At 47.1% G+C, this 72089-nt stretch overlaps 3 protein-coding genes and 1 non-coding gene across 4 annotated transcripts; 1 reads left to right on the top strand and 3 right to left on the bottom strand.

The window, feature by feature from the left end:
- Positions 1 to 33197: 33197 nt before the first annotated feature.
- LOC125548172 lies at positions 33198 to 33936 on the bottom strand. The gene has a single exon (XM_048711845.1). It carries the CDS (start codon positions 33818 to 33820, stop codon positions 33551 to 33553), a length of 270 nt encoding a protein of 89 aa, XP_048567802.1. The 5' UTR covers positions 33821 to 33936; the 3' UTR covers positions 33198 to 33550.
- A 3965-nt stretch (positions 33937 to 37901) lies between these two features.
- LOC125543275 lies at positions 37902 to 40486 on the top strand. The gene is made up of 2 exons (XM_048706573.1): positions 37902 to 39244; positions 40019 to 40486. Exons 1-2 carry the CDS (start codon positions 38037 to 38039, stop codon positions 40197 to 40199), a joined length of 1389 nt encoding a protein of 462 aa, XP_048562530.1. The 5' UTR covers positions 37902 to 38036; the 3' UTR covers positions 40200 to 40486.
- Positions 40487 to 44337: 3851 nt separating this feature from the next.
- LOC125543274 (probable glycerol-3-phosphate acyltransferase 3) lies at positions 44338 to 48231 on the bottom strand. Its single transcript, XM_048706571.1, has 2 exons — positions 47436 to 48231; positions 44338 to 45482 (listed from the first exon to the last, which is right to left on the bottom strand). Exons 1-2 carry the CDS (start codon positions 48150 to 48152, stop codon positions 44586 to 44588), a joined length of 1614 nt encoding a protein of 537 aa, XP_048562528.1. The 5' UTR covers positions 48153 to 48231; the 3' UTR covers positions 44338 to 44585.
- On the bottom strand, positions 46338 to 46425 carry TRNAS-GCU. The gene has a single exon. It is a non-coding gene; the product is annotated as a tRNA-Ser (tRNA).
- Positions 48232 to 72089: the final 23858 nt, after the last annotated feature.

Here is a 72089-nt window from a genome sequence, read left to right as displayed (position 1 = left end):
GAAGCCAGACGAGTGGGATGCCCCGAGGGTTACCAGAACGTTGTGATTCTGGCATTTCCATCCCAAGACGGGCTGCTATATCTAATGCCCAAGATGGAGACACTCGTGGAGAGACTACCGGCTCACCTCTAATTGGTAGAGCAGTGATCATAGAAGCATCTTTTAGTGTAGGTGCAAGCTCCCCAAAACGAAAGTGAAAGGTGTGGGTTTCAGGTCTCCACCGGTCAACGAGGGATGTCAAAAGGGATGGGTCCGAACGTACTTGGTCGTGGCATGATGTGAGCCTAGCAAAACCTTGTAGTCCATAAGCGTCAAGGTGAGCAAGGAATTGATTGTGTATTGGCCATGTTTTATTTATGGTTCGAAGTCTGAAAGGCCGATAATCATGCTTAGTATTTGGTTTCAAAAATAGGTGGCAACGGTGGCCAGCGTCATGGGGCCCCTGCAAAAGCACTGGCACTTCACCCATAACCTGCACACAAACATACAAATATAAATTACGAGGAAGACAGAAATACAAATGCAAATCAAAATTAACTTAAAAAATACAAAGAGATACGACGGCCCATCTGGCCACAACATTTTGTAGTTCATATCAATGCCCCAAGCCCAGAACTCACCGTTCCAAGTGTTGTACAGATTGTACATGTTGAAGTACGGCGATATATGGCTCGACGCTGATTTTTTGATCAGCAGCCGCCCGGAGCACATGACTGCAAGGGTAGCCCTCAAGCTTGGGCTTGTTACAAGTGCACTCACAGGAGGTTGAGCCAAGGGTGACAGCTTGCTTTTTTGATCCTCTGTGGTGACCCTTAACGTACTTGGCTCGCACATTGACCTCCCACTTATTCCTAAGTGCGTCCACTTTCCTGCAGCCATGACTTTGGGACTTCTTTGCTTTCTCGTCCAGATGTCTTTGCATCTTCTCGGACCATGGCTTGTTCAATTCAACTTGTGCTTTGGCGACGGTGACCCTGTCTGCAAAGTATGACAGGGTCCGGTTCCAAGTTTCTTCAATTAGGGCTGTGATAGGCAGTGCTCGCACCCCTTTAAGAACACCATTGTACACCTCTGACATGTTGCTGGTCATTATTCCATACCGAGCCCCGGTGTCGTGAGCCTGCGCCCACTTGTCCAAATGAGGGCAATTCTCGCGGATCCACTGGCTCAAATTTATGGGCGTCCTACGACCCCTCCGGTCTTCTCTCTGCGGCAAGGCCGCGCGGTCGATCTCACCATTGATACCTGCCCAGATCGCATTCATTTTGGCTTCAGTTTTTTGCATGCACATCCTCTTGAATAACTTGAACAATTCCTGTTTTGAATTTGGAGTAAAAGTTTGCTGCCAAATGCCTCATGCACCACCTTCCCTCTAGATCGGGCCAGCCCCACCCACTCTTCTTCGGATGCCTTAATTATTTCAAGAGCGCTTAATAATCCAGTGTTGCGATCAGAAATGATGCAAACACCTTTACGCTCTTTCACGACACCAATCTTCACGCAGCTCAGGAACCAGAACCAGCTATCTTTGTTCTCGCTCTCGACCAATGCATATGCAATAGGAAGAAGCTGATTATTTGCATCCGCTGCAATCGCCACCAATAGTGTGCCCTTGTACTTTCCAGTGAGAAAGGTACCATCAACAGATAATACCGGGCGACAGTGCCTGAAGGCTTGTATAGTCTGGGCGAATGCCCAGAATAAGCGGTCCAGGATTAGCTCACCCGGGTTCATTGGGTTTGGACTTTCTCTCCGCCAAACTTGAGTCCCCCTATTAGCACTTGCTATTTGATGAAGCATTATAGGGGCATAAGAATATGCCTCCTCATAGGTACCATACAAGTTCTTGAATATATTTTCCTTCGCACGCCTAGCCTTGCTGTAGCTAATAGGGAATCCAATTAGATCCTCTGCATCTTTTTGCAGAGCCCTAACACTAATGTTGAGACTTCCCTGCACAATTGTTTCCATCGTCTGTGCCACAAATTTTGCTGTCACGTTGTAGTGATCTGAAAGAGTCCCAGTTTGCTCACAGGTATGCTCCACTATTTTTGTGATATGCCATGACTGACATACACCAGGCTTCAGTCTAGCGAGAACTCTTCCGCGGCAACCTTTCGCGGTGTGGATGCATATGACCTTCAACTCTTTTTTATCAGACTGCTTCACTCTATGCTGGTGGTGGATGCCGATTGCATAGCTACCCATTGCCTGGTAAGCAGACTTCTTATCTGGGAAAACTTGCCCAACCTCCAGGCTTCCCGCTCCTAGGCCAGAAGCAGAGTGAAATTCGTTGGTGATGCTCATATCCTGTAAAAACCCAGGTTGCAGTGCCGCCGCGACCGCCCTCTGAGGAGGAACATCTTCTTCTCCGCTTGACTCCGAAGACGCAGAAGAATGATCATCATCATCTAGCGCCTCCGGCAATCTCTCCACGTGTTCGCTCATGTCAACGGCCGCCGACCAATATCCTGTGTCATACACAGGCTGGCCGCCCGTCGGTTCCGATGGGCCGATGCTAGGGGCTGATGTGATGGCCAACTCGACCTCACCACCCCTGCTACTGCATCCGGCAACATCAGTGACTGAAATGAACTCCACATACACCATCGGCTGACCATACATTGAGTTATTGGGATTGCTTGCAAACCTCATGTACGACCCCCACGACCGATCACCTGTGACAGGCCGCAAACCCCAACGGGCAACTGTCCCATCATTTCCTCCGTCAACGACGAAGGCCTCCATTGTCATTTTTTTTCCTGCATCACTGGGCCAAACACCGCTCGGATGCACCTTCTAACAGCCGCGTAACCCACGTTGACCATGTCTCTCACCACAACAGTACATCAATATAAAAGATATTAACAAAATCACGGTGTCATTTTATACCTTAGCTCCAATATGGATGTGCTTGCGAATGCAATTAAGAGTCCAAATAGTTCGAATAAATTTCCGTCACCAGTACTATATGAACGGAGTCAACCTATTATCACATGAACATCAATATTACACACGGATTTTTCTTTCTGCTATCAAAAGTATGAAAATAGCACTTGCATCTATGTGGTCATCACCTCAAAAGGGACAACGAAGATGGAAACACAATTTCTTCAATCACGTCATCTCCTCCTTGTTTGCTACTAAGATGAATTATTTTACCTAATTACATACATCATTAAGTACATTAGCACCTAATCTTAACATAGAAAATTTAGATTACTGCAACATAACAAAGTAGACCTACGGTTTCCTAACCATGGACTTATTAATAAACATACCACATGAAATAACATACCACATGCAATGAACAATTACAGTGCATTTTTTTTTCTTAATTACCGTATTAAGAGCTTCTCTCATGCCAATACTAATGGACGCAACTAACATTGATACAACATCTTCAACCTACTCTTCTCAAAAAAATAATATAAATGTTGTATCTGTCGTTTGAAATTATTTCTAACCTCTAAGCACTAACATCGCATAGCTAATGAATGGCTAAAAGACTAACTAATTACCATCATGCATGCACAAAAAAATCCATGTATTGCAAAGCTCATACCTTGATCTTCAACTTCGTATTTCACTTCGCTACGCAAATCCTACTCCTGAAGCTCTAAATGACTCCTCCTCCAAGTGCTGAAATATTGCCTAAAACTACATAAAATACACACTTAGGAACTAATCAAGCAGAACAAAAACATCATGCATGCGAACGAAACCAACAAAAATGGATACACCTTACCTTGATTTAAATTTTCTTCAACTTCACCATCTTCATAATCCAACTCTAAATCACCCTAAATCACGAGTGAAAATGCCTACTCAGCTTTTCTTTCTCTATGTACTTAGAGACTTAGAGAGCAAAGGAGAGGAACGAGGTCACAGAGAGTGTGTTTGCGCACGGAGCAGAAGCATAGTATATAAAAGGAAGAGGATCCCTGTAGTGTCGACACAATAGGATAAACTCACCTACCGCAGCCTCGGATACCCGCAGCGAGTGAGTATATTTCAGCAGTGTCATTGCGTAGCAACAGCCAACGCTGGGTGAGTGATTCCCGCAGTGCCGTCACGTCCGCTCACGGACAGCAGCGAATCATCGTGAATAAAGAAGCTAAAGCAGGACTGATTGATTCCCGGGCGAAAGAAATGAAAACATCAGCGTGCATTTTCCCGCGCGTGGGAATCACCGCTGTCAGCAGCGCCTGGAAATCAGCGCGTGTAGCAGGCTGCCGCCAGCGTTGGTGGCGGCCGGGCCCACGGCTCGGCCCGCGAGTAGCAGGTTGTGTCGGCCTGCAGGCGACAGGAGCAGCGCCGGCCGCCTCCCGCAGCGGCGGCTGGGCCCACCTGGCCCGCCCTGTTCCGTCCCGCCTGCTGATGCTGTAGCTGGTCCGTTATACCCCGCGCTGCCGCCTCCTGCCGTGGCGGCCGGGCCCGCCGCCTCCTGGCGCGGCGGCAGGCGCCACGTGTCGCCTGCCGCGCCTGCCGCCACGGCCCAGGGGGTCCTTTTTGTCAAATATATTCACGGGTAGTCTTTTTTGTCAATTCTGTTGGCCAGGGGGTCCTTTTGGACAAAAAATCTACAAATGAGTGTCAACATTTTGACAAAAATGTTTATTTATTTCCATTTCGTTGAATTTCTGGCACTCAATATGCCCCATCTTAGAAAGGTCTTCCAAATCGTTTTACGAACTTTATTGTTTGTTTAATCAATTACATGGTTAATTACATGTACAATCAATCATTTTTTAGTTACAAGATGGCAAATATTAAAAAAAGTTATAAGATGGCAAGAGAGACCCCCATATTCGAAGCGGACACAGACTAATGATGAGTCGGTGCCTTCCCATCAGGAAGATCCCTGGAACGCATCATTGCTGATGATGTTGACGAGTAAGCTGGTCAAAATTGCGACGCGGATTTCGGAGAAGAGACTGTTAGAATAAATTCGAGGCACTCCCTCGAGGACTAAGCAATCATATGAGCACGACACCGGGATTTGTTAACGAGGTTCACCGATATAGTTACATCCCAGGACCTGACTATGGACGCTCCTTCTCATGACACCGCTACAATACTGCACCTGGTCGTCCTGGACATCGGCACATGCCGCCGGCTTCCCTGACGTTTCGGTGCTATTATGTTGGCATAGATTAAATCGTGTGTGTCGGGGGTTGGGTGCGACATATGCCAAGGGATGACTTATCATGGTGGGGGCGAGTAGAACGTCGCCGGTGCCCGGAAGCGGGATGAGGCGTAGGCACGAACGTCGGCGTACTTTACCCAGGTTCGGGGCTCTTCTAGGAGATAACACCCCTAGTCCTGCTCTGCGGGGTCTCCGCATGATCACTAAGGCACAAGTGAATACAAAGGCGCTCTTGAGCTTTATGCTAGAGGTAGGAGAAGGCAGGGCTAGCTCTCTCCTTCCTCTATGATCTGGTCTAGTTCTAACAGGTTGGGAACCCTTTGCATGGGTGCCCTGGGGGGTTTATATAGGCCTACCCCTCAGGGGTACAATGGTAATCCGGCCGGGCGTAGAGCCCGGCTGTCAGTCTCTTCGGCCGCCGGCCTCTCCGGCGCCTGGTGGGCCCCGCTGACTGGTTGGGTACGGGGCCGACAGGCCGTCCCCGCCGCTCTCGGGTCTTGTCGGCAACTGATCACTGTTGCCGCGTCTCTAATGATGCAGGCTTGGTCAGGGGGTCGTGGCTACAGCTCCGCCGCTTGGCGGGCGGTTACTGTAGCCACTCCGCGTCTCGTATGGTTAATGGAGAGTGGGTCCCGAGGAAGGGGCGGGCCGACTCCTAGGGGCCGACCTCCCTCGGGTCCGACTGGTGGGATCGTCGCCGTCTTTCGGGATCTCGCTGACTGGTGGGCCCGTCGTCCTTGGGCTGTACCGACAGGCCGTCGTGGGAGCAGGACTCCGCCTGCCTATGATGATGTCAGGGATGACATGGCAACAGTGCTGCGTCGGGCGGAGATCTCCGCCGTACAGCGTACTGTGACCACGCCAGCCCCTGGAAAGGGGGGGATGGGCTACACTGTAGCCATTCCCTGTCCCGTCCCCCTTGATGAGGGCACGGGCTTCGCTGGTGTCGTGGGCCGAATCCTCGGGGCTGACTTCTCTAGAAGCCGCCGAGTAGGAGTCAGCTCGTCTTGGCCTTGCCTCTAGGACTCGGCCGTATACGGGCAGCCGACTGTTCCTCCAGCCGGCCCACAGAAGACGGCTCTTCACCTTGGCATCTTGAGGGGCGCAGTCTGCCCCGATGTCTTGAAAGGTTCTGGGCCTCGGGTTAGCCTACCCGTGGCCCGTTACTCCGATAGTAGTCCCCGAAACTGGTGAGGCGCCGCGGATGATCAGCCGAGGAGCCTCAGCAGTTTCTTTCTCCGAGTGCTTGAGGCGGAACCTTGTTCGACTTCAGTCGGGCCGACTGGTAGGAGTCGGACTCGCCAATCTGACTTGTCCAAAATTTTCGAATGCCTCGGCGGGATCAAGGTGACGTGCTAGCTAGGCTTCCAGTCCGCCGCCCGCTTCGGGCCTGTCACGTGGCGACGAGCGGCCGGGCTAGTCTGCCCACCCACGCATGCGACGGGACATGCCTGCAGGCGGGGCCCGCCACTACCACACCTTGGCACGCGAGTGGATCCGCTGCGGGTGCTGTGGGCGGTTGAGGTTCCCGCGGAGTTACCGCGCGCAGTAACTTGCGCGATAAATCGTGGGGCGTGGGGTAGTGGGCACAGTAAATCCCACGACCGCCCCCTCGGCTTCGCAGCCCATAGACCTATAAGTAGGTGTAGGAGGGGGAGCGGCAGAGCACGTGCGCCCCTCCTCCTCACCGCTCCCTCTTTCTTCTTCCTCTCGCCGCTGCGCCCCAAGCTACACTGAGCGTCGCGGTGATTCATTCCCGATGAGCTCCTCTTCCATCGTCACGCCCCCGCGGTGCGCTCCGGAGCATGGGATGGCTCCGAAGTTCACGACGACCACGTTGATTTCCTCCGCAAGACGCGGCGGCTGCCCGGCAAGGATTTCGTGAGGGTCCGCCTCGCGCCGAGGCGGGACGAAGCGGCCGCGAAGGCCAACCGCTTCCGCAAGGAGGTGAAGACGCCGCAACTGGTTTCTGCGTAAGTACTACCTTCCTTTGCGCCTTCCATTTTTCTTCGTTTGATCTTGTCTGAGTTTCTTTGTTTGTTTCCCTTGGTCTAGGGCTCCCCTCTCTCTTGAGAACACGGCCGCCGCCTCCATCGTGGAGTCAGCGGAGACTTCCACCACCACTCGGCGGATCGACTCAGCCGCCGACCTCTGGGAGGCGAAGGAGCGGAACGCACGAGAAGTGCGTGAAGAGCGGTAGGCCGCCCGCTGGGAGAAGGCGGAGGCTAAGAAGGCGGAGGCCGCCGTCCTGAAAAAACTGGCGGAGGTCGAGGCCGCCGACGCGGCGAAGAAGCAGGCTGAAGAAGCCGCACACCGCCAGTCGGCGGTTTTCATCACTCCTCTGAACTCCGCGCCGCCACCTCCGGAGTTCACGACGCAGACTGGGAAAGTCGGCGACGAGAACCCGATCATGGAGAGGGATGGCAGCGACACCGCCATGCCGGACGTGATCGTGCCGCCACCGCCGCCGTCCGGGAGCGCGCCAGGCGGGCAGCTGGTGGACCCGCCGGTGCCTCCAACTGAAGACGAGGTGGCGACGGGCCAGGCTCTTGAGGTCGGCACACCGACGCGCTGCCGTCTTGCGAAGGCGGCCTCGGAGCCACGCCCGCTGGAGACTGGCGCCGCGAGCTCCTCGATCCCTGACACCGAGGTGACGAGCGCCGCGCCCACTGGGTGGGTGCGGGGAGGAGGGACGGGCCCGTTGAACCGGGCGCTTTTGGACGTCCAAGCCAAGATCCGAGCTGAGGGCGAAGGCATCAGGAACTGCAACAAGGCGCATCTGGCGTCGCGAGAGGCCATCCGGGTACACTTCTTGCTTCTTTACTCTTGGTTCTTGTACTTCTTCGTGGAGGTGCGCTGGCGCACCCACTGGGTGTAGTCCCCGAGTTTCGGGCCGGCTGCAGAGCAGGCGCCTCGGAACTCAAGTTGGCGAGCTCCGAATACTAAATATCTTTGCTTGTAGGATTATCATAACCTCCGTGCGGCCGCCTTCAACTCCAAGGTCCTGGAGTCGGATCAACGTGCTGCCGACTTGTCAGAGAGCCGAAGTAAGTCTCCTTCTTTCTCTACGGGGGCGCGCTGGCGCACCCGCGGACTGTAGTCCCCGAGATTCGGGCCGACTGCTGAGCAGTCGGGCTGGATCTTCCTGGCGACTTCATCTTTCTTTGCTGACTGTTGCCGTCTCTTTCTTTTTCACTTTTGGCAGAAGCCAATGCTATTCTTCAACGGCAACTGGGCGAAGCTAACACCGCGCTTCGTGCCAAGGAGGTGGACTGCGGCAAGCTGGCGGAAGAGCGCGACCGGCTGGTCACGCAACTGGCAGAGTAGAAGGAGCTCCTCGAGAAGACCCAGAAGGAGGCGGAGGATAGGGAGACCTTCCTCCTTGCTGAATTTGCGATCGAGCGCTCCTCCTGGACTGACAAGGAGATGGAGCTGACTTATGGCTTTCACGCGATCTATTACATAGTCGATGGTGAGTTTCCCTTTCTTTCCTTCTTTGAACTGTCGACTTGTTGGTTGAGCCGGCTTCTTGTTTTTAACTTTGGCTTTCTGCTTTCTGTTTTGGTAGACTTCTTTCCAGGCCACTCGCACGCCGCCAACCAGGCCATCGAGGCTGATCGCGAAGCACGGAGAGCGGATGGTGCGCAGATCGCTGCCAACGCCCCCCGGACCCTTAATGAGCAGATCCTGAGCATCGAGGCCCGCCTTCGGCCAGCCCACCGGATGCTGCGCTGGCTTCAGCATGTCGGCGCCTAGGTGATCGCCGGCCTGTGGCCAGACATTCCAGCACCGCGTACTCCCAGTCGGACTGCCGACTGGCTGGAGGTAGCGGCCGGCCGTCTTGAGGCCTGGAAGGGCTCTTCGGCCCGAGCTGGAGCGCGCCGGGCCTTGGAGTTTGTGAAGGCGTGGTACCCTGGGCTGAGTCTGGCCCAGCTGGCCACATTCCGGCTAGAGGCTCAGGAGGAGTTGGCGGTCGTGGAAGACGATCTCGTCAAGCGTGCGTCATCAATCGCCGAGTACACCGACACCAGCATCTTCGTCCCGGAGCGGGTTGAAAACGGCGACGAGGCACCGCCGGAATGGTTCGGCCTGAACCCGGACGACGGCGAGGACTCGGCGGAGGTGATCGACTCCAGCGGCGAGGAAGAAGGCGAGGCGGAGGAGGGAGGCGAAGAGGAGGTGCCAGAGGTCGGAGCGGACGGCCAGCCTCAGCTCGACCGCGCCTCCAGCAACGAGCCACGCCCAACTGAGCCAGCTGCCGCCGGAGGCGACCAAGCGGAGACCGACCAGCCGGCCGCTCCGGAAACTGGCACCGCCGACTCCTCTGATCCTCCGATCCCTTCTGCCGCTTCCTAGGCCGCCATTTTATCTTTTACTTCACCCGTCAGTCAGTCTTGATGAACTTGTTATTTTTGCACAATTCCACCCGCGGGGTGTATCTTGAACTTCAGTTGAAGATCGGCCAAGGGCCTTTACTATGTAAATATTTTTCCGAGTTCTATCTTTTCTAGCTTATTGCTCTTTGGCTTTTTTCCTTTGCCGCCTTCCTTGGTGCCGTCTTGCCAGTATTGGGAACGTAGTAATTTCAACAAAATTCCTACGCACACGCAAGATCATGGTGATGCATAGCAACGAGAGGGGAGAGTGTTGTCCGCGTACCCTCGTAGACCGAAAGGGGAAGCGTTTGCACAACGCGGTTGATGTAGTCGTACGTCTTCACGATCCGACCGATCAAGTACCGAACGTACGGCACCTCCGAGTTCAGCACACATTCAGCCCGATGACATCCCTCGAACTCCGATCCAGCCGAGTGTTGAGGGAGAGTTTCGTTAGCACGACGGCGTGGTGACGATGTTGATGTTCTACTGACGCAGGGCTTCGCCTAAGCACCGCTACAGTATTATCGAGGTGGACTATGGTGGAGGGGGGCACCGCACACTTCTAAAAGATCAACTTGATCAATTGTTGTGTCTATGGGGTGCCCCCTGCCCCCGTATATAAAGGAGAAAGGGGGGGTGCGGCCGGCCAGGGAGAAGGCGCGCCAGGAGGGGTCCTACTCCCACCAGGAGTAGGACTCCCCCCTTTCCTAGTTGGAATAGGATTCGGGAGAAGGAAAGAGAGAGGAGGAGAAGGAAAGAGAGAGGGGGAGAAGGAAAGAGGGGGCCGACCCCCCTTGCCCTAAACCAATTCGGTTTGGGCCTTGGGGGGGCGCGCCCCCCACTTCCCTTGCTGCCCTCTATTTCCACTAAGGCCCATGTAGGCCCATTAAGCCCCCGGGGAGTTCAAGTAACCTCCCGGTACTCCGGTAAAACCCCAATTTCACCCGGAACACTTCCGACATCCAAACATAGGCTTCCAATATATCAATCTTCATTTCTCGACCATTTTGAGACTCCTCGTCATGTCCTTGATCACATCCGGGACTCTGAACAATCTTCGGTACATCAAAACATATAAACTCATAATATTACTCGTTTTGTAATACATCATCCTGCAACTAACTCATTAGTTGCAATGCTTGCAAGGCTTAAGTGATGTGTATTACCGAGAGGGCCCAGAGATACCTCTCCGACAATCGGAGGGACAAATCCTAATCTCGAAATACGCCAACCCAACAAGTACCTTTGGAGACACCTATAGAGCACCTTTATAATCACCCAGTTACGTTGTGACGTTTGGTAGCACACAAAGTGTTCCTTCGGTAAACGGGAGTTGCATAATCGCATAGTTATAGGAACATGTATAAGTCATGAAGAAAGCAATAGCAGAATACTAAATGATCTTGTGCTAAGCTAACGGAATGGGTCATGTCAATCACATAATTCTCCTAATGATGTGACCCCGTTAATCAAATGACAACTCATGTCTATGGTTAGGAAACATAACCATCTTTGATCAACGAGCTAGTCAAGTAGGGGCATACTAGTGACAATTTGTTTGTCTATATATGTATTCACACATGTATTATGTTTCCGGTTAATACAATTCTAGCATGAATAATAAACATTTATCATGATATAAGGAAATAGATAATGACTTTAATATTGCCTCTAGGGCATATTTCCTTCAGTCTCCCACTTGCACTAGAGTCAATAATCTAGATTACACAGTAATGATTCTAACACCCTTGGAGCCTTGGTGCTGATCATGTTTTGCTCGTGGAAGAGGCTTAGTCAACGGGTCTGCAACATACAGATCCGTATGTATCTTGCAAATTTCTATGTCTCCCACCTAGACTAAATCCCGGATGGAATTGAAGCGTCTCTTGATGTGTTTGGTTCTCTTGTGAAATCTGGATTCCTTCGCCAAGGCAATTGCACCAGTATTGTCACAAAATATTTTCATTGGACCCGATGCACTAGGTATGACACCTAGATCGGATATGAACTCCTTCATCCAAACTCCTTCATTTGCTGCTTCCGAAGCAGCTATGTACTCCGCTTCACATGTAGATCCCACCACAACGCTTTGTTTAGAACTGCACCAACTGACAGCTCCACCGTTCAATATAAACATGTATTCGGTTTGCGATTTAGAATCATCTGGATCAGTGTCAAAGCTTGCATCAACGTAACCGTTTACGATGAGCTCTTTGTCACCTCCATAAACGAGAAACATATCCTTAGTCCTTTTCAGGTATTTCAGGATGTTTTGACCGCTGTCCAGTGATCCACTCCTGGATTACTTTGGTACCTCCCTGCTAGACTTATAGAAAGGCACACATCAGGTCTGGTACACAGCATTGCATACATGATAGAGCCTATGGCTGAAGCATAGGGAACATCTTTAATTTTCTCTCTATCTTCTGCAGCGGTCGGGCATTGAGTCTACTCAACTTTACACCTTGTAACACAGGCAAGAACCCTTTCTTTGCTTGATCCAGTTTGAACTTTTTCAAAACTTTGTCAAGGCATGTGCTTTGTGAAAGTCCAATTAAGCATCTTGATCTATCTCTATAGATCTTGATGCCCAATATGTAAGCAGCCTCACCGAGGTATTTCATTGAAAAACTCTTATTCAAGTATCCCTTTATGCTATCCAGAAATTATATATCATTTCCAATCAGCAATATGTCATCCGCATATAATATCAGAAATGCTACAGAGTTCCCACTCACTTTCTTGTAAATACAGGCTTCTCCAAAAGTCTGTATAAAACCAAATGCTTTGATCACACTATCAAAGCGTTTATTCCAACTCCGAGAGGCTTGCACCAGTCCATAAATGGATCGCTGGGGCTTGCACACTTTGTTAGCTCCCTTTGGATCAACAAAACCTTCCGGTTGCATCATATATAACTCTTCTTCCAGAAATCCATTCAGGAATGCAGTTTTGACATCCATTTGCCAAATTTCATAATCATAAAATGCGGCAATTGCTAACATGATTCGGGCAGACTTAAGCATCGCTACGGGTGAGAAGGTCTCATCGTAGTCAATCCCTTGAACTTGTCAAAAACCTTTTCCAACAAGTCGAGCTTTATAGACAGTAACATTACCGTCAGCGTCAGTCTTCTTCTTGAAGATCCATTTATTCTCAATTGCTTGCCGATCAACGGGCAAGTCAACCAAAGTCCATACTTTGTTCTCATACATGGATCCCATCTCAGATTTCATGGCCTCAAGCCATTTTGCGGAATCTGGGCTCACCATCGCTTCTTCATAGTTCGTAGGTTCATCATGATCTAGTAGCATGACTTCCAGAACAGGATTACCGTACCACTCTGGTGCGGATCTTACTCTGGTTAATCTACGAGGTTCAGTAGTAACTTGATATGAAGTTCCATGATCATCATCATTAACTTCCTCACTAATTGGTGTAGGCGTCACAGAAACCGGTTTCTGTGATGAACTACTTTCCAATAGAGGAGCAGGTACAATTACCTCATCAAGTTCCACTTTCCTCCCACTCACTTCTTTCGAGAGAAACTCCTTCTCTAAAAAGGATCCATTCTTAGCAATGAATATCTTGCCTTCGGATCCTGATAGAAGGTGTACCCAACAGTCTCCTTTGGGTATCCTATGAAGACACATTTCTCCGATTTGGGTTCGAGCTTATCAGGTTGAAGCTTTTTCACATAAGCATCGCAGCCCCAAACTTTCTGAAACGACAACTTTGGTTTCTTGCCAAACCACAGTTCATAAGGCGTCGTCTCAACGGATTTTGATGGTGCCCTATTTAACGTGAATGCGGCCGTCTCTAAAGCATATCCCCAAAATGATAGCGGTAAATCTCTAAGAGACATCATAGATCGCACCATATCTAGTAAAGTACGATTACGACGTTCGGACACACCATTACGCTGTGGTGTTCCGGGTGGCGTGAGTTGCGAAACTATTCTGCATTGTTTCAAATGTGAACCAAACTTGTAACTCAAATATTCTCCTCCACGATCAGATCATAGAAACTTTGTTTTCTTGTTACGATGATTTTCAACTTCACTCTGAAATCCTTTGAACTTTTCAAATGTTTCAGACTTATGCTTCATTAAGTAGATATACCCATATCTGCTTAAATCATCTGTGAAGGTGAGAAAATAACGATATCCGCCACGAGCCTCAACATTCATCGGACCACATACATCTGTATGTATGATTTCCAACAAATCCGTTGCTCTCTCCATAGTTCCGGAGAACGGCATTTTAGTCATCTTGCCCATGAGGCACGGTTCGCAAGTACCAAGTGATTCATAATCAAGTGGTTCCAAAAGTCCATCAGTATGGAGTTCCTTCATGCGTTTTACACCGATATGACCTAAACGGCAGTGCCACAAATAAGTTGCACTATCATTATCAACTCTGCATCTTTTGGCTTCAACATTATGAATATGTGTATCACTACTATCGAGATTCATCAAAAATAGACCACTCTTCGACGGTGCATGACCATAAAAGATATTACTCATATAAATAGAACAACCATTATTCTCTGATTTAAATGAATAACCGTCTCGCATCAAACAAGATCCAGATATAATGTTCATGCTCAACGCTGGCACCAAATAACAATTATTTAGGTCTAATACTAATCCCGAAGGTAGATGTAGAGGTAGCGTGCCGACCGCGATCACATCGACTTTGGAACCATTTCCCACGCGCATCGTCACCTCGTCCTTTGCCAGTGTTCGCTTAATCCGTAGTCCCTGTTTTGAGTTGCAAATATTAGCAACAGAACCAGTATCAAATACCCAAGTGCTACTGCGAGCTCTAGTAAGGTACACATCAATAACATGTATATCACATATACCTTTGTTCACCTTGCCATCCTTCTTATCCGCCAAATACTTGGGGCAGTTCCGCTTCCAGTGACCAGTCTGCTTGCAGTAGAAGCACTCAGTCTCAGGCTTAGGTCCATACTTTGGTTTCTTCTCCTGAGCAGCAACTTGCTTGTTGTTCTTCTTGAAGGTTCCCTTCTTCTTCCCTTTGCCCTTCTTGAAACTGGTGGTCTTACTGACCATCAACACTTGATGCTCCTTCTTTATTTCTACCTCCACAGCCTTTAGCATTGCGAAGAGCTCGGGAATTGTCTTATCCATCCCTTGCATATTATAGTTCATCATGAAGCTCTTGTAGCTTGGTGGCAGTGATTGTAGAACTCTGTCAATGACACTATCAACCAGAAGATTAACTCCCAGCTGAGTCAAGTGATTATGGTACCCAGACATTCTGAGTATATGTTCACTGACAGAACTATTCTCCTCCATCTTGCAGCTGTAGAACTTATTGGAGACTTCGTATCTCTCAATCTGGGCATTTGCTTGAAATATTAACTTCAACTCCTGGAACATCTCATATGCTCCATGACGTTCAAAATGTCGTTGAAGTCCCGGTTCTAAGCCGTAAAGCATGGCACACTGAACTATCGAGTAGTCATCAGCTTTGCTCTGTCAGGCGTTCTTAACATCTGCAGTTGCATCAGCAGCAGGCCTGGCACTCAACGGTGCTTCCAGGACATAATTCTTCTGAGCAGCAATGAGGATAATCCTCAAGTTACGGACCCAGTCTGTGTAATTGCTACCATCATCTTTCAACTTTGCTTTCTCAAGGAACGCATTAAAATTCAACGGAACAACAACACGGGCCATCTATCTCCAATCAAACATAGACAAGCAAGATACTATCAGGTACTAAGTTCATGATAAATTTAAGTTCAATTAATCATATTACTTAAGAACTCCCACTTAGAAAGACATCCCTCTAATCTTCTAAGTGATCACGTGATCCAAATCAACTAAACCATGTCCGATCATCACGTGAAATGGAGTAGTTTTCAATGGTGAACATCACTATGTTGATAATATCTACTATATGATTCATGCTCGACCTTTCGGTCTCAGTGTTTTGAGGCCATATCTGCATATGCTAGGCTCGTCAAGTTTAACCTAAGTATTCTGCGTGTGCAAAACTGGCTTGCACCCGTTGTAGATGGACATAGAGCTTATCACACCCGATCATCACGTGGTGTCTGGGAACGACGAACTTTGGCAACGGTGCATACTCAGGGAGAACACTTTTTATCTTGAAATTTAGTGAGAGATCATCTTATAATGCTACCGTCAATCAAAGCAAGATAAGATGCATAAAAGATAAACATCACATGCAATCAATATAAGTGATATGATATGGCCATCATCATCTTGTGCTTGTGATCTCCATCTCTGAAGCACCGTCATGATCACCATCGTCACCGGCGTGACACCTTGATCTCCATCGTAGCATCGTTGTCGTCTCGTCAATCTTATGCTTCCACGACTATTGCTACCGCTTAGTGATAAACTAAAGCATTACAGGGCGATTGCATTGCATACAATAAAGCGACAACCATATGGCTCCTGCCAGTTGCCTATAACTCGGTTACAAAACATGATCATCTCATACAATAAAATTTAGCATCATGTCTTGACCATATCACATCACAACATCCCCTGCAAAAACAAGTTAGGCGTCCTCTACTTTGTTGTTGCAAATTTTACGTGGCTGCTACGGGCTTAGCAAGAACCATTCTTACCTACGCATCAAAACCACAACGATAGTTTGTCAAGTTGGTGTTGTTTTAACCTTCGCAAGGACCGGGCGTAGCCACACTCGGTTCAACTAAAGTTGGAGAAACTGACACCCGCCAACCACCTGTGTGCAAAACACGTCGGTAGAACCAGTCTCGCGTAAGTGTACGCGTAATGTCGGTCCGGGCCGCTTTATCCAACAATACCGCCGAACCAGAGTATGACATGCTGGTAAGCAGTATGACTTATATCATCCACAACTCACTTGTGTTCTACTCGTGCATATGACATCTATGCATAAAACCAGGATCGGATGCCACTGTTGGGGAACATAGTAATTTCAAAAAATTTCCTACGCACACGCAAGATCATGATGATGAATAGCAACGAGAGGGGAGAGTGTTGTCCACGTACCCTCGTAGACCGAAAGTGGAAGCGTTTGCACAACGCGGTTGATGTAGTCGTACGTCTTCATGATCCGACCGATCAAGTACCGAACGTACGACACCTCCGAGTTCAGCACACGTTCAGCCCGATGACGTCCCTCGAACTCCGATCTACCTGAGTGTCGAGGGAGAGTTTCGTCAGCACGACGGCGTGGTGACGATGTTGATGTTCTACCGACGTAGGGCTTCGCCTCAGCACCGCTACAGTATTATCGAGGTGGACTATGGTGGAGGGGGGCACCGCACACGACTAAAAGATCAACTTGATCAATTGTTGTGTCTATGGGGTACCCCCTGCCCCCGTATATAAAGGAGCAAGGGGGGTGCGGCCGGCCAAGGAGAGGGCACGCCAGGAGGAGTCCTACTCCCGGTCCTACTCCCACCGGGAGTAGGACTTGCCCCCTTTCCTAGTTGGAATAGGATTCGGCAGAAGGAAAGGGAGAGGGGGAGAAGGAAAGAGGGGGCCGGCCCCCCTTGCCCTAAACCAATTCGGTTTGGGCCTTGGGGGGGGCTCCCCACACTTCCATTGCTGCCCTCTATTTCCACTAAGGCCCATGTAGGCCTGTTAAGCCCCCGGGGGGTTCCGATAACCTCCCGGTACTCCGGTAAAATCCCAATTTCACCCGGAACACTTCCGACATCCAAACATAGGCTTCCAATATATCAATCTTCATGTCTCGACCATTTTGAGACTCCTCGTCATGTCCTTGATCACATCCGGGACTCCGAACAATCTTCGGTACATCAAAACATATAAACTCATAATATAACTGTCATCGTAACGTTAAGCGTGCGGACCCTATGGGTTCGAGAACTATGTAGACATGACTGAGACACGTCTCCGGTCAATAACCAATAGTGGAATCTGGATGCTCATATTGGCTCCCACATATTCTACGAAGATCTTTATCGGTCAAACCGCACAACAACATACGTTGTTCCCTTTGTCATTGGTACGTTACTTGCCCGAGATTCGATCGTCGGTATCTCGATACCTAGTTCAATCTCGTTACCGGCAAGTTTCTTTACTCGTTCCGTAATATACTATCCTGCAACTAACTCATTACTTGCAATGCTTGCAAGTCTTAAGTGATGTGTATTACCGAGAGGGCCCAGAGATACCTCTCCGACAATCGGAGTGACAAATCCTAATCTCGAAATACGCCAACCCAACAAGTACCTTTGGAGACACCTATAGAGCACCTTTATAATCACCCAGTTACGTTGTGACGTTTGGTAGCACACAAAGTGTTCCTCCGGTAAACGGGAGTTGCATAATCTCATAGTCATAGGAACATGTATAAGTCATGAAGAAAGCAATAGCAGAATACTAAACGATCGTGTGCTAAGCTAACGGAATGGGTCATGTCAATCACATCATTCTCGTAATAATGTGACCCCGTTAATCAAATGACAACTCATGTCTATGGTTAGGAAACATAACCATCTTTGATCAACGAGCTAGTCAAGTAGGGGCATACTAGTGACAATCCGTTTGTCTATATATGTATTCACACATGTATTATGTTTCCGGTTAATACAATTCTAGCATGAATAATAAACATTTATCATGATATAAGGAAATAAATAATAACTTTATTATTGCCTCTAGGGCATATTTCCTTCAGCCAGCCAAACAGCCACTCTGCAGATTGTTGCTGGGTCAAGTACTTAGCTACTTTTGGGAAGGCAAGTACTTAGCCGTTTAGAGCTCTTTAGCGAGTTGAGTAGAAAATGGCGGGCCGACTGCTCAATAGTCGGTCGTGAAAGGCGGGAAGCCGACTTAGACTATGCACATGCTTTGTGTCCTTAGCCATTTTTCATGTGGGCACCCTTTCTACCTTGCTCCTTCCCACCATGCAGCCGCTCTGCGAGCTGCGGCTTCTGGCAGGAGACGGCTTAAGTGCCACACATTACTTGTCCATCTGCAGGAAGCATTGCATAGTACAAGATGGCAAATCCCTGGGCCGACTAGTCGAACCTGGTGGCAGGCGGCATAACAAAAAATGGCATACTCATAGATAAAAGAGGGCAGTCCCCGAGCTCTTCTCGGGGGACCCAGAGTCTTCGTACTTTAATACAAAAGGTGGCGTGGTACATACTGCTTTAACTGTAAAATCTTCGGAGGATATTTGCATTCCATGGCCGCTCCGTCTCCTTGCCGGAGTCGTCTGTCTTGCGCGCTCGAGGCTTCTGAGCGTCGATCAGGTAGTAGGAGTCGTTGCCCAACACTTTGCTGATGATGAAGGGGCCTTCCCAAGGCGCTGAGAGCTTGTGCTGACCGGCCGTTCGCTGGATCAACCGGAGCACAAGGTCTCCTTCTTGGAAAGATCTCGGCTTGACCTTCCGGTTGTAGTAACGGCGCAGGCTCTGCTGGTAGATGCTGGACCGGCTGAGCACCAACAGCCGGCCCTCTTCCAGCAGATTGACGCTGTCTTGACGTGCCTCTTCCGCCTCCTCTTTGGTGTACATGGTGACTCGAGGGGAGTCGAATTCTATGTCTGTTGGGATGACGGCTTTGGCACCGTAGACCAGGAAGAAAGGTGTGAAGCCGGTTGACTTGTTTGGAGTTGTACGCAGGCTCCAGAGGACGGCTGGCAGCTCGTCGAGCCAGCAGCCGGCCGAACGCTCCAGAGGCTCGAGCAGTCGAGGCTTGATGCCGGACAAGATGAGGCCGTTTGCTCGCTCCACCTGGCCGTTTGACTACGGATGGGCGACGGACGCTAAGTCCAGTCAGATGCCCTGCGTCGCGCAGAAACGAGCCAAGGCGCCTTTGGCAAAGTTTGTGCCATTGTCGGTGATGATGCTGTGTGGTATGCCATACCGGATGGTGATGTCGGAGATGAAAGTCACATTTGTTGGACCATTCAGCTTCTTGATTGGTTTGGCTTCTATCCACTTGGTGAACTTGTCCACCACGACAAGCAGGTGAGTCATGCCACCTCGCGCTGTTTTGAATGGTCCCACCATGTCCAGGCCCCAGACAGCAAAGGGCCAGACAATGGGAATAGTCTTGAGTGTAGAAGCCGGCTGATGTGGTTTGGAACGGAACTTCTGGCACCCTTTGCATTTTCGGACCAAGTCCTTGGCATCTTCTAGAGCAGTCGGCCAGAAAAAACCATGGCGGAAGGCTTTGGCGACAAGTGCTCTTGAAGCCGCGTGGTGGCCACATTCGCCTTGATGGATGTCTTTGAGAATCGCTTGGCCTTGCTCCGGCTCCACGCAGCGCTGGTAGACACCAGTGACACTACGCCTCACAAGCTCTCTGTTGACTATGGTGTAGGCTGCTGCCCGGCGTTGCACTTGCCGGGCCGAGATCTTATCAATCGGCAGCTCTTTGTTCACCAGGAAATTGAGGATGGGCTGGGCCCATGAAGGTGCTGCGATTTCTTCGACTGTCAGGACTACAACTTGGACGAGGGCGGTTGGGCCGGGAGGCGGCGGGTTGGAGTCGGCAGCCGCTTGCTGGGTCGACGAAGTCCCCAGGCCGATTGGTGCAGTCCCCGGGCTGCCCGCTGCAGTCCCCGGGCTAGGCTCTGAAGTCCCCGGGCCAGGTGCGACTACCGCGGCCCCCGGGCCGCCTGCCAGAATTCCCGTGCCGGCCGCTGGAGCTCTCAAGTCGGATCCGACTGCTTCAGGAGGAGCCGGCACGAAGATAGAATCTGACTCTGGTGATGGCTTGACAGACGGCTTGAGGAGGCATTGAAGGGCGACGCCGGTCGGTATTGCTTGATGGGTGGAGCCGATTCGTGCCAGGGCATCTGCTTGCTCGTTGTCATTTCTTGGCACATGGAGAAACTCGCATTCTTCAAAATATCCACTGAGTTGCTGTACGAGGAAGCGGTAGCTCGCCATGTTTGCATCTTTGGCATCCCAGTCGGCTGACGACTGCTAGACCACCAAGTCAGAGTCACCATAGCACAGGATCCGGCGAATGCCGAGCTCTTTGGCAAGCCGGAGCCCGTGAATGAGTGCCTCATATTCAGCGATGTTGTTGGAGGCGGCAAAATGGATTTGCAGCACATATTTGAGCTTGTCGCCTTTGGGAGAGGTGAGGATGATGCCGGCTCCCAAACCGGTGCGCATCTTGGAACCATCAAAATGCATCCGCCAATGGGTGGAGTCGAGCGCTGGCGGCAGGTACTGGGTCTCGGCCTAGTTGACGAGGAAGTCGGCCAGTGCTTGTGACTTGATGGCGGTGCGAGGCTGGTAGTAGATGGTCTAGGGGGCCAAATCTATGGCCCATTTGTCCACTCAGCCCGAAGCATCTCGGCTTCCAATGATCTCGGCCAGTGGAGCTGTGCAGACCATAGTGATTAGGTGCTCTTGAAAATACGGCTTCAATTTCTTGGCGGCAAAGTGCACGCCGTAGCACATCTTCTGGTAGTGGGGGTAGTTTTGCTTGGAGGTCGACATCACTTCACTCAAATAATATACCTGTCTCTGGACTGGTAGTGCCTTGCCTTCCTCCTTGCGCTCTACCACGATGACTGTGCTGACCACTCGGCTGGTGGCGGCGATGTAGAGGAGCATGGGCTCCTTAGGAGTCGGAGCCACCAGAACAGGTGGAGTAGTCAACATTTTTTTAAGCTGGAGAAAAGCTTCATCCGCCTTATCGTTCCACTCGAAAAAGGTGGTCTTCTTCATGAGCTGGTACAGGGGAAGAGCCTTCTCGCCCAGCCGACTGATGAATCGGCTGATGGATGCCAAACAGCCAGTGAACTTCTGCACATCCAGCAGTCGGGTGGGTACTTCCATCCTCTCGATGGCCTTGATCTTCACAGGGTTGCACTCTATGCCGCGTTCTGAGACCAGGAATCCAAGAAGCTGGCCGGCTGGTACTCCAAAGACGCATTTCTCTGGGTTGAGCTTGATTTGAAACCGGCGTAGGTTCTCAAAGGTCTCCTTGAGGTCTTCTAGCAGCGTTCCACGCTTCTCCGTCTTCACCACCACATCGTCCACGTAAACGTGGGCGTTTCTGCCGAGTTGCTTGAGGAGGCACTTCTGCATGCAATGTTGAAATGTGGCGCCGGCATTCCTCAAACCGAACGTCATGGTCAAGTAGCAGAAGGCTCCAAACGGTGTGATGAAGGCGGTCTTCAGTCTGTCGGCCGGGTTCAGCTTGATCGGGTGATATCCTGAATATGCATCCAAAACACTCAACAGCTTGCATCCGGCTGTGGAGTCTATCACTTGGTCGATTCTCGGCAAAGCGAACGGGTCCTTGGGACATGCTTTTTTGAGGCTGGTGTAATCAATACACATACACCACCGCTTGTTTTTCTTCAGCACAAGGACTGGGTTGGCCAGCCACTCTGGAAAGAACACCTCTATGATGAAGCCAGCTGCTAGCAGCCGGGCTATCTCTTCTCCAACGACTCTTCTCTTATCTTCTGACAGGCGGCGCAAGGGCTGCCTGACTGGTTTGGCATCAGGCCGGACATGTAACTTGTGCTTGGCGAAATCCGCCGGGACACCCCGCATGTCTTTGCGGGACCATGCAAAGATGTCCCAATTCTCACGGAGGAAATCGACGAGCTCGCCTTCCTATTTGCTGTCGAGGTTTGCACCTATGACAGCGTACCTCTCCGGGTGCTCCGGGTCCAAGGGAATCTTCTTTGTCTCTTTGGCCGGCTTGAACGAGCCCTCAGCTTCTGACTCCTTGGGATCGGGCGACATCTCCGGCCGCTTGCCTGCCATCGCCACAACCCAGTCAAGGAGCCGCTTCTCAGCTGCGATCACGAGGGACTCGGCCAACCGACTGCTCTCAGCTGCGCAGGCGGATGACTTCTTGTAGTCGCCAGCTATGGTCAGAATACCCTTGGAACTCGACATCTTCATCTTGAGGTAGGCATAGTGGGGGACCGCCATAAACTTGGCCAGAGCAAGCCGACCAAGCAGTGCGTGGTATGGGCTCTCAAAGTCCACCACCTCAAACCAAACTGGCTCTTGGCGAAAGTGATCCTTGTCTCCAAAGAGGACGTCTATCTGGATCTTGCTGATTGGTGAGCAGGAAAGGCCAGGAACTATGCCATGGAATACAGTCCGGTTGGACTGAAGCTGCCTTTGTTTGATTCCCAACTTCTCCATGGTACCTTTTTACAGGATGTTGATGCTGCAGCCGCCATCTATCAGAACTCGGGAGAAACGAGCAGCTCGCCTGTCCGTGGCAAAGGTGGCATCCAAAACCAGGGCATAGGAGCCGGGGTTGGGCATCACTTCCGGGTGGTCGGCTCTGCTCCAGCTGATGGGCTTCTCGGACCAATGCATGAACTCCGGGGTCTCTGACGCTACCGCATTCACTTCTTGCTGCTGCAGCCACCTGCTGCGTCGATCATCAGCCATGCTGGTGAACACGACATAGGCTCCATGCTCTTCTGGGTACTCGTCTTGTATGGCTCCGACTGGTCTGACCGACGGCTGCTGGGGCGGAGGAGGAGGCGGCTCCCCAGCAGGCGGGGGAGGCAAGAGGTCGTCTCCCTTGGCGATCCTGGTGAGCCAATGGCACTTCCGAGTGGTGTGGTTGGATGGCTTCGCACCACTATGGAATTTGTAGGGTGCATCCAGAGTCTGCTCATATGAGAAAGCCGGCAACCAATTGGGCTTGCCGCCCTTCTGGCGTTTGGACGGAGGCTGCCCTTCCGGCTGCTGGTCTTCGACTGTCGCCACCTGCCGGCTGGTGGAAGCCGGCTGTGTGGCCTTGCGCTTGTGGTCGCTCTGCTGTTGACTGAAGAAAATATGCCCTAGAGGCAATAATAAAGTTATTATTTATTTCCTTATATCATGATAAATGTTTATTATTCATGCTAGAATTGTATTAATCGGAAACATAATACATGTGTGAATACAGACTTGCGATGAAGCCTGTATTTACAAGAAAGTGAGTGGGAGCACTACAACATTTCTGATAAGTATATGTGAATGACATATTGTTGATCGGAAATAATGTAGAATTATTCTGCAAAGCATAAAGGAGTGTTTGAAAGGAATTTTTCAAAGAAAGACCTCGGTAAAGCTGCTTACATATTAAGCATCAAAATCTATAGAGATAGATCAAGACGCTTGATAAGTTTTTTCAATGAGTACATACCTTGACAATATTTTGAAGTAGTTCAAAAATGGAACAGTCAAAGAAAGAGTTCTTGGCTGTGTTACAAGGTATGAAATTGAGTAAAGACTCAAAGCCCGACCACGGCAGAAGATAGAAAGAGAATGAAAGTCATTCCCTATGCCTCAGCCATAGGTTCTGTAAAGTATGCCATGATGTGTGCCAGATCTATTGTATACCCTACACTGTGTTGAGCAAGGGAGTACAATAATGATCTAAGAGTAGATCACTGGACATTGGTCAAAATTATCCTTAGTGGAATAAGGAAATATTTCTCGATTATGGAGGTGACAAAAGGTTCGTCGTAAAAAGTTACGTCGATGCATGTTTTGACACAGATCTGGATGACTCTGAGTCTCAATCTAGATACATATTGAAAGTGGGAGCAATTAGCTAGAGTAGTTCCGTGCAGAGCATTGTAGACATAGAATTCGCAAAATACTTACGGATCTGTATGTGACAGACCCGTTGATTAAAATTATCTCACAAGCAAAACATGATCACACCTTAGTACTCTTTGGGTGTTAATCACATAAATAATGTGAACTAGATTATAGACTCTAGTAAACCCTTTAGATATAGGTCACATGACGATGTGAACTATGGGTGTTAATCACATGGTGATGTGAACTCTTAGTGTTGAATCACATGGCGATGTGAACTAGATTATTGACTCTAGTGCAAGTGGGAGACTGAAGGAAATATGCCCTAGAGGCAATAATAAAGTTATTATTTATTTCCTTATATCATGATAAATGTTTATTATTCATGCTAGAATTGTATTAACCGGAAACATAATACATGTGTGAATACATAGACAAACAGAGTGTCACTATTATGCCTCTACTTGACTAGCTCGTTAATCAAAGATGGTTATGTTTCCTAACCATGGACAAAGAGTTGTTATTTGATTAACGGGATCACATCATTAGGTGAATGATCTGATTGACATGACCCATTCCATTAGCTTAGCACCCGATCGTTTAGTATGTTGCTATTGCTTTCTTCATGACTTATACATGTTCCTATGACTATGAGATTATGCAACTCCCGTTTGCCGGAGGAACACTTTGTGTGCTACCAAACGTCACAACGTAACTGGGTGATTATAAAGGAGCTCTACAGGTGTCTCCAAAGGTACATGTTGGGTTGGCGTATTTCGAGATTAGGATTTGTCACTCCGATTGTCGGAGAGGTATCTCTGGGCCCTCTCGGTAATGCACATCACTTAAGCCTTGCAAGCATTGCAACTAATGAGTTAGTTGCGGGATGATGTATTACAAAACGAGTAAAGAGACTTGCCGGTAACGAGATTGAACTAGGTATTGGATACCGACGATCGAATCTCGGGCAAGTAACATACCGATGACAAAGGGAACAACGTATGTTGTTATGCGGTCTGACCGATAAAGATCTTCGTAGAATATGTAGGAGCCAATATGGGCATCCAGGTCCCGCTATTGGTTATTGACCGGAGATTTGTCTCAGTCATGTCTACATTGTTCTCGAACCGTAGGGTCCGCACGCTTAACGTTACAATGACAATTATTATGAGTTTATGCATTTTGATGTACCGAAGTTAGTTCGGAGTCCCGGATGTGATCACGGACATGACGAGGAGTCTCGAAATGGTCGAGATATAAAGATTGATATATTGGACGACTATATTCGGACACCGGAAGGGTTCCGGGGAAGTTTCGGATAAAACCGGAGCACCGGGGGGTTACCGGAACCCCCCGGGGGGGTTAATGGGCCTTATGGGCCTAATGTGGAGAAGAGGAAGGGGCTGCCAGGGCAGGCCACGCGCCCCTCTCCCCCTAGTCCGAATTGGACAAGGAGGGAGGGGCGGCGCCCCCCCTTTCCTTCTCTCCCTCCACCTCTCCTAGTTGGACAAGGAACGGGAGGGGAGTCCTACTCCCGGTAGGAGTAGGACTCCTCCTGCGCGCCTCCTCTAGGCCGGCCGCACCCCCCCCTTGGATCCTTTATATACGGAGGCAGGGGGCACCCTAGTACACACAAGTTGATCTTCGTGATCGTTCCTTAGCCGTGTGCGGTGCCCCCTTCCACCACATTCCACCTCGGTCATATCGTTGTAGTGCTTAGGCGAAGCCCTGCGTCGGTACAACATCATCATCGTCACCATGCCGTTGTGCTGACGAAACTCATCCCCGAAGCTTTGCTGGATCGGAGCCCGGGGAGCGTCATCGAGCTGTACGTGTGCCAAGAACTCGGAGGCGCCGGAGTAACGGTGCTTGGATCGGTCGGATCGGAAGACGTACGACTACTTCCTCTACGTTGCGTCAACGCTTCCGTTGCGGTCTACAAGGGTACGTAGACAACACTCTCCCCTCTCGTTGCTATGCATCACATGATCTTGCGTGTGCGTAGGAAATTTTTTGAAATTACTATGAAACCCAACATTGACGCCGACTGGTGTCGTCAGTCGGGGTTCGGGGAGCCTGAGGGGCCACTTTGCCAGAGGCGTCAACTTGGATCTCTGCCTTCATGGAGGAGTCGGTTGTGGCATATTTATCTGCTATGATCAGCAGCTCGTCGAGGGTCCCCGGTTCGTCGCAGAGGAGTCGGTGCTTGAGGAGGGTGCCCTCTCGGCACCTAGCGGTGAAGTACTCGATGGCCTGCACCTCGTGCACGCCCTCGCAAGAGTTGCGGAGTTCGGCCCAGCGCGTGAGGTGGTCGCGAGTCGACTCGTTGGGGCCTTGCACGCACAAGGAGAGCTGGCGAGGCTTGGGCAGCCGCTTGTACGTGCTGGTGAAGTTGCGGATGAAGGCTTCAGTGAAGTCAACCCAACTGTTGATACTACGGGGCTTCAGACTGTTCAGCCATGTCCGGACTGTGCCCTGGGGCATGAGCGAAACATACTTTACAGCGACTCGCTTGTTGCCATTTGCTATGCTGACGGCAGTGGAGTAGTCGACCAGCCAGTCCTCCGGCTTCACGGAGCCGGTGTATTTGGGCGTGTCTCTTGGGAGCATGAACCCTTTGGGGAAAGGCTCGTCTCGAATGCGGGGGCCGAAACAGGCGGGCCCAATTCATCTTCCTCTTCCAGCGCCAGGGACCGATGGATACGGTCGATCCGGTGGCGGGCATCGTTCTCTCCGACTCCCTTTCGACGGCCAAGGCAGTCGCCGAGTGTCGGGTGCTCAACATGCGGCGGGGTGACGCGCCTTTCCCTCCGAAGGGGAGGAGGCGGACAGTCATCCCGTTATTCCACTCCTCTCGGGCAGCCGTCTTTGTCACGCTCAATGGTGATGCGAGTCCGGCTGCGGCTAGCAGTCGGCTCCTTGTCTCTTCTCCCGTGGACGTCACCAATCGGCGTCCGAGAGGTCGCGCCTTGGTCTCGGCGGGGATGCAGGTCATCGTTTTGCCGTTGCGGTGCCTCAGTGCGGCAGCCGGCCTCGTGCTGCTCGGCAGCCGCGTCAAGGAGCCGCTGGACGCGCTCCGCCATCTGGCGACGTTCTTCGCCCTTGAATTTGTCCAGTTCTTCTGCTGCCGCCTGGACAGCTCGGATGTTTTCCGCAGGCGTGGCGTAGACGGGGCGATCTGCCCCGAACAGGTTGGCGATGGCCGCGCCGCGCTGCTAGACCGTGTCAAGGTGGCCAGGCCCTGCTGGAGCCGGCGTGCCGCCCACAGCGCGGTCCATCTCGCGCTGATAGGCTTCCGACAGAAGTCTCATGCTGGCAAGCCTCTTGGCGCCCTCGATGAGCTGGATGCGGCGTGCTTCCAGCATCTCGGCGTCGGCGTCTTTTGGGATGGGTGCCGTCAGGTCTTGCAGTGCCGCGTCGAGTGGGTCGCGAGCACCTCCGCCGGAGTGCTCGTCGTGACCGATGACAAGCACTTCTGTGACGGTGCTTCCGTCGCTTTCCGCGCGAGGGAGCGGCTCGTTGTAGACCACCACGTTGGTGGGGAACGCGTCAAGCGATGCAGTGTCGGAGTCAACCAACATCGGGTCGGTGGAGCCTACAGACTCCAGGTCCACAACTGGCTCGCTGGTGATGTGGAGTTAATCGAGGAGGCCCGCGAGGAGGCTCTCGGGGCCGTCTGTGCCCGCGTCGGACACGGGATCGCCGGAGAGGTGGACCTCGCCAATGAGATCAGCGAGGCAACTTGCCGCGCAGGCAACTTCCGCGCCATGCAGCGCGTCGGCGCAGACTTCGTCTGGCGTGCCGGGTTGGCTGCGCTCGCCAGGGAGAAAAAGGGTTCCCGTCCAGAACAGGTCTCCGGACGACGGTGCACCTGGCCCCACGGTGGGCGCCAAATGTCGGGGGTTGAGTGTGACATATGCCAAGGGATGGCTTATCATGGTGGGGGCAAGTAGAACGTCGCCGGTGCCCGGAAGCGGGATGAGGCGTACACACGAACGCCGGCGTACTTTACCCAGGTTCGGGGCTCTCTTAGGAGATAACACCCCTAGTCCTGCTCTACGGGGTCTCCGCGTGATCACTAAGGCACAAGTGAATACAAAGGCGCTCCTTGAGCTGTATGCTAGAGGTAGGAGAAGGCATGGCTAACTCTCGCCTTCCTCTATGATTTGGTCTAGTTCTAACATGTTGGGAACCCTTTGCATGGGTGTCCTCGTGGGTTTATATAGGCCTACCCATCAGGGGTACAATGGTAATCCAGTCGGGTGTAGGGCCCGGCTGTCAGTCTCTTCGGTCACCGGCCTCTCCGCCAACTGCTGGGGCCCGCTGTCTGGTGGGCCCTGCCGACTGGTTGGGTACGGGGCCGATAGGCCGTCCCCGCTGCTCTCGGGTCTTTTCGGCAGCTGATCACTGTTGCCGCGTCTCTAATGATGCAGGCTTGGTCAGGGGGTCGTGGCTACAGCTCCGCCGCCTGGCGGGCGATTACTGTAGCCACTCCGCGTCCCGTTTGGTTAATGGCGAGTGGGTCCCGAGGAAGGGGCGGGCCGACTCCTAGGGGCCGACCTCCCTCGGGTCCGACTGATGGGATCGTCGTCGTCTTCCGGGCTCTCGCTGACTGGTGGGGCCCGTCGTCCTTGGGCCGTACTGACAGGCCGTCGTGGGAGCAGGACTCTGCCTGCCTGTGATGATGTCAGGGATGGCATGGCAATAGTGTTGCGCCGGGCGGAGATCTCCGCCGTACAGCGTACTGTGACCACGTCAGCCCCTGGAAAGGGGGAGGGGATGAGCTACACTGTAGCCATTCCCTGTCCCGTCCCCCTTGATGAGGGCACGGGCTTCGCTGGTGTCGTGGGCCGACTCCTCGGGGCGGGCTTCTCTAGAAGCCGCCGAGTAGGAGTCGGCTCGTCTTGGCCTTGCCTCTAGGACTCGGCCGTATACGGGAAGCCGGCTGTCCCTCCAGCCGGCCCCCAGAAGACGGCTCTTCATCTTGGCATCTTGAGGGGCGCAGTCTGCCCCGATGTCTTGAATGGTTCTGGGCCTCGGGTTAGCCTACCTGTGGCCCATTACTCCGACAGTGTGTCTAGCCCCGCTATATATAAGAGGCCTAGGATACAAGTGTTCTACTTGGACACGACTCCATATCCTATCTAAACACAATACAACTACAAGTCCAACTGTAACCTACCTTGTACACAATATTCGATACAACTCTAACAAACTCCACCTTGGCGAATATTCTCCACCACCTTGAATTCATTCATGTGTCAAACTTCCATGTACATTGGACTTGAGCTTATCCATGAGAACCATTGCTACTCCAAAGACTCCATGTGACTCCATCTGCAACTTGTAGTCTCTTCTTTTCTTGACCACAATCAACACTCGAGCAAAATTAAGTTCCATAATACTCTAGTTTGCACTCCCAACTTCCAGAGTATCCGTCCAACACCATCACACACTGATCACTGACCTGCGTGAAAGTGAACAACTCGCATATTGGGTGTCACACATACGAGTAATCTGAACTCAACATCACCGCTCCTTTCTTTCTTGACTGTCTGTCTGCAATTTGAAGGAATTTCACCATTGTTTGTAGTCATTCCGAGTAAAATTCGCAGTTGTCTCGCCATATGTATGACCACCAGAGCCCTGGCCCGTCTCCATGTCCCGTGCGTACCGCACGCCTCGCCGCTATTACCGCGTCGAGCCTCCGCTGTCCTGGTCGAGTCTCAAGGGTCGCGAAACCACACCACTCAACCCCCACTGCAGAGTACCATCGATCATCACCGACCGATGACGAGTTTTACGCTTCCATCAGACCACTGGGCTCCAGTCCGAATTACGTGTCCCTCGCTTTTCCCGCTGAATAGGCTTCGACTCTCTGAGCTCTTACGTTGTAGCCCCTCAATCAGCACTGAGTGAAGTCTTCCAGACTCCAGCTCCACCTTCAACATGACTCCATGATAGATGATCAGTCCACCCCCGCGCCTCACCGACTTCAAGTTCCGTGTATACACCACCTTGAATCAATTCGCGTCATAGTCTTGTCGAAGCCGCAGAAGCCTCGGGCATGTGCACCACGTGTTTCCATGCTCAGAAGTCGGTCACCATCAGCATCACGCTCCTATGTCGTCGTCGCCGACCCCACCACTGTCTTCTGTACCAACCGACTCGGGTCGATCCGTCAGACTGATAAGTCCGACCCAGCCGAACATATCCGACTGCAACCATGCTCCACTATGCGTCGTGTCCGTCGGCACATCTCTGTGCATGTCTTAGACGCCATGTGTATGCATGGTCCTCTATGACACACTTATCTGCGCGCCTCCGTAGCCTGTCCACGTGTTCCAAGCCAACTCAGCAAACCGATCCAAAAAAAACTTCCATGCAAACTGCACAAATCTTCTTTTTCCCTGTCACTCTTTGTTGTTGCTTCTCCGTGCATCTTATAGCAGAAAATAGATCAAACTTGACCCAACCAAACTGCTCCTGTGCACACACACGTAGTCTTGGTTGCTACCCTTGTATTTCTTTCTCAAACAAATCTCAAACGTGCAAGTCTGCATGTTTCAGAACACCAGCACTTGTCCTCCGGCTGCCTCGTACGCGCATCTCCGGCTTTCCGCAACTTGGTCTGCTGCCCCGCATGGGCCATAGCCCAAAATCTAGCCGGGTGCCCCAGCTGCTGCCTCTGTACGTGCCCCGCTGCTGCACGACTCATATCGATCTGCGAAGACCACCCACATACATGTCGCCCGCCGACGCCTAGGACTTCCGCTGTACGCTGCTGCTGCCACGATCTGATACGAATCCCGCCGCCGTTGTACGTGCTGCTGTTGCTGCGATCGATCAACCAAGCCGCTGCTTTCGATTGCTTCTTGAAGATTGCAACATGACCAACTCTGCTTCTAGCTCGCAACTCACCGACGATATTGTCCCGTATTGCGATCGCTTCCACAGATTTCCGTCGATGTTCTCTTCGTCCTCCTTTCGATCAATAATCCATAGCCTTCGAATAACCTATCTCATGATACCACTTGTTAGAATAAATTTGAGGCACTCCGTTGATCATCTAAGAACCAAGCAATCACACGAGCACGACACTGAGATTTGTTAACAAGGTTCACCGATATGGCTACATCCCCGGGGCCTGATTATAGACGCTCCTCCCCATGACACCGCTACAATACCGCACCCGGTCGCTCTGGACACCGGCACATGCCGCCGGCTTCCCTGGCGTTCCGGTATGTTGGCATAGGTTACATCGTATGTCTAACCCCGCTATATATGAGAGGCCTAGGATACAGGTGTCCTATTTGGACACGACTTCATATCCTATCTAAACACAATACAACTACAAGTCTAACTGTAACCTATCTTATACACAATATTCGACACAACTCTAACAGAGACCAACGGTGCTGAAGAAGAAGTGCAAGATAGGGGAGAAGAGTCCGACGGTGCTAAAGAAGAAGACGAAAATGGTGTAGAAGCTAAGCGAGCAAAAGAGCAGCGGAGGCCTATGAACATGATAACTCAAATTGCCAAGAGTGGGAAACCTGTTAGTCCCAAGAAGAACACAAAGAAGTGGGGTAACTGTGTTAGCTGTCATCGTCCATGAAAACCACGACATCAACCTGAAGTCCATAAGGGGTCGTGAAAACAAACACTGGGCTGGCCTGCTATTAGCAAAGATGAGAGATATTTTCAAGTTCAGCAACCACGACATGGCCTGACCTGCCGTTAGAAAGACATGTCATGCTCACGTTCACGTCGGCCTTGAGTTCCAATAGATACAGTGCAAACAAACTACTGGAAGAGGGAAATGATTTAGATGAGGTTATCAGAAAAGCTATATTCTACGACTAACTGTGAGGAATGAGAGGTGTTCCTTGCTTACCGAAACTCCCAACCATAAGAGGACAAAGTGAAGTATAAGGACCTCCGGAGCAAAATGTCTGGAAACCACACTCTCAACATCCATGGTTTCTAAGGGAAGGAAAGGTTTTAATTCAAATACTAGGCCACGATCTGGGAAAAGCATGATGCTAAGTTCGCTTCGCAAGGTAAACCCGTGTCCTTGAGTAATATCCTGAAGTCGTGTACCAAGAATTTGACTCAGGATGACTACGAGCAACGGGAAAAAATGTTCATTTTCATACAAAAAGTCTAGAAAGAGCGAGGATGTTAAGTTCAAGTAAGTCTTATGTGTGACACCTAATAAGAAAGTTATTAACTTTCTGGCAGATCAGTGCTTAGTGTGTGATAGCGTTGCCGGAAATTGGGTGCAAACTAGATTAAAGAGAAACTGAATTCGCTCAAGCGTTGACTGCGATGAAGAAAGAAGAGACTACAGTTGCAGATGAAGTCACGTGGAATCTGAGAGTAGCATCAGTACTCAAGGTATGAACTCAAGTCCGTTGTACATGGAGGTCCGTTTGATGCATGGACGAATTCAAGATGGCGGAGAATATTTGACAATGTGAAATTTGTTGGAATTGTGTCAAATATTGTGTATAAGGTAGGTTACATATGCATTTAGAGTCGTATTATGCGTAAACAGGGTATAGAGCCGTGTCCTAGTAGAACACCTGTATCTTAGGCCTCCCATATAATGTGGAAGTGGACATGATGTAATCTATGCCAACATAACAACACATGTGCACAGAGGAAACTGCAACATGTGTCGGCTCCTGAGTGGCCGGTGTGCAGTATTGTCGTGGTATCAGCGGAGAGGAGCACCTATAGTCATGTTCCAAAGATTAGCTGATGTTTGGTGAATCTTGTTAACAAATCTCGATCGCGCTTCATGCAATTGCTTAATCCTCGGTAGATCAACTTGTGTCTTGAAATATTCTAACATGCCTCACATATGAGCTGAATTTGAGGTGTGCGAGACAACCCAAACATATAGGTTGAGTTTGGGCTCCGGTTAAGTGATGTTTTTCTGTCCGGGATGTCCGCTCGGACATATGAGCGGAGTAGGAGTCTGGTTAGAGATGCTCTTAATTCAGGTAGCCTGAGATTAGTATGAATACTAGTACAGAAAGGTCACACATGTTTTGCTGCACTTTGAAACACAACTAACTATACACCGAGCAATATTATACATGTAGAGCATAAATTAACTATACATTAAGAAGGTTAATTAAGACATACGCAATCCTCAGTTTCACACATCAGCCACCACTAGCTAGCTAGTACTTGAAATTCAAAAGATCAACGCGTCCAAATTATCATACAGACACACACATATTTATATACTATATGCCATTTCATAGCAAGTAAATAGAAACTATATCGAAAAACTTCGTAGCTAGCTAGCTAGTCGATCTCTGCATATACGGATAATAACACAGTAGCACATCATCTCTCAGGTCCATCGTAAGTTAGTCATGAATGCATGGTTCATGAGCACGGCTCCATGGTCGAGGGAGAAGACTAGACGTACGGCCCGGCAGCGAGATCAGTTGCCGGCGCCCCAGAGGAAGGCGCCCATGGCGAAGCTGCGCTTCTGCTGGACGCTGCCGTGGACGGGGAGGCCGTAGTCGGAGAGGAGGCGGTCGAGCTGCCACTCGGGCATGGCCTCGTAGTTGGCCCTGGTGTACCTCGGGTAGTGCAGCGGCATCTGGAAGCGGCGCGCGCCCCCGCACCCGGCGCCCTGCTGCTCCCTGTCGTCCCCGTACCTCGCCGCCGCCCGGCCCTCCCCGCCGCCGTTCGCCACCATCGTCTCCATGCACGTCCTACCTCGAGATCGGGCTAGGAGGCTTTGTAAGGGGTGGCGGTGATGTGGCTGCGTCGCCCTGCCGTCTTTGATCGAAGGTCTGAGCTCGCTGGGCAACGAAGCGGGCCGGGCGACCGCCTTTTATAGCGCCGGGCGGGAGCCGCGCGCCATGGGAAATATCAGACGGAGAGTTCGGTTGGTTTGTCACGAGGAATGCAGCTGAGCCAGCTATGACTCTGTGGCCCGTGTGGCCGGTGTGGAGACCCAGTACGTGTGCCAGTGTGTGTTCGACGGGCAGTTGGCAGGCGCACGGGCGGGCGTCCCACGCCCGTGCCTCGGCAGTTGACACCCGCGTGCATGCATGTCAACGACGCCCTGCGCCGTCCGTTGCGAACTTGCGCGGGAAAAGGTGGCGGAAATGGCCAGCGCGGCATAGCAGGCCCGCCTTTTGGACTGGCGGCTGGGCGTGCTTGTTTAGTTGAGCCGGCCAGGCACGACTCGCTCTGGCTCGCACCAAATGATCGATCTGACGGGTGTTACGAGGGTTTACGGGCGTGGTGCGGGAGACCTTGCGTTTCTCGCCCATCTAGTGCTTGATCCAGCTTTCTTGTCGAGGACCTCTTTCTTGCGGATATTGTCGAGGACCTCTTTTTTGTAGGGACGGAAACGTGCAGTAACAACGTAGAGTACATGATCGAGCAGGTCGAGCGGCACTTGTTTCATGGCCCAACTAATCGTCATGCAGGGCTGTAGGCATGCATGGACCGGCTCGTATCAGGTGGATTGTAGGTGTAGCTGATGCCAATTTTGCGGGCTTTGCTACACCTACGAACGGATTATTACGTTCTTGACGTAATTGCTGATCTGGCAGCTTTTGATTTGTCATTTGTTTGCCGCACGGGCCCACCCTAGAATCAGGGGGGCGGTAGTTTGATTGATGTTTTGGAAAGTTACGTAGGGTACGTAGCACCTCTTCGTAGGTGTAGCATTTTCGCAATTTTGCCGAGCCGTGAGAGAGAAACAAAACAGTGTATATCCGTTAGCCTAGTGACTACCCCATTCTTAGGAGCTCTTTTCTACGGAGGCACAAAAAATAATGACCGAGAGAGCTCAGATTACTTGTGTAAAATATTATCCAGAACCTACTTTGCGAAGATGCCGTCTGTCCAACCAGCGTACTGTGCGTACATTGCTCTGACCGATCGATGCAGATGAAACGATCATCGTAAGCGTTGAAAACTAACGTCCTTTCGTTGTACTACTGCTACTTCTGGTTGTGGAAAACAAGGGGTCGAAAGCAACGGAAAGGTCGAGAAAGGGCGCGCTGGTCTCCACATACGGCAGACGACACCAAACAAAACCTGAGCCGGCCAACCAAATCGGTTAGTCCTCCACAGGCTGACAGGCACGGCGAAGAACACACCGGCCAGCCAGTGACATGGTGCGTGAGCGCGCGACGGCCCGTGACACAACCGGCACCTTTGACGAGAAGGGAGGGCTGCTCAGGCGCCACGCAGAAAGGAGCGCACCGGTACCACGCCGTCGCAAGCGAGAACAGCTGCCTCGCGAGTCAGAAGCCTTCCTCGCCGATGGTTTCTCAACTAGAGGCGCGCGCGCACGGGAGAAAGGCAGCCCAGATGCTGAAACACTGGGAATATACCAAAGTAAAGGGACGTGGAGTATCTGCTCTCGAACTCAAATTAGTAAAAGCGAAAAAATAGTAAAAAAATAATTCTGGAATTGTTTTGTGGTAAACTTTGACAAATGTTTTATATGCTTGTAAAATTTCAGCACGAAATGACATTTGTGGAAGTCGTGGCAAAAAAAACAAAAACAAAAATCAATGCTACAAAAATGTTAGTTTTGAAAACATTTTGGAGTGCTGATTTTGTTTTTTTTTTTTCCACGACTTTCAGGAATATCATTTTGTGCTGAAATTTGGCGAGCATACAAAACATATTTCAAAGTTTATCCCCAAAAAATTTAAGATTTTTTTTTGAGTTCTTTACTTTTTTTATTTTACCGTTCACCAAGGTGTGTATTTGAGCTCGGGATCATAATATGACTTTTGAAAGTAAAGCTGCTTCCTAATCAAGGCAAAAACAATGGGAGATGGTTTGTGCCACACAGGTGCGGGAACTCCACACCATCTCTCGTGCTTTTCTTTTTTGAAATTTCAAATTTGGATATATTATATGTTTTGAATCAAAAGTTTAATTTATGTTTCATTTGCATATTTGGATTCCTTGCGATGGGGATTTGAAATAAAACCACTTTTGAATATGTTTTAACACGTCTTGAAAACTTCACTCAGTTTCATCTGCTAAAACTTAATAGGAACAAGCGGCAAATTCAACAAGTTTCAGGAGGTAAAACTTAAAACAACATAGAGAACTGCAAGAAATCAAACGAGTTTGCCAATCGCGAGACTATTAGGAGCCGGGCGCGACCGGGCAGGTGCGTGCCCCTGCAAATTTTTAAAATAACACGGAGAACTGCAAGAAATCAAACGAGTTTGGCAATCACGAGACTATTAGGAGCCGGGCGCGACCGAGCAGGTGCGTCCCCCAGCAAATTTTTACAGAAACAACCTGTAGCCAACGTAGTTGCGAGGTCCCACAACTAGGAGCGAGTATGATAAGGCGTGATAAGCCTACCTACATGGAATTTTTGTTTATGTGAAGGACATGGACAAAGAATTATTTTTTGAAATGAATTCTAGTGCAAGAGTGAGTCTCTACACTAAACAAAGAGAAAATAGGAAGGAGAGAACGCGAAAAGAATGACTAACCTAATTTCTGTGATTAATAATGATGTCTCTTGATGCCATATCACTATCGTCTTCATGGCCACACCTGTGTCGACTATATTATTAGTCATGCTCTATGATGGTGTGTATCCGCTGGTAAGGGGTGGATTTTGGTTTTAATGGTATATTGCAACTCGATGTAATTGGGATGTTTGTTTTTGGGAAGCACAACTGGAGAAATTCAATATGGACGACTTTGTAGCTAAATGACAATTGACACATACAATTCGTCTAGTTACTTCTCATTAGTTTCCATAACACTGCTGCACTTCTTTCCGATAAAACATTATTGCAAAAATGTGCTAGGCCATGTTTAAAAGCAAAAAAGAAAGAATTTCCTTTGGGTACCATGACTTCTAAGAAATTTTGGTTCTAAATACTCCGAAGAGTTTTGATCCAATTAATCTACTCAAAACATGTTGGAGTGTTACAAACTATGGTATTAGACGGCGGGATCCCCACCCCCCCAGCCCCCCCCCCCCCCCCCCCCCCCGGGGTAGGCCCACGATGAGGATAAGGCTCAACATGTCCTCATAGTCGAGCTAGACCATACCATGACATTCATCTAACTGAACCGGTTGTGGGGCATTGAAGATAGACGTTACCAACGACACAATAAACCTTAGTTATACCACGACGTCATCAAGATCCTAGTAATGGCCGAATTTAACTACATCATTCTCTGTCGGATCTCATGAGATTCAATCGGTGATGGTCTTTGGTGGATCAATTCATACCTAATCATCATTCTTGTGTTTACATGTTTGATCCTTCCGATCTAGAACTCTCTCTATCCGTGATGCTTGTTACTCTGTTGCGCTGGTCATGGTCTAATTAAGCACAAGTTTTGCCTGGTCCGAGAGGAAGGGACAATGAAGCCGCCACGCCTTCATCTCGCTTTAGCGCTTGTAGTCATCGTTAGATGATTGATGAACATGCTTGTCATTTTTGTTATCTCTGATGTTCTCTGTATTGTTGTGATTGCTTATGAACAGATTGGAATGTCGTATCAGAAGATGACTTTTTTTCCTCTGAGAAAAAATATGGCTTATTTTTAGTGGAACAATATGACTTATCCGTCTTTTAGTAGGAGTATTTTGTTAGGCAAATCCGTTTTTATATAATATAGTGTATTTTTAGAACAATATGACTTATCCGGCGGCAGTAACTATTTGACACCACGTCTTGCTGATGTCTTCGGCCCAAAGCCCAACTAGACGAGAAGTTGATCCGTCCTAGACTTCCCTATACTTTCCGTTTCGTTGGCCCAGAAAGCGGAAAGCCTCTCTTCCCCTCACCCCCCACAGATCGATCCCTCCCGGACAGAAACGCAGCAAGGCCGACTACCTTCCACCGCCGCTTCGACACTAGGGTTCAGCCGTTACATCGTCGGCGGGGCTTGGCCCGCCGCCGCCGGAGATGGGCGTCGCGGAGATTGCGAAGAAGGTCGACGCCTTCAAGGCCGAGCTCGCCGCCAAGTCGTCCCGCATCGCCGACCTGGAGGCCCGGGTCTCGCTCCTCGAAGCCGAGAACGCGCGCTTGAGGAAGGCCATGTCCGAGGGAGTTGCGATGAACCGTAGAGCCAAAAAGGGTCCAACCTTTGGTCGATTGGAGGAGGGTCTCGGCGGAAACAAGCAAAAGTCAGCCGACATCGCCGGCGGGCATCTGATGAATGATGTCATAGAGGTCAGCGACGGCGAGGAAGAGGGGATGGCTGTGGATGTCAACAGCGGGGAGGAGGGCGTTCCTCCGGTCCCGACTCCTAGCAAGTGTGCGGTGCGGGTGGTGACCGGCAAGAGGGGTGTTGCAGAGGAGATTAAGGACGCCGATGGAGGTGGTGGGCGAGACCATGGGAGCGTTCGCTGTGATGGCAATGTGATTCTGGACGACGATGATGTTTTGATCACGCCACGAGGCAAGAAGCGCACAGCGACACGGGTAATCAGTGACAGTGAGAGTGAGGATGAAGATGAGAATGGTCAAGGGCATGGAGATGGTGAGGTGGGTGTTAGAAGCAGCAGGAAATGTTTGTTGCGTGGAGTCAGTGACAGTGCGAGTGAGGATGGCAGTGAGGGTGTTCGTGTGGTTAATCAAAAACCTGTTTCACCTCTAGTTACGACAGGGGTCGAGAGTGAGGATGACGATGGTGAATTACATGAGATGGAGGGGCGTTCTACTCCGGCAACAAGGCGCTTCGCTCGGTTGGCTGAAGGTCAATCAAAGAGAATGCGACCTACACGTCGGAAACTTGAGTTTTTTGAACCCAAGAATCATGAAGAGAGCGAGGATGATTCAGAAGAGGATGATAATATGGAAAATTTTATAGTAGATGATTCAGATTGTTCAGAAAATTCTGCTGATTCTGTTGAAGAATCCTCTGCTGGACCAGAAGAGTCTGACGACGAGGAAACTTATAAAGAGCTTATGGATAGGATACGCGGCAAAAGGAATGCCAAGAATAAGGATTGGAAGATTGAGCCAGAGATGCTATCAGCATTTGATGAATACCCTGAACTTCGCCTGAAAGCTGTTTGTGCCCTCTATCGAAAGCAGACCCAGGAAGAACAGGCAGGAAAAGCTACTATCATGCACAACAAAAAAGGATTTAACCAGATAGACGCCCGAAGGTAATACCTACTACTAAGGGTAATTAATTTGTGTATATGCGTTGTGAGTACCCCTTTTCCTTGCACTTTAATCGACAGTTCTGCACACAGTTGTATCACCATTTATGTACTACAGTCTACATTTGCTATTTTGTCCTGACATCATTGGGACTGTTCATTGTCTGCCTAGCATTTTGTTTGTATCATTGGGTTCATTTCTACACAGTTGTATGACAGCTTGGCCTTGTCCTCAACAAGAACTTTAATCTAGACATTCCTGTATAGTAAATATTTTGTCTTTACTCTTTAAGGGAAGAAGAGATTTTCTATCATTGGGTTGACAGATACTGCATTGACTTGACCATGTGTTGTACTGATCTTGATGTTCAGTTCTATTTGTAAAGTACCTCTCTTTTCCATGTATAATGCAGGGCTTCTCAGACTAATAGGTGTAGTTTTATTTGCAAAATACCTCTTTCCTGTGTAGAAATCTAGGCCACATGGGTGTAGGTTTAACTGTCAACATGGCAAGCTCAGTTTTTAGGTACCGTTCGTTCTGATGCTCAAGTTTAGCTTTTGTTCTATTTGGTTATGCTGTTATGGCATCATAAACACATAACACAATTTTGTTTGCCACGTATGAATAAGTAACACACACCACTAGCATAGGTAATATTTTCTTTTGCTTTCATTTTTCAGCATATTACTTTTCAGTCATTGAGGAAGAGATCAAGAACTAGCATTGAAGTTGGGGTTTCTGTTTGTCTTACCCTGCAAGTTGTTTTCTGTGTTTAGGGGTTCTAACATAGCGCAGTTTCTTCTGGATGGTGATGCTGCTGGGCCGCTTAAGAAGACTGCACAAGACTTGGAAAATTACGATCGGTATGCTCTTGAGTTCTGTCACAAGATGGCTTTACGTTACTCGAAGCAGTTGTTTGCAATATATCAGAATAAGGAGGACCCCTACTTTCCATGACTCTGGTGTCAGTTATCACTTACTTCATATGTTGACCTTTCTGTGACCCTTGTACCTCCCCAATCAGCCAGTCAGAGTCTTTTGTATATATGGGTTTAGTTTTGTGTCTTAAGTAATCTGTAGTTAGGGCATGCTAAAGTTAGTTTATCACTAGGATGCACGCTGTTAAGTGAAGCACGTGTCTGACAGGGTCTATGTTGTTTAGCTGAACTGCTTGTGCTCCCTGTAATATCCATGCATAGTAAATCTATCTCTATCCTTGAAATGTTACCCAAGGAGTTGTTCTGCATTGTTCAATTGCTTTTTTCATGGAGTCAGAATGTCAGTATTTCTCTCCTGCGCGTGCGCTTCAATAATGAATGGAAGGTTGGCACAAAGTGGAAATTGTGCGGCTTCAACATACACTTTGAATTTCCGGATCACATTCTTCATGCCTCTTCCGCAGCAGTTCTTCTCAAAGAGATTTGTTCATTTGTATCACCTGAAGCCACAAGAGCTTGACGATCGGGTCGAAGCACTCTGCTTAGGCAATCACGTGGAGAACTTAGATTGATACAGGAACTATTCTGTTTATGATTTAGCTGAATAGTCACTATATACTCTTCTAATATGTATTCACTATAATAAGATATATCAACGAAGACAAGATGTAGGGATCATCTTACCCACCTCGGTGACCTGAACGTGAGTAAATTTGTTGTTCATGTTTCCTTAGCTGTTGCGAGCTTTATTGGCGAGATCATTGTGTCACCCCTTAATCTACGATTTCCACTATGTATACTCTTGTGTATCAACGCTTAGGTTAACTTTTCTTGATGAAAACTGTCAAGGTTTTGTGTGTATCATAGCATAATATGAAATCTCACCCTTTCAGTGTTGCAGCTTCTCCTACAACTCAAATACATGAGAAATAATGGGAAATTAAAATGTATCGTCTTCCTTCCACTTTTTGCTTGGGAAGGTCTCCAACCCTAATTCATTTCAAGACTTTGGAGCTAATAACTCATTGAACACTTGTTAAACCATCAGTCCCTCTAATTATTTTCATCAGCGCCAAAACCCACTTAGGAGCTTAGATGTCTTTTACGGCGCTCACAACTGGTCTTTGAAGATGCCCTGCAAGCGTCAACTGCTGAAAGCGCTCATTGATGCCTACGCGTCCCGCGGAGAGGGCGTGGAAGATGGGAGGGTGCTGTTTGATGCGTTGGGGAGTGGACGTACTGCCGCGTCGTGGAAGTTGGTGATTGCTGGGTATAACAATGATTCAGGTGAGATATCGCTGACTAAATGACTTCTATAACGGCCATCTATTATCTTTACTGCTCTACTCTGAACCATTTTGTAACAGTTATCAGCGTTTGAGTAATCTGGACAAACAATATCTTTGTTGTGGATGTTCTGTGTGTATATGGCGTGATAAAATCAAATCTATACTTCATTGTTGTAATACATGTACATTATATTGATATTTCTAGATTCGTTATGAAATATGCTTTGGTAACACCTGTTAATTTCCAACTCAAAACTAATGCCATGGTGTTACCTCTAGAACTGTGTGAATGCCTCAGACGACACCAGGGGTTTCTAAAGTCTAAGATGTGGATCACTTCTGTTTTCATTTTATTTGGCACCCTTTGAGTTGGTGGCTAGTTTGGAGTTAGTATTAGCTGATTATCTTACAACGGTAATAGATAACAGGTGACAGTAGAAGTAGCAAATATGTTATTGTACCATTTTCCTGTTGTTATGTCCTAGCACAATGTTAGACGAAACATCATATGATATGTTTGTCAATTTTTCCTATGGTATTCACATAATGGATTTCCTGCCAAGCACAGATTTTTTCGTAGCCCATCACCTGCTGTTTCTATATTGCAGGTTAGCATTGAACTGAGCACATTTACATGCTTTGCACTACATGCATGTGCTTGTACGGCCAACTTATATATCAGACATCAGCTTTCATCTACTGTCCATAAAGAAAGCTCTCACTGCGAACCTTGCTGCTGCCAATGCTCTGATCAACTTGTACTGCAGTTTTTTAGGTTGACTTGTACTTCAGTTGTGCACATCTTTTGGGTGCAAAGGCCTTTTGATGAAATTCCTGAGAAGTTTTTTTCACCTGGGATACCATGATTGCTGGGTATAACCAATGCAATCGAAAATGCATAGGAGCTCTCGGGTGCTACGCCCCCCTATATTCAAAAATAATTTAGTAATTCAAAAAAGTCAAAAAATCCAGAAACTTTTTATGGAATCAAACATGACCAAGTATTGCACTCGTACAAAAAGATTAAACAGGGAATGACTATTATTGTATCCGGAATTAAAGATTTCCCATAAAATGCTAGATACAAGTACTATTCATGCTATACTGTCGTCATAAATTTGTCTTTTTTGCCCTGAAGTTACCGAGAATCATTCATTGGCCAAATTTTTTATATGAGTACAATACCTAGTCATATTTGGTTCAAAAATATATCCAGGATTTTTTGACGTTTTTTTAAATTATTAAATTATTTTTGAATATAGGGGGGTGGAGCACCCGAGTGCTCCTAATCCGCTTCCCAATGCAATCCCCTATTGCCCTTGCAGCTACTTTCTCATGAACCTTAAGCCAAATTGCTTCACCCTGACTAGCATTACATCTGCCTGTGCTGGTATTGCAGCTCTGAGACTTGGGAAGCAGGTCCATGGCACTTTCCTTCAGAGAAACTATGACAAGGGCCTACAAACGAGCAATACCCTTGTGAACATGTACTCCAATTCTGGGCGCATAACAGATGTGAAGGTTTTCAACAGGATGAGTTGCAAAGACAAATTGTCTGGACATCAATGATTGTTCCTTGATACGTGCTGGGTTCATCCTGACCATGCTGTGTTCTTGGTCCCGACAAGTGCTTGCAACCATGCTGGTTTAGTAGATGAAGTATGGAGCTTCTTCAGGTCAATGACATTTGAATATAATTTGCAGCCTAAGAAATATGTTTACGTGTGTGTCATCGATCTCCTTGCTCGTGCAGGGACGCTGAGACATACATTTGATCCTATTGATAAAATGCAATTTGCTCCTGATGAATCTTTTTGGGGAGCATTAGTTGCCTGCAAGATGCACAGGAATGTGGAGCTGGGCAGATTGGTTGCAAGGAAGATCATCGAGGTCAATCCTGATGGAGCAAAGAATCACGTCCTACTTGATATGCTGCAGGTAGCAAATGGGGTGAGTATGGTGTCACGAGGAGGCTACTGAGAGGCATAGGGAGCTGGAAGGTGGCTGGAGTGGGCTGGATAGATGTAACCTATATGATCTATAACTTTAACACAGCTGACAGTAGCAGCCATCAGCCCATCAATTTAGTTTGGCAGATGAGGTATTGAAGATCTTGGCTCTACGGATGCATGACATTGGAACTGATTTCATTCATGATGTTTTCAGATTTACATGGTCAAGTTGTGCCTGGATGATTCATTAGTTGGAGCAAAACACTAGCAGAGATGGGATGCTGATGGATATAGTACATGTTCAGAACCAAGCTACTCTGAACTCAATTAAAGATTATCTAGCACAAGTATATTTCAGCTTAAGCAAAAAATTGAAGTGCTTACAGTAAGAAACACATAGAAAGATATTGTTCAACAGTTTCCTTTAAGTTTTTATGATTTCCTCATTTGCACCTGGGCAGTTAGCACAATGGGGTCCGCATTTGGCCTTCTCATTTTGCTACAAGATTCAAGTATTAATGCTGGAGCAAAAAAAGTCAAGGACAAGTGAACTGGTTATATTTATTTACTGAACTTATTCAGGTTATCCTGAAGTGCCATCGGAATTGATATCAGCTGTATCATTCAATATTGGTTGATTGCTTTGATCGTTATAATAATCAGTATAATCTGGAAGAAAGCAGCACTTGCTCCATTGCCACACTTCTCAAATGGCTGGTGGTCGCATGGATACCGCGGCGATGCATTGTTCAGTAAGTATGGTTGCTCTAGCAACATTCTGAATTTGAAGTCCCATTTTTTGTTCTCTGTGTTTGGCACTACTCTTCTAGGCTATTTAAAATGCTCTCATCACTTAATCATATTATAATTCTGGGCATGCATAAAAGATCTGCATTTATCAAGTGGAGGAACTGACTAATACATAACGAGCATGCTAACATTAACATATCCTTCTTATTTTGGTACATTCACAAGTTTTCTCAATGGTCCAACAAAGGTAGTCATACCACTCCAATAGCACACAATGGTATTTAAGTGAAGTTCTGCACATTGTGCACACCTTAAAAGCAATCTATAAGATCTTAAATGTTGTACTGTATTACGAACATATGTTATGTTGCGAGCAAGAGCCAGCAACGTCTTATGTTCACAATATAGACTTCACTACTTTGTATCAGCAAACCCTTCATTTCCTGCCAGCCTCAAGTACTTGTCCTTACGGGTGAGTGTGGTGGATCGAAACCCAAGAGTCCTACCAATCTCACCTTGCACCAGATTGGCCACCTCTTTGCTCTCGCATCTCTTCCCTTGGATCACCATCCTTGTTGGCATCTTGTCCATGAACTGAACATCATACGCTGGGCGTGGGTTCATGAAGTAGTAGAAGTGGTCTAGATACTTGAAATTGCCGGTGGAGGTGCCGTGGAACATGCCGGACCAGTTCACCAGTGCCACTGGGTAGACCTCATCAACGAGCTCGACAAACAGAGGGCTGAAGCGGAGCAGGTATGGCTCCCGGCATGTGGTCCCCTCAGGGCAGACCACCAGGTCCCCCTGCCTCAGTGACTGCTCCATCCTCCTCCGGTCCTCATCTCTGTTTCGGGTCAGCCGGACAGTCCCGATTGGTGATAGGAGCTCACTTACACGGCTGACACTGTATGTGACGGTTGACACCTGCTTGTTCAGCATTGCCGAGATGTACACCGGGTCGAGAAGTGTGCGGTGGTTGCACACGTAAAGGTGGCCCTGTGGGCTGGGCTGGGCATGTGGTTCATCGCAGCCCACTTGACCACTGTGGACTGGTGAGTTGATGACCCGGGTCGTTACTCCTATTACAGCCCCGATTGCGACGGAGATAGAATATGGTAGTTTCACAAAGATTAGTGTTCGGAGCACGGTGAGAGGGAGGGAAAGTGGGAGCCACATGAACATGGCTAGGGTGGCCTGAGGGGTAGGCCTAAAGGCTAGCCTGCCATCATGGAAGATCAAGGGTCTTGGGTACTGGTCCCTTGTCAAGGGTGACCATTTTCTCTTATCTTCTCGTGTCACCAAGTGTACTTCCTGCAAATGAGAAGCAAAACTATATTAGATTTCACTACCCAATGGCTTGTACGCTTTACCTATTCACCCTGTAAACAACAGTTTGCAAACTGAAGTACACCAAAGTACAAATCGACAAAGCTGAAGAAACTTTCTCAATGTAGAAGGTAAATTGTAAAATGAACTCTGTGAACTACTATAATTTTACCTGAGCCTGTAGAGTCCAGAATTCTATAAGCAAACTTGCAAACAACAGAAGGTAATCTTTTGTGATTTCTAACTTCTTTTTGTAGATTATGAATAGTCACGATTTACTGTTTTACGAGCTATGTGTCTCTTTACCAAGGGACCATACATAAGACTAATCCTTTCATTCTGGAATATTCTAATACTGCCCCTAAATTTTCATAGAAGTTTTCTTCCTGCACAATCTTTTTTGTTTTGTTTTTTTGCATATCTCATGTATAGCTCGTTAGAATTAATTGTACCGAAAGTGAACACAGAGTTATCTTCTTCCAAACAACAAGTATCAAGTAACTAGTTTTTCAATTTTCACTAGTGAGGAAGCCATTTCTAAATAACTTGCACAAGGTGATCATTTTGATCTAATCAAGTTAGGGTAAACTAAGGTAAAGTAATTTATCAAATAAATCTGCGTGGCCTCATTCCTGTCTTTCTCTTCCTGGTCTCAAGCTTGTAAGAGATAAGTGCATTAAGCCTTGCATACATTGTCTTGTGATGAGCAAGCCGGAATCTGCCAGCGGATGGCCAGTGAGCTAAAAAAACGAAAGAATGGTTACATTTTTCATATGCTCTCCTCTTATAGATAGGACGAACCAAGAACAAAGTTTTTTGATCCCAAATGGTCCAAGGGAGCGGAAAGAGAGGGATTCGAACCCTCGGTACAAAAAAATTGTACAGCGGATTAGCAATCCGCCGCTTTACTCCACTCAGCTATCTCTCCACTTTCGATACAACTAAAAAAAACTGCTTACTTATCCCATGATATGGGGCAAAATTTAGGAATCTGCTTATGTAATAGAGCCGATCCACTAAGGGATTAAGCAGCGGTGTAGTATCAGATCCCAAAGATAGTAAGTTCTTTTTTCAACCTTGACATGAGCTTAGCTAATTGCAAAGCTATTGTTAACAAGACATACATAGTATTCTTAGTATATTTTTAATTATATTTAACATTTCCAAGCACAAATTCTCCATCTCAACACATCATACCTCTGTACCTTTTCATGGGGCTTTCAACTACCACCAGTGGGATTCAAATGTCTACCTAACTTGTGTGAGTAAGATGTTCCAAAGATGCCAGGAGGCTAGCTACATCGAGTTAAATGAGACAAGAACTGCACAGCTATATGGAGTTAAATAAGACAAGAACTGCGTGGATACATATGTCTAACATCTGTGATAGTCATGCTTAGCTGCATGGTACGTGATTTTGAGCCTGTTCGATGTGAACGACTAACCTTTGGCTCATATTATTCTTAGGTGCTTGATTTTTATATATCATCCATGAGGCAAGCTAGCCTTGCTAGTTTCAGGCTTTCAGTTACATATAGTTGCAGACTTGCATGTATACTATGTGTGCATATGCTGGGTATATGTATTTAGAGATCTCATGTATTTATGACTGATTTCGGAAAAACTAAAACTTGTAAAGAGTAACACACATATGTTCAGTACGATGTACAACATACATAACTTAACGGCAAATAACAACAATGAAACACATTTTAGATTAGAAGTGATACTAGTTCACCTTAGTTATGATCGTTTCAAAGAACACCCATAGTGTTCAACTAATATAATCAATTAATACTTGAATGGACTAATTGGCTCAAAAGTTGCAGCAGAAAAGTATGACACGGAAGAACAAAAAAGGAGAGGGGTAAAATACATGATGCAGCATTGCAGTGTATTTCAAAAAGATAAAAATAATATCCATTCATAGAATCTAACCTTGCACCGAGAGAAAAGCTGGTGATGATCATAGTCAAAATAGCTTGAGCTGCTTCCAAACCCTATCATCTCGTTTTGGTCGAACTTTGCCTGCCCTAGCCTTGCTTCACTCTCATTTCCCAATAAACCAACATAACGCCCTCTTATCATCTTCACCTCCCTTCCCACAACCACTTCAAATCCTGTATACTCCTTAAGAAATGCTTCCGCCATAACCCTAGGGATCAACCTACAAACCCCTGCCACCCTCTTTACCCCTCTCACCACCTCAAGTCCTTCCCTCCCCACATCCTCTAGGAAATACTTGGGCAAAGTGGCCCGTGCAACCCTAACCACCTTCTCCTCCCTTAACCCCACGAAGCACACCATGACCATGATCTTTGTTTCTACTTCTTGTGTCAGGCAACATAGCAAAGGGTAGAGGCATAGTAGGATGAAACCTCTTAGGAAACTACCTGCCTCTATTGCAATAAGCATGAAATAAGGGAAGGTAGATGTAGACCTCAGGAGACCTCCTTCAACATCTAGGACTAGAGTTTTGTTCCGGAGGTGTTCATCATCTTGTGGCACTCTCAAGCATGTCTGGATGATCTTAGGACAGGTAGATATGCCGCTCGAGCTTTGCAGGTGATGATACTGGCCTAGCGGATTCCCTAACCTTCGGCGAAGTAAGCGGTAGAAGGCAAGGAGAGATTTGGAGAAGGGCTTTAAAGCCATGTGTGCACCTTGAACCCCAAAGAATTATTGCCTCCTGTGTTGGTTCAATCTAGTTTATTTGATGCAGGTTGTAAGGTGCAACTATAAGAGGTGTCGTATATATATGCAGGTAAAGCTTAGGTGCTTAGATGGTGAAATGATTGTATACAATTATTGCAAGAGAAACAAGGTTTGATCCCAAATTAGGTCACAAGCTCTGACTTGGCTTAACACTCTTAATTTTGTTGCTTGACAACACTGTCAAAATGAACCAGGATTACTTGAGCTTTACACAGAAGATAAGGACATTGATTTGCCAACGATAGTAAGCGTAAATATGTGTGTTTACCACCCACCCTGTTTAGGATAAGAAAAGGTATGAATCTGTTGACTAAGATTTTTCACCGGAATGCCACATGTTAAGGTCACTCTCTTTGTGTATAGTCGTGTATGATATGACGTGTCTCTATTGATATACTTTGAGTGCCCAGAGAATTATAACTTTTGACCTAGCTCTTTTCCGTATTTTGCGCCGCGTCATTGGTTCATCGTGCATGAGTGTTTGCTATTGATGTGGTTTGATCTCACGGCCTGTATGTAATATATACCTTTGTATACAAAACAAGTAGTTTTGCATGCACACAAATCACAGGATCTAACAGGGGTCAATGCATGTCTTTGTTCTGGCAGAATTGCGGTTGATGTTATCAAATAAATGAAAAAAGCAATATGTTTGGTGCAGGCTTGATGTGTTTCCATTGTTCAAGCCTGGAAGAAAGCTAGCTGAGGATGACTTCTCACCTAAAAGCTAGAGCAATCGAGGTACGTACGTAACGTACCTGCTGGCCATTGATTGGATAATAATATTACCTGTCTGTTTGCTTTTAACTTCACATGGGTACACAAAGTAATTTGATTTGTTTTCAAATGCATATTTAAAATATGGATTGCCAACATTTTTTTCTACCATCGGTCACTCAAGACTCAACAGTGTGTAGAGACTATAGATATTTCGTTGCTTTGTGCTCTAAGTCCTAACCCGAAGGACTTTTTTTACTTCGTCGATACTCCCTCCGCTTCGAATTATAATAAGATGTTCTAATTTTTTCAGAATTAGATGTATATAAACGTGTTTTACTGTGTTTGTTCACTCAGGTATGTACTCCCTCCGTTCCTAAATATAAGTCATTGTAGAGATTCCACTATAGAGTCATAGTGAAATCTCTACAAAGACTTATATTTAGGAACGGAGGGAGTGGTCTATATTAAAATATCCAAAACATCTTATAATTTGAAGTGGAGGAAGTATTTCACTACAAATTCTTCAAGGCGCATGAATTTACGTTGTTCTGTAAGAAACGGTGCTGTTCTTAGAGGAATCTTGTAGCAAGCGATCAGCGTGTCCACCTACCAGATCTGCTGTTGCGTCATTGTGTGTCGGTGCCGGTGCTAGGGCTGCAGTCACTTTTGGGGTCAAATGCATGATTGTGTACAAAGCTCTGATTCGTCTTCCACATTGTATGAATTTATTTATACTTGTGTTATGCTTTACCAGAAAACTCTGGGCCGCACTCCATCACCCGTGCGGCATCGTAGGGCTGCTGTCGGTGCAGTCGGCCTCCAGTGCCTTGCACCCCTGTTTGAAGATCGCCAAGAAGTCATCCTGCCCACACCCACCCCTGCTCCAACGCCACCCTGAGCTCCTGCTACACGCAGGAAAACAATGGCTGGTGTGACCATCTCCAGGGTTGGCAGTGCTCTTTCGCTGCACAAGACGCGGGCGGCAAGCCGCCCCAGGGCCGCGCCGGTGGCTACAGCGGCAGAAATTCTGGTCTGTCGCTCTCTCAGCATCGTCAAGGATGGTGAGGACATAACTGCTGCAGCCCTTGATGCCTTCGCGGAGCGCTTCAAAGAGCACATGTTGTCCGAGGTGATCACAACCATGAGGGGGCTTTTTAAGCTCAACGACGCGAATGCGCATGCTGTGGAGGAGGCCCTCCTGGCGCATGGTGGGGGTGCTGCGCTGGACCTGCAGAGGGCCGATGAGGAGGCCGAGCTCTAGCAGGCTGCAACCTAAGCAGTTGTTGCTCAAACTGGGACTGATCTTGTTTAAATGTTAGTACAACCAAATGCATGTCTTGGGATGTCTATGTACTGGGTCCAATGTATCCCTAAAGTAAAAGTTTGTGTGCGTGCTGGCTACATGCCTAGTATCAAGTATGTGGAGTTGCTTTTGCATCTCAGGGTGTCTGCTACTGTAACCGGGTGCAAGCAGTCTGTTGCTGCTTTTGCCATTATGCCAAGTGCTATTGTGGTTGTCTCTGCTCATAATACGTGCATATGCTCCAGGGGTCTTATGTTTAAATCATGTTAGCTCAACCGATCAACTTCTTGAGCTGGAATGTTAGGGGCCTTAACTGCCTGGATCGACGGTCCACAGTTAACGGAGACGAAGCTTGACAATATCGACCAGTTCACAGCTGCGTTTTTGGGGAGCCATAGGTTACGCAGCTTTGCACAATGCTCGGCAAATGGCACGAGGGGAGGTATGCTCCTTCTCTGGGATGATCTCTTGCTGGAGATGTCCAACATCACCTTTACAACCTATTGCCTCTCAGCCATGGTTCGTTTCAGAGATTCGGGCGTGAGATTTAAGATAACAACCGTCTATGGCCCGACTGACCCTTCGCTTAAAAATGTGTTCTTTGCCGAGCTCATTAGCCAGAAGCCGCCTGTTGGGGTCGCTTGGATCGCCTCCGGGGATTTCAACCAGATTTATTGGGCAAGGGATAAAAACAAGCGGAATGTTAACACCAGTCAAATCAACCGGTTCCGTGCAACTCTCAATAGTTGTGAGCTTAAAGAAATCCACCTCCAGAACAGGAGGTTCATCTGGAGCAACGAGAGGGCAAATCCAACCCTGAGCAAGCTTGACTCTTTCTTTTGCAATATGGTGGGACACCACCTTCAACGACCACGTGTTCCATGCACTTTCTTCGTCCCTATCCGACCATTTCCCGCTCCTGCTCGCCGATGATAAGGGTCCTAGGAGGCCTAAGACTTTCAAATTCGAGAACTTTTGGACTTCTATGCCCGGCTTCAGTGAGGTGGTCCAAAAGGCCTGGGTCAAGCCCGTTGAGCACACGAGCCACACATCATCCTTTTCCACAAGCTAAAGAAAACGGCGATGCGCCTCTCACAATGGAGTAGGGGTCTCTTCTCTAAAGCTAAGGTTCATCTCCATGCCGCCCTCTTGGTGATCCTATGCCTCGACATTGCTCAGGAGGGAAGGCTGCTCTCCCTCGAGGAGCTTGACCTTCGGGCTAGCCTCAAGAGAAGGGTCATAAGCCTGGTCGTGCTCGAGAAAGCATGCAAGAAGCAATGTGCCAGAATTGCAAACATCAAAGGTGATGCCAACACAAAGTTCTTTCATCGCCGGGTTAACGCGCGAAGGAGGAAAAACCACATTCACAGTATCATGAATGATCAAGGGTGGGTGATCGAGCACAACGCCAAGGAAAAAATAATTCACGACCATTTCTCGCATATAATGAAAAGGGGAAGTGCGAGCACAAAGGACTTCAATTGAGAGGAACTTAACCTGGAGTCGCATGACCTACAGGAGCTTGACTCTCCCTTCTCTGAGGAGGAGGTCATCGAGGCAATAAATAGCATGCCTAGCGACAAGGCGCCTGGGCCGGATGGCTTCACCGGCCTCTTCTTCAAGAAGTGTTGGGGCATCATCAAGCACGACCTCATGAGGGTGATTCAATGCTTTGACTCCCTCCACACAACAAATCTTCACTGGCTCAACTCTGCGAATGTTGTGCTGCTTCCCAAGAAGGATGGGGCGGAGAGCATCGTCGACTATAGACCCATCAGTCTCATTCATGGAATCGCCAAGATCATTGCGAAAGTGCTTTCCATAAGGCTCGGACCGCACATGTCCACCCTCGTCTCCAACGCTCAAAGTGCTTTCATCAAAACTCGGAGCATCCACGACAACTTCATAAATGTTCGAAACCTCGCGCGGCGCCTTCACAAGAGCAAGAACCCCTCCCTGCTATTCAAGTTGGACATTCGCAAGGCCTCCGACTCCGTCAAATAGGAGTATTTGCTTGACCTCCTTCGGAGACGAGGTTTCCCAAGCAAATTTCGAGAGTGGATTGTTGCACTTCTATGTTCCTTATCTTCGAGGATCCTCTTGAATGGGGTACCTGGTGCTCCCATCAAGCACGACCAGGGGCTACGGCAAGGGGACCCCGTCTCTCCACTCTTGTTTGTCATAGCTATTGACCCCCTACAACATATCCTCGACATAGCGACAAAAAGAGGAATCAATTACACTAATGGTGCCATAACTTGGCAAGAAAAGTCAATTTAGTGCTAAAACTTGCAGCATACATTGAATTGGTGCCACAACTTGGCTTTGCCGTGCATATACAGTGTAAATCACATTTCTATACGAACACGATGCTGATTAGGCACGCCAACATGGCATGAGGCCCGCTGTCAGCGACTGGACAACGTGTGCATGCTATTTTGCGAAAAAACCTCATATTTTTTCTCATGAAAAAGCCCCTGGCAGTGACCAATATTTTTGTGACAGATGAAGGCTAGTATTGTGAAAAAAATTGTCGCCCTAGGAATGGATCGCATTACCTGACACCTTCCCGGTCAAACCAATACACCTAAGGTCGTTCCTTGTGATTAACCAATGCCAAACCAATACACCCAACGTTGTTTCTTATGATTTTTTGAGCATCAGTACAGACACAAGCGCTCATATACACGCGCATATACTCATCCCTATGAACTTGGCAATAAAATTCAGTTTAGTGCTAAAACTTACGGCGTATATTGAATTAGTGCCACAACTTGACTTTGCCGTGCATATACAGTGTAAATCACATTTCTATACGAACACGATGCTGATTAGGCACGCCAACATGGCATGAGGCCCGCTGTCAGCGACTGGACAACATGTGCCTGCTATTTTACGAAAAAAACCTCATATTTTTTCTCATGAAAAAGCCCCTGGCAGTGACCAATATTTTTGTGACAGATGAAGGCTCGTATTGTGAAAAAATTGTCGCCCTGGGAATGGATCGCATTACCTGACACCTTCCCGGTCAAACCAATACACCTAAGGTCGTTCCTTGTGATTAACCAATGCCAAACCAATACACCCAACGTTGTTTCTTATGATTTTTTTATTTGAGCATCAGTACAGACACAAGCGCTCATATACACGCGCATACACTCATCCCTATGAACACATACACGCACACCCTACCCCTATGAGCATCTCCGAGAGACTGAGCCGACATATCATCTTGAGATTTACGAAGTCACCGTAGGCGCCTCGTCGTCGACGAGAACGTCTTCTCCCACTGAAAGCGCATCGCCGGAAATCTTGAAATAAATCCAGGAATAATGCGAGCATCAGGATTTGAACCCTGGTGGGTTGGGGATACCACTATCCATCTAACCAACTCAACCACAGGTTGATTCGCGCCGTTTCTTATGATTAACCAGTACGAAACGCATATAACCATTCTGACTTAAGTGGGTTGGAGTCCAAGTATACCTGGCCAAACCTCGGGCCGGGCCTAACCAAGCCCGAGGCAAAAAAAACCTAGGCCCGGACCCGGCCCGGCCCGGTCATCGGGCTTGCTTTTTGGGTCCAAGTCCGACCCAAACACATAAAAGCCTGCCAGGCCTTGGGCCAGCATGTTGGAAATATGCCCTAGAGGCAATAATAAATTGATTATTATTATATTTCCTTGTTCATGATAATCGTTTATTATCCATGCTAGAATTGTATTGATAGGAAACTCAGATACATGTGTGGATACATAGACAACACCATGTCCCTAGTAAGCCTCTAGTTGACTAGCTCGTTGATCAATAGATGGTTACGGTTTCCTGACCATGGACATTGGATGTCGTTGATAACGGGATCACATCATTAGGAGAATGATGTGATGGACAAGACCCAATCCTAAGCCTAGCACAAAGATCGTGTAGTTCGTATGCTAAAGCTTTTCTAATGTCAAGTATCATTTCCTTAGACCATGAGATTGTGCAACTCCCGGATACCGTAGGAATACTTTGGGTGTGCCAAACGTCACAACGTAACTGGGTGGCTATAAAGGTACACTACAGGTATCTCCGAAAGTGTCTGTTGGGTTGGCACGAATCGAGACTGGGATTTGTCACTCCGTGTAAACGGAGAGGTATCTCTGGGCCCACTCGGTAGGACATCATCATAATGTGCACAATGTGATCAAGGAGTTGATCACGGGATGATGTGTTACGGAACGAGTAAAGAGACTTGCCGGTAACGAGATTGAACAAGGTATCGGGATACCGACGATCAATCTCGGGCAAGTATCATACCGCTAGACAAAGGGAATTGTATACGGGATTGATTAAGTCCTTGACATCGTGGTTCATCCGATGAGATCATCGTGGAGCATGTGGGAGCCAACATGGGTATCCAGATCCCGCTGTTGGTTATTGACCGGAGAGTTATCTCGGCCATGTCTGCATGACTCCCGAACCCGTAGGGTCTACACACTTAAGGTTCGATGACGCTAGGGTTATAGGGAATATATATACGTGGTTACCGAATGTTGTTCGGAGTCCCGGATGAGATCCCGGACGTCACGAGGAGTTCCGGAATGGTCCGGAGGTAAAGATTAATATATATAGGAAGTATGGTTTTGGCCACCGGAAGTGTTCCGGACATCACCGGTAGTGTACCGGGACCACCGGAGGGGTCCGGGGGTCCACCAAGTGGGGCCACCAGCCCCCGAGGGCTGCATGGGCCAAGTGTGGGAGGGGACCAGCCCCAGGTGGGCTGGTGCGCCCCCCCCACCAAGGCCCAAGGCGCAAGGGAGAGTGGAAGGGGGCAAACCCTAGGCTCAGATGGGCCTAAGGCCCACCTAGTGGTGCGCCCCCCTCTCTCCCCCTTGGCCGCCCCCCTAGATGGGATCTAGGGCTGGCCGCCACCCCTAGGGGTGGAAACCTAGATGGGGGCGCAGCCCCTCCCCTCCCCCTATATATACTTGAGGTTTTGGGCTGCCAGAGACACGATTGAATCTCCCTGTTGGTGCAGCCCTACCCCTCTTCCTCCTCGTCTCTCGTAGTGCTTGGCGAAGCCCTGCTGGAGTACCACGCTCCTCCACCACCACCACGCCGTCGTGCTGCTGTTGGATAGAGTCTTCCCCAACCTCTCCTTCTCCCCTTGCTGGATCAAGGCGTAGGAGACGTCACCGGGCTGTACGTGTGTTGAACACGGAGGTGCCGTCCGTTCGGCACTAGGATCATCGGTGATTTGGATCACGACGAGTACGACTCCATCAACCCCGTTCACTTGAACGCTTCCGCTTTGCGATCTACAAGGGTATGTAGATGCACTCTCCTTCTCTCGTTGCTAGATCACTCCATAGATTGATCTTGGTGATGCGTAGAAAATTTTGAATTTCTGCTACGTTCCGCAACACGAGCCCCCTTTAGAAAATCGCAAAAACTACAGGCCCGGACCCGGCCCAGCCTGGCCATCGGGCTCAAAATATAGGCCCAAGCCTGGCCCAAGAGCAGCGTCGGGTCGGGCCGGGTCGGGCTTTTTCGGGCCGGGCCGGGCTTGCCATGGCCAGGACTAAGTCCAAGCGACCCATTTTACACTGTTTTTTGTAAAAAAGTAAAATACATGTAAATTGTAACTGTGTTAAAATAAAATAAATTTAAAAATAACAATGAACACTTTTATATACTACATATCTTTTATTAAAATCATGAACACCCTAAATTTATATAGCATTTATTGAAATCAAATATATATTTTATAAATTCCTAAAAAAAGTAACGCTGCTGGGTGGTGTGGTGGCCACTCTCACATGATGACTACATGTCGCTGCTTCTAAGCCCAGCCAAGTCTTTTTACATTATATGAATATATGTTTTTTAAAGCATGAACACTTTACATACTACATGAATATTTTGTTAAAACTGTGAATATTTTAAAACATATTTAAGAATTTATGAAAATATATAGTAAAATAAAAAACTTTATTAAAGTAAGAACACTTTTATACACTACATGAATATCATTTTTAAACTGTGAACATTTTTAAACTTATATAAGCATTTACTAAAATATACTCCTTCTGTCCTATAATGTAAGACGTTTTTTGACACTACAATAGAGTCAAAAAACGTCTTACGTTATGGGACGGAGGGAGTATAAAAACTTAAACACTTACTTAAAGCATGAGTACATTTGTATATTACATTCATATTTTGTTAAAAATGTGAACAATTTTAAACTTATATAAGAATTTATTGAATATATGTTCTTATTCAATATGCAAATTATTACATGAACAACTTTGTAATTCATAATTTATTATATGGATAAATGCTAAATCCATATGTGATTATTTTATAATGTAATTTATTATATATATATATATTATATTTATAACAACTATTATATTTTACATATATGCTATAAATTTCTGAAAAAAAGCTCAAAATGGGATGCAGGGACTGAAGCTCGCTTAATAGTCAAAGAATATATACCCCTAAAAAACATAAAATTCCTGAGGATCAGGTGGTTAACCTTGCGCTGCTGCTATACACAAGTCAGCTGTTCGAGTCCTCGCGCGTACCAATTTTTAATTTATTTGTGGGAGGCTGACAAGCGGCCCCTTGCGGCCGTGGCATAGTATTTTTCATGGGAAAAAGTTCAAGTTTTTTATTTTTGCTAAATAGCAGGCCACACGTCCACTTTGCCATCTGGCCGCTGACAATGGGCCCTATGCCATGTTGGCATGCCTACTCAACACTTTGTTCGTATAGAATGTCAAAACCAAGTTACGGCATCAGTTCAATGTATGCCGCAAGTTTTAGCACTAAACTGACTTTTTGCACCAAGTTGTGACACCAGTGGTGTAATTGACTCAAAAAAGGGGTTGCTTCATAAGCTTCGAGGGAGAGATGTCATGGTGCGTACCTCCCTCTATGCGGACGCTCTGATTAAAAGTGATGTGGACAACCTTGCGACTATTCTGAGAGGCTTTGGGGATGTCACCGGTCTGTGCACCAATTTTCATAAGAGTTCGATGGTTCTGATTCGGTGCGGTAACCTTGACTTGGGGCAAATCACCCAAGGGCTGCCGACTGTTAGGGCCTCCTTCCCGCTGCGATATTTGGGCCTACCACTCTCTGTGTGGAAGCTAAAGCTCGTTGACTTGCAATTCCTTGTGGACAAGTTGGCAAGCAGATTGACAACATATGAGGGCCAGAACATCACCACCATGGGGCGCGCGGCTCTTGTCAAGTCGGTGCTCGCTTCCCAAGTGACCTACTTCATCACGCCGCTTGTCATATAGCCCACCATCCTTCAAAACATCGACAAGCTTGAGAGGGCTTCCCTGTGGTCTAGGTCAGATAAGATAACTGGGGCAAAATGCAAGGTCAATTGGGACATTGTCAGTCAACTGCTTGCTTATGGTGGGCTTGGGGTCCTCAACACCAGTAAGTTCGCGCAGGCTTTTGAGACTGTGGTGGCCTTGGTATGAATGGAAGGAGGCAACAAAATTGTTGGTTGGGAGAGGTAACTCGTGTGATGAGGAAGATCTCAACTTCTTCTATGCTAGCACCACAATCAAGGTCGAGAATGGGGCGAAGACACCCTTCTGGGAATCCCCTTGGCTTCTTGGGCGCAAGCCCAAGGACATTGCTCCTCTCATCTATGAGTCTTCATCGCGGAAACATTGGAAGGTACGGGAGACCCTCAAGGAAAACGTGTGGATCCTCAAAATCAGGCCACCTGCGATTGTTTCCACTGAACATGTAACACAATTCTTCACTCTTTGGATGCTTCTGCTTGAGGTGCATCTTGATGAGCTTGTCGAGGACGACATAGTATGGAAACACTCGGACTACGGGCATTACTCTATGGCCTCTGCTTACAGGGCACAATTTTTGGGTTTGGTCCTCTCCCCATGGACCAAATGGTTTGGAAGCCTTGGGCCCCACCGAAGGTCAAGTTCTTTACTTGGCTCACGCTGCAAGATAGAATTTGGACCGCGACAGACTGGCTAAGCGGGGTTGGCCAAATTGTGGCCCTTGCCCCTTGTGCAGGGGAGTGCAATAATGTGGAACACATCTATTCTTTAGATGCCGCTTCACGTTGAGGCTTTGGAATTTGGTTATTCAGAAATTTCTCATACATGACATGGACACGTCGGCGTGGAGCTCCTTCGACTCAGTCAAGACATGGTGGGCGAGCACGGTGCCGTGGGCACCACCAACCGAAAGCGAAAGCCTCGATCACCATCCTTGTGTCGTGGGTCATTTGGAATGAGAGAAACGCAAGAGTGTTCCGGCATAAGAGCACGCCTCCGCCAATTCTACTCAACACCATCGTTGACGAGGCAAACCTTTGGATCATCGCCGGGGCAAAGAAGTTAGGGTCTTTTTTATTGCGAGAATAATTGTCATGTCGTATTCTGGTGTGTGTTGTAACAAACTCTTCTCTCCTTATTTAATATATGAGGCAAATCTTTTGCCTCCGTTTAAAAAAAACTAAAATGTGGTGCCGAGGTGTGGCCAGTGAAGCTCGGTATAAAAAAAAGCCCAGAAATAAAATCTGCCATAATTTTTATTTTTCCTGCTATTCTTTACTATTATCTACTCTCTCCGATTCTAAATGTAAGCCTTTTTAGAGATTTCAAACTACACGCAGAGTAAAATGAGTAAATATACACTCTAAAACATTTCTATATACATCCGTACGTAGTTCATATTAAAATCTCCAAAAGGACTTATCTTTAGGAACGGAGGGAATAAAGGGAGTTAGTAATTTCGTCTCACCTCCTCTCTCAGATTTTTCCTCCCCATCTCCCACCACCCCCCAACAATCCCCATGAAACGTATCTGGTGCACCATTTGAAGAAAATTGGTGCTACCGGTGCACCAGATCCCGTTGCACATTAAAAATGTTAGAAAAAATCTGGAAAAAATAAATTAGTGCATTGACACAACATCAATGTATGTTGTCACAAAAATTCAAATCAAAGATTGAAATATTGCTCGAGATACAAAAATGATAAATTTGACATCAATGTGCTAATGGGCCAAAACTGAAGCTCAACTTGTGTTATGTACTAGTATTTAGTTTCAAATTTGTCATTTTTGTGTCTCAAGCTATGTATCATATTTTGATTTGAATTTTTGTGACAATAGACGTTGATGTTGTGTCAGTGCACTATTTTTTTCTGGATATTTTCAAACATTTTTAAATGTGCAACGAGGGACCGGTGCACTGCTGGCACCAATTGCCCTGATGCACCAGATACACTATGTTTTTTTGTTGATTTTTTTAAATCTCAACCGATGCCACAAAAAATAGAAGGCATCGTACATAGAGTATCCCGAAATAATCTAAACCAAACTAGTACTTCCTTAGAAGCAGGTTGACTCACTTCAGGAAACTGTTGGGTTTTTTTTGTTGTTGCAAAAAAGCACAACAGGCGGGCAGCAGCTTTCCTCCGTTTATTAGTAGGTAAAATATAAATTAGGTAAAGATATAAGGCCTATTACATATTTGAGATTTAATTTCACCAATTCATGAGATGTATGCCATAGAAAAAATATGATGAAAGCACGTTCCAAATACTAATTCGATGGTAAACTTTTTCTTAACATACACATCATATATTATTGGTCTAATCAATGGTTAAAGTAAATCGTGAAATGTATATTAGGCCCTTCACATCGAATGAAGAGGGTACATTGTATCGACATGGATCGTTTCTTTAAGATCTATGCAATTTGCTTTAGAGGGTGTGTACTAAAGCAAAGCTTGTATACATATGTGAATTTTCAACGAGGCCAGATGAAAAGGCAAAACAATTAAATCAAATTCAAGTTTTCTTACGTGCCATGTTGCAAAATGTACCCATAGATAAGAACAATTAGCAAAATGGGAAATAAAATGTGATGCACGAGCCTAAATTATGTCTTAATAAAATTAAATTGTGTTACAAACTAAACTTCATGACTTTGACCACTATGAACAAAACTGGGTTCTATTATGGCTTCCAGGTAACGACCCCATCCAACATGGCATGTATGGGAAAGAACATTCAATCTCGTTCTTCATTTTGATATGACCCAAATCCCGAACCTTCAAAGTGTTCATATGGTAGGCCATTACATTGCCGCTCGATTCAAATAGGGCAATCTCTTTGTAAGGGTGAAATCCAAGAAAATCAATTGCCGAGTTAGAACCGTACTTGGCAACCCAATCTTCAGCGCTAACCACATTACCATTGTTCGGATCCCATTCAGAGTTGTGTTCGACTAGCTCTTCGTTATTGTCACTTCCTTGTAAGATCCAGGACCCCCGAACAAAGCTACAAGGGCATGTAGGAACATGCTCAAAGTTGATGTCATTGTTCCACACCCACTCCATCGTTCCATACGTTTCGTCTGCATCACGTGCAACGCGGCATGCACAATAGACACCCTTCTTGGATTTGCCGAGACGAGGTGCATAAGACTCTAGCTTCTTTCCTCCAGGGCACTGAATTACTTGGTATTTATTATTTACCGAAAAAGTCTTTCGTCCCGCTTGGCTCTGGTGGTATTTATTACTCCCTCCGTTCCGAATTACTTGTCTTGGATTTATCTAGATACGGATATACGGAAGGAGTATTTGACAAGTTCATTCTGCAAAATACAGGATCATCATTAGAACATCTGGAATGTAGTTGCTTTGTGAAGAAAAGAAAAAAGAAGAATCTGAACACATATAAGGTGTGAGCAGATAGCCAGATATACATACCTTAAAACAAAATCGTCTTCGCAAGAGACGTAGAGTGCTCCATGCCAGTAAGCAGCATAACACAATATGCGTCTTTCTTTCGACCTGCAATCGGCGACCGTTCCGGCGGCCTTCCCTTCCCGAACAAACAACCTCTCCGCCCCTCCCCCCCTATATATACTTGAGGTTTTGGGCTGCCAGAGACACGATTCAATCTCCCTGTTGGCGCAGCCCTACCCCTCTCCCTCCTCGTCTCTCGTAGTGCTTGGCGAAGCCCTGCTGGAGTACCACGCTCCTCCACCACCACCACGCCGTCGTGCTGCTGCTGGATGGAGTCTTCCCCAACCTCTCCTTCTCCCCTTGCTGGATCAAGGCGTAGGAGACGTCACCGGGCTGTACGTGTGTTGAACACGGAGGTGCCGTCCGTTCGGCACTAGGATCATCGGTGATTTGGATCACGACGAGTACGACTCCATCAACCCCGTTCACTTGAACGCTTCCGCTTAGCGATCTACAAGGGTATGTAGATGCACTCTCCTTCCCTCGTTGCTAGATTACTCCATAGATTGATCTTGGTGATGCGTAGAAAATTTTGAATTTCTGCTACGTTCCCCCCAACAGTGGCATCATGAGCTAGGTCTATGCGTAGTTTCTGTGCACGAGTAGAACACAAAGCAGTTGTGGGCGTTGATTTTGTCAATTTACTTGCCGTTACTAGTCTTATCTTGATTCGGCGGCATCGTGGGATGAAGCGGCCCAGACCGACCTTACACTTACTCTTACGTGAGACTGGTTCCACCGACTGACATGCACTAGTTGCATAAGGTGGCTAGCGGGTGTCTGTCTCTCCCTCTTTAGTCGGATCGGATTCGATGAAAAGGGTCCTTATGAAGGGTAAATAGCAATTGACATATCACGTTGTGGTTTTTGCGTAGGTAAGAAACGTTCTTGCTAGAAACCCATAGCAGCCACGTAAAACATGCAAATAACAATTAGAGGACGTCTAACTTGTTTTTGCAGGGTATGCTATGTGATGTGATATGGCCAAGAAGAATGTGATGAATGATATGTGATGTATGAGATTGATCATGTTCTTGTAATAGGAATCACGACTTGCATGTCGATGAGTATGACAACCGGCAGGAACCATAGGAGTTGTCTTTATTTTGTATGACCTGCGTGTCATTGAACAACGCCATGTAATTACTTTACTTTATTGCTAACCGGTAGCCATAGTAGTAGAAGTAATAAGTTGGCGAGACAACTTCATGGAGACACAATGATGGAGATCATGATGATGGAGATCATGGTGTCATGCCGGTGACGATGATGATCATGGAGCCCCGAAGATGGAGATCAAAAGGAGCAATATGATATTGGCCATATCATGTCACTATTTGATTGCATGTGATGTTTATCATGTTTATACATCTTATTTGCTTAGAAAGACGGTAGTAAATAAGATGACCCCTCATTAAAATTTTAAGAAAGTGTTCCCCCTAACTGTGCACCGTTGCGAAAGTTCGTCGTTTCGAAGCACCACGTGATGATCGGGTGTGATAGATTCTTACGTTCGAATACAACGGGTGTTGACGAGCCTAGCATGTACAGACATGGCCTCGGAACACATGCGAAACACTTAGGTTAACTTGACGAGCCTAGCATGTACAGACATGGCCTCGGAACACATGCGAAACACTTAGGTTAACTTGACGAGCCTAGCATGTACAAACATGGCCTCGGAACACGGAGGACCGAAAGGTCGAACATGAGTCGTATAGAAGATGCGATCAACATGAGATGTTCACCGATGATGACTAGTCCGTCTCACGTGATGATCGGACACGGCCTAGTTGATTCGGATCATGTATCACTTAGATGACTAGAGGGATGTCTATCTGAGTGGGAGTTCATAAGATGAACTTAATTATCCTAAACATAGTCAAAAGGTCTTCGCAAATTATGTCGTAGCTCGCGTTTCATTTCTACTGTTTAGATATGTTCCTAGAGAAAAAATTAGTTGAAAGTTGATAGTAGCAATTATGCAGACAGTAGAAGGCTTATGTCCTTAATGCACCGCTCAGTGTGCTGAACCTCGAACGTCGTCTGTGGATGTTGCGAACATCTGACATACACGTTTTGATGACTACATGATAGTTCAGTGCGTAATGCTAAATGGTTTAGAATTGAGGCACCAAAGACGTTTTTGAAACATCGCAGAACATATGAGATGTTCCAAGGACTGAAATTGGGATTTCAGGCTCGTGCCCACGTCAAGAGGTATAAGACCTCTGACGATTTTCTTAGCCTGCATAATAAGGGAAAAAAGCTCAATCTTGAGCTTGTGCTCAGATTGTCTGAGTACAACAATCGCTTGAATCGAGTGGGAGTTGATCTTCCAGATGAAATAGTGATGGTTGTCCAAAGTCACTGCCACCAAGCTACTAGAGCTTCGTGATGAACTATAACATATCAGGGATAGATATGATCCTTGAGCTATTCGCGACACCGCGAAAGTAGAAATCAAAAGGGAGCATCAATCGTTGATGGTTAGTAAAACCACTAGTTTCAAGAAGGGCAAGGGCAAGAAAGGGATACTTCATGGAACAACAAATCAGTTGCTGTTCTAGTGAAGAAACCCAAAGTTGAACCCAAGCCCGAGACTAAGTGCTTCTGTAATAAGGGGAACAGTCACTGAAGCAGAACCACCCTAGATACTTGGTAGATGAGAAGGCTGGCAAGGTCGACAGAAGTATATTGGATATGCATTATAATGTGTACTTTACTAGTACTCCTAGTAGCACCAGGGTATTAGATACCGGTTCGGTTGCTAAGTGTTAGTAACTCGAAACAAAAGGCTACGGAATAAACGGAGACTAGCTAAAAGGTGAGATGACGATATGTGTTGGAAGTATTTCCAAGGTTGATCAAATATCGTACGCTCCCTCTACCATCGAGATTGGTATTAAAACCTAAATAATTGTTATTTGGTGTTTGCGTTGAGCATAGACATGATTGGATTATGTCTATCGTGATACGGTTATTCATTTAAGGAGAATAATGGTTACTCTGTTTATTTGAATAATACCATCCCGATCGTAGTGATACACATTTTCATGCCAAAGGTATAAGATAGTAATGATAGTACCACACAAATGTGGCATTGCAATTTGAGTCATATTGGTATAAAACGCATGAAGAAGCTCCATATTGATGGATCTTTGGACTCACTCATTTTTGAAAGGATCGAGACATGCGAACCATGTTTGTTGGTAGATATGCATGAAGAAACTCTATACAGATGGATTGTTTGGACTCACTTGATTTTGAATCACTTGAGACATGCAAATCATACCACATGGGCAAGATGACCGAAAAGCCTGGTTTTCAGTAAGATGGAACAAGAAAGCAACTTGTTGGAAGTAATACATCTTGATGTGCGCAGTCCAATGAGTGTTGAGGCATGTAGTGGATATCGTTATGTTCTTACTTCACAGATGATTTGAGTAGATACCGAGTATATTTACTTGATGAAACATAAGTCTGAATTATTGAAAGGTTCAAGTAATTTCAGAGTGAAGTTGAACATCGTCGTGACAAGAGGATAAAATGTCTACGATATGATCGTAGAGATGAATATCTGAATTACGAGTTTGGCACAGAATTAAGACATTGTGGAAATTGTTTCACAACTAATACAGCCTGGAACACCATAGTGTGATGGTGTGTCCAAACATCATAACTGCACCCTATTGGATATGATGCATACCATGATGTCTCTTATCGAATTACCACGATAGTTTATGGGTTAGGCATTAGAGACAACCACATTCACTTTAAATAGGGCACCACGTAATTCCGATGAGATGACACCATATGAACTATGGTTTAGAGAAACCTAAGCTGTCATTTCTTAGAAGTTTGGGGCTGCAACGCTTATGTGAAAAAGTTTTAGGCTGATAAGCTCGAACCCAAAGCGGATAAATGCATCTTCATAGGACACCCAAAACAGTTGGGTATACCTCCTGTCTCAGATCCCAAAGCAATAAGGGATTGTTTCTAGAATCATGTCCTTTCTCGAGGAAAAAGTTTCTCTCGAAAGAATTGAGTGGGAGGATGGTGGAGACTTGATGAGGTTATTGAACCGTCACTTCAACTAGTGTGTAGCAGGGCACAGGGAGTTGTTCCTGTGGCACCTACACCAATTGAAGTGGAAGCTTATGATAGTGATCATGAAACTTCGGATCAAGTCACTACCAAACCTCGTAGGATGACAAGGATGCGTACTACTTCAGAGTGGTACGTAATCCTGTCTTGGAAGTCATGTTGCTAAACAACAATGAACCTATGAGCTATGGAGAAGCGATGGTGGGCCCGGATTCCAAAAAAATGGCTCGAGGCCATAAAATCCGAGAGAGGATCCATGTATGAAAACAAAGTGTAGACTTTGGAAGAACTACTTGATAGTCGTAAGGCTGTTGGGTGCAGATGGATTTTAAAAGGAAGACAGACAATGATGGTAAGTGTCACCATTGAGAAAGCTCGACTTGTCGTTAAGATGTTTCCCGACAAGTTCAAGGAGTTGACTACGATGAGACTTTCTCACACGTAGCGATGCTAAAAGTCTGTTGGAATTATGTTAGCAGTTACTGCATTATTTATGAAATCATGCAGATAGGATGTCAAAACATTGTTTCCTCGATGATTTTCTTGAGGAAAGGTTGTATGAGATACAACCAGAAGGTTTTGTCAATCCTGGAAAAATGCTAACAAGTATGCAAAGCTCCAGCAATCCTTCTACGGACTGGAGTAAGCATCTCAGAGTTGGAATGTACGCTTTGATGAGATGATCAAAGATTTTGGGTTTATACATAGTTTATGAGAAACTTGTATTTCCAAAGAAGTGAGTGGGAGCACTATAAAATTTCTGATGAGTATATGTTGTTGACATATTGTTGATCGGAAATTATGTAGAATTTCTAGAAAGCATATAGGGTTATTTGAAAAGTGTTTTTCAATGGAAAACCTGGATTAAGCCACTTGAACATTGAGCATCAAGATCTATAAGGATAGATCAAAACACTTAATGGTACTTTCAAATGAGCACATGCCTTGACATGATCTTGAAGGTGTTCAAGATGGATCAGTCAAAGAAGGAGTTCTTGCCTGAGTTGTAAGGTATGAAGTTAAGACTTAAAGCTCGACCACGGCAGAATAGAGAGAAAGGACGAAGGTCGTCCCCTATGCTTAGACATAGACTCCATAGTATGCTATGCTGCGTACCGCACCTGATGTGTGCCTTGCCACATGTCTGGCAAGAGGGTACAAAGGTGATCAAGGAGTGGATCACCAGACAGCGGTCAAAATTGTCCTTGGAGAAAATAAGGACATGTTTCTCAATTATGAGGTGATAAAGAGTTCGGCGTAAAGGGTTACGTCGATGCAAGCCTTAACACCTATCCAAATGACTCTGAATAGCAAACCGGATACGTATAGTGGAGCAACCATTTGGAATAGCTCCAAGTGGAACGTGGTAGCATCATCTACGATATGACATAAAGTTTTGCGAAATACATAGGGATCTGAATGTTGCAGACCCGTTGACTACAACCTCTCTCACAAGCATAACATGATCAAACCTAGAACTCATTGAGTGTTAATCACATAGTGATGTGAACTAGATTATTGACTCTAGTAAACTCTTTGGATGTTAGTCACATGGCGATGTGACCTGTGATCACATGGCAATGTGAACTAGATTATTGACTCTAGTGCAAGTGGGAGACTGTTGGAAATATGCCCTAGAGGCAATAATAAATTGATTATTATTATATTTCCTTGTTCATGATAATCGTTTATTATCCATGCTAGAATTGTATTGATAGGAATCTCAGATACATGTGTGGATACATAGACAACACCATGTCCCTAGTAAGCCTCTAGTTGACTAGCTCATTGATCAATAGATGGTTACGGTTTCCTGACCATGGACATTGGATGTCGTTGATAACGGGATCACATCATTAGGAGAATGATGTGATGGACAAGACCCAATCCTAAGCCTAGCACAAAGATCGTGTAGTTCGTATGCTAAAGCTTTTCTAATGTCAAGTATCATTTCCTTAGGATCCATGAGATTGTGCAACTCCCGGATACCGTAGGAGTGCTTTGGGTGTGCCAAACGTCACAACGTAACTGGGTGGCTATAAAGGTACACTACAGGTATCTCTGAAAGTGTTGTTGGGTTGGCACAAATCGAGACTGGGATTTGTCACTCCGTGTAAACGGAGAGGTATCTCTGGGCCCACTCGGTAGGACATCATCATAATGTGCACAATGTGACCAAGGAGTTGATCACGGGATGATGTGTTACGGAACGAGGTAAAGAGACTTGCTGGTCATGAGATTGAACAAGGTATCGGGATACCGACGATCGAATCTCGGGCAAGTACTATACCGCTAGACAAAGGGAATTGTATACGGGATTGATTAAATCCTTGACATCGTGGTTCATCCGATGAGATCATCGTGGAGCATGTGGGAGCCAACATGGGTATCCAGATCCCGCTGTTGGTTATTGACCGGAGAGTTATCTCGCCATGTCTGCATGACTCCCGAACCCGTAGGGTCTACACACATAAGGTTCGATGACGCTAGGGTTATAGGGAAAGTATGTACGTGGTTACGAATGTTGTTCGGAGTCCCGGATGAGATCCCGGACGTTACGAGGAGTTCCGGAATGGTCCGGAGTAAAGATTTATATAGGAAGTCCTGTTTTGGTCATCGGAAAAGTTTCGGGTTTTATCGGTAACGTACCGGGACCACCGGGAGGGTCCCGGGGGTCCACCAAGTGGGGCCACAAGCCCCGGAGGGCTGCATGGGCCAAGTGTGGGAGGGGACCAGCCCCAGGTGGGCTGGTGCGCCCCCCCACAAGTGCCCAAGGCGCCTAAAGGGGAGGAGGGGGCAAACCCTAAGGGCAGATGGGCCTTAAGGCCCATGCCTGGTGCGCCTCCCTCTCCCCCTCCACTTGGCCGCCACCCTAGATGGGATTGGGGCTGGCCGCCGCCCCTAGGGTGGAACCCTAGGTGGGGCGCACCCCTCCCTCTCCCCTATATATACTTGAGGACTTGGGGCTGCCAACAGATGAGTTCCTCTCCTTCTTGGCGCAGCCCTACCCCTCTCCCTCCTCGTCTCTTGCGGTGCTTGGCGAAGCCCTGCTGGAGTACCACGCTCCTCCACCACCACCACGCCGTCGTGCTGCTGCTGGATGGAGTCTTCCCAACCTCTCCTTCTCCCCTTGCTGGATCAAGGCATAGGAGACGTCACCGGGCTGTACGTGTGTTGAACACGGAGGTGGTCCGTTCGGCACTAGGATCATCGGTGATTTGGATCACGACGAGTACGACTCCATCAACCCCGTTCACTTGAACGCTTCCGCTTGCGATCTACAAGGGTATGTAGATGCACTCTCCTTCTCTCGTTGCTAGATACTCCATAGATTGATCTTGGTGATGCGTAGAAAATTTTGAATTTCTGCTACGTTCCGCAACACGAGCCCCCTTTAGAAAATCGCAAAAACTACAGGCCCGGACCCGGCCCAGCCTGGCCATCGGGCTCAAAATATAGGCCCAAGCCTGGCCCAAGAGCAGCGTCGGGTCGGGCCGGGTCGGGCTTTTTCGGGCCGGGCCGGGCTTGCCATGGCCAGGACTAAGTCCAAGCGACCCATTTTACACTGTTTTTTGTAAAAAAGTAAAATACATGTAAATTGTAACTGTGTTAAAATAAAATAAATTTAAAAATAACAATGAACACTTTTATATACTACATATCTTTTATTAAAATCATGAACACCCTAAATTTATATAGCATTTATTGAAATCAAATATATATTTTATAAATTCCTAAAAAAAGTAACGCTGCTGGGTGGTGTGGTGGCCACTCTCACATGATGACTACATGTCGCTGCTTCTAAGCCCAGCCAAGTCTTTTTACATTATATGAATATATGTTTTTTAAAGCATGAACACTTTACATACTACATGAATATTTTGTTAAAACTGTGAATATTTTAAAACATATTTAAGAATTTATGAAAATATATAGTAAAATAAAAAACTTTATTAAAGTAAGAACACTTTTATACACTACATGAATATCATTTTTAAACTGTGAACATTTTTAAACTTATATAAGCATTTACTAAAATATACTCCTTCTGTCCTATAATGTAAGACGTTTTTTGACACTACAATAGAGTCAAAAAACGTCTTACGTTATGGGACGGAGGGAGTATAAAAACTTAAACACTTACTTAAAGCATGAGTACATTTGTATATTACATTCATATTTTGTTAAAAATGTGAACAATTTTAAACTTATATAAGAATTTATTGAATATATGTTCTTATTCAATATGCAAATTATTACATGAACAACTTTGTAATTCATAATTTATTATATGGATAAATGCTAAATCCATATGTGATTATTTTATAATGTAATTTATTATATATATATATATTATATTTATAACAACTATTATATTTTACATATATGCTATAAATTTCTGAAAAAAAGCTCAAAATGGGATGCAGGGACTGAAGCTCGCTTAATAGTCAAAGAATATATACCCCTAAAAAACATAAAATTCCTGAGGATCAGGTGGTTAACCTTGCGCTGCTGCTATACACAAGTCAGCTGTTCGAGTCCTCGCGCGTACCAATTTTTAATTTATTTGTGGGAGGCTGACAAGCGGCCCCTTGCGGCCGTGGCATAGTATTTTTCATGGGAAAAAGTTCAAGTTTTTTATTTTTGCTAAATAGCAGGCCACACGTCCACTTTGCCATCTGGCCGCTGACAATGGGCCCTATGCCATGTTGGCATGCCTACTCAACACTTTGTTCGTATAGAATGTCAAAACCAAGTTACGGCATCAGTTCAATGTATGCCGCAAGTTTTAGCACTAAACTGACTTTTTGCACCAAGTTGTGACACCAGTGGTGTAATTGACTCAAAAAAGGGGTTGCTTCATAAGCTTCGAGGGAGAGATGTCATGGTGCGTACCTCCCTCTATGCGGACGCTCTGATTAAAAGTGATGTGGACAACCTTGCGACTATTCTGAGAGGCTTTGGGGATGTCACCGGTCTGTGCACCAATTTTCATAAGAGTTCGATGGTTCTGATTCGGTGCGGTAACCTTGACTTGGGGCAAATCACCCAAGGGCTGCCGACTGTTAGGGCCTCCTTCCCGCTGCGATATTTGGGCCTACCACTCTCTGTGTGGAAGCTAAAGCTCGTTGACTTGCAATTCCTTGTGGACAAGTTGGCAAGCAGATTGACAACATATGAGGGCCAGAACATCACCACCATGGGGCGCGCGGCTCTTGTCAAGTCGGTGCTCGCTTCCCAAGTGACCTACTTCATCACGCCGCTTGTCATATAGCCCACCATCCTTCAAAACATCGACAAGCTTGAGAGGGCTTCCCTGTGGTCTAGGTCAGATAAGATAACTGGGGCAAAATGCAAGGTCAATTGGGACATTGTCAGTCAACTGCTTGCTTATGGTGGGCTTGGGGTCCTCAACACCAGTAAGTTCGCGCAGGCTTTTGAGACTGTGGTGGCCTTGGTATGAATGGAAGGAGGCAACAAAATTGTTGGTTGGGAGAGGTAACTCGTGTGATGAGGAAGATCTCAACTTCTTCTATGCTAGCACCACAATCAAGGTCGAGAATGGGGCGAAGACACCCTTCTGGGAATCCCCTTGGCTTCTTGGGCGCAAGCCCAAGGACATTGCTCCTCTCATCTATGAGTCTTCATCGCGGAAACATTGGAAGGTACGGGAGACCCTCAAGGAAAACGTGTGGATCCTCAAAATCAGGCCACCTGCGATTGTTTCCACTGAACATGTAACACAATTCTTCACTCTTTGGATGCTTCTGCTTGAGGTGCATCTTGATGAGCTTGTCGAGGACGACATAGTATGGAAACACTCGGACTACGGGCATTACTCTATGGCCTCTGCTTACAGGGCACAATTTTTGGGTTTGGTCCTCTCCCCATGGACCAAATGGTTTGGAAGCCTTGGGCCCCACCGAAGGTCAAGTTCTTTACTTGGCTCACGCTGCAAGATAGAATTTGGACCGCGACAGACTGGCTAAGCGGGGTTGGCCAAATTGTGGCCCTTGCCCCTTGTGCAGGGGAGTGCAATAATGTGGAACACATCTATTCTTTAGATGCCGCTTCACGTTGAGGCTTTGGAATTTGGTTATTCAGAAATTTCTCATACATGACATGGACACGTCGGCGTGGAGCTCCTTCGACTCAGTCAAGACATGGTGGGCGAGCACGGTGCCGTGGGCACCACCAACCGAAAGCGAAAGCCTCGATCACCATCCTTGTGTCGTGGGTCATTTGGAATGAGAGAAACGCAAGAGTGTTCCGGCATAAGAGCACGCCTCCGCCAATTCTACTCAACACCATCGTTGACGAGGCAAACCTTTGGATCATCGCCGGGGCAAAGAAGTTAGGGTCTTTTTTATTGCGAGAATAATTGTCATGTCGTATTCTGGTGTGTGTTGTAACAAACTCTTCTCTCCTTATTTAATATATGAGGCAAATCTTTTGCCTCCGTTTAAAAAAAACTAAAATGTGGTGCCGAGGTGTGGCCAGTGAAGCTCGGTATAAAAAAAAGCCCAGAAATAAAATCTGCCATAATTTTTATTTTTCCTGCTATTCTTTACTATTATCTACTCTCTCCGATTCTAAATGTAAGCCTTTTTAGAGATTTCAAACTACACGCAGAGTAAAATGAGTAAATATACACTCTAAAACATTTCTATATACATCCGTACGTAGTTCATATTAAAATCTCCAAAAGGACTTATCTTTAGGAACGGAGGGAATAAAGGGAGTTAGTAATTTCGTCTCACCTCCTCTCTCAGATTTTTCCTCCCCATCTCCCACCACCCCCCAACAATCCCCATGAAACGTATCTGGTGCACCATTTGAAGAAAATTGGTGCTACCGGTGCACCAGATCCCGTTGCACATTAAAAATGTTAGAAAAAATCTGGAAAAAATAAATTAGTGCATTGACACAACATCAATGTATGTTGTCAC

Source organism: Triticum urartu, chromosome 3, assembly GCF_003073215.2.
Source record: "Triticum urartu cultivar G1812 chromosome 3, Tu2.1, whole genome shotgun sequence".
Lineage (NCBI taxonomy): Eukaryota > Viridiplantae > Streptophyta > Magnoliopsida > Poales > Poaceae > Triticum > Triticum urartu.
Note: the sequence above shows the minus strand (reverse complement) of the source record. Positions and strands in the feature narration are given on the sequence as shown.

What these genes read in the sequence shown, in the direction of transcription:
- LOC125543274 (XM_048706571.1), bottom strand. Translation starts at nt 48,152, where the DNA reads ATGGCTTTAAAGCCCTTCTCCAAATCTCTCCTTGCCTTCTACCGCTTA. An exon ending in AGCTTTTCTCTCGGTGCAAG is followed by an intron (nt 45,483 to 47,435) that starts GTTAGATTCTAT and finishes TCTCATTTGCAG; the next exon opens with GAAGTACACTTGGTGACACG.
- LOC125548172 (XM_048711845.1), bottom strand. Translation starts at nt 33,820, where the DNA reads ATGGAGACGATGGTGGCGAACGGCGGCGGGGAGGGCCGGGCGGCGGCG.
- LOC125543275 (XM_048706573.1), top strand. Translation starts at nt 38,037, where the DNA reads ATGGGCGTCGCGGAGATTGCGAAGAAGGTCGACGCCTTCAAGGCCGAG. An exon ending in AACCAGATAGACGCCCGAAG is followed by an intron (nt 39,245 to 40,018) that starts GTAATACCTACT and finishes TTCTGTGTTTAG; the next exon opens with GGGTTCTAACATAGCGCAGT.